Here is a 72,089-nt window from a genome sequence, read left to right as displayed (position 1 = left end):
AGTTATAAGGTGTAAAGTTGAGTAAGACTGAAAGCTTGACCACAGCAAAAGAAAGAGGAAGGATGAAGGTCGTCCCCCATGCTGAGTACCGCACCTGATGTGTGCCTTGCCACATGTCTGGCAAGAGGGTACAAAGGTGATCCAGGAGTGGATCACTAGATAGCGGTCAAAATTATCCTTAGAGGAATAAGGAAACATTTCTCGGTTATGGAGGTGATAAAGAGTTCAACGTAAAGAGTTACGTCGATGCAAGCTTAACACCTATCCGGATAGCTCTGAGTAGAGATACCGGATACATGTAATGGAGCAACAATTTGGAATAGCTCCAAGTGGAACATGGTAGCAGCATCTACGATATGACATAAAGTTTTGCAAAATACACAGGGATCTGAATATTGCAGACCCGTTGACTACAACCTCTCTCACGAGCATAACATGATCAAACCCGGAACTCATTGAGTGTTAATCACATAGTGATGTGAACTAGATTATTGATTCTAGTAAACTCTTTCGATGTCGGTCACATGGCGATGTGACCTATGAGTGTTAATCACATGGCGATGAGAACTAGATTATTGACTCTAGTGCAAGTGGGAGACTGTTGGAAATATGCCCTAGAGGCAATAATAAATTAGTTATTATTATTATATTTCCTTGTTCATGATAATCGTTTATTATCCATGCTATAATTGTATTGATAGGAAACGCAGATACATGTGTGGATACATAGACAAAACCATGTCCCTAGTAAACCTCTAGTTGACTAGCTCATTGATCAATAGATGGTTATGGTTTCCTGACCATGGACATTGGATGTCGTTGATAACGGGATCACATCATTAGGAGAATGATGTGATGGACAGGACCCAATCCTATGCCTAGCACAAAGATCGTGTAGTTCGTATACTAAAGCTTTTCTAATGTCAAGTATCATTTCCTTAGACCATGAGATTGTGCAACTCCCGGATGCCGTAGGAATGCTTTGGGTGTACCAAACGTCACAACGTAACTGGGTGGCTATAAAGGTACACTACGGGTATGTCCAAAAGTGTCTGTTGGGTTGGCACGAATCGAGACTGGGATTTGTCACTCCGCGTGATGGAGAGGTATCTCTAGGCCCACTCAGTGGGACATCATCATATGCGCAATGTGACCAAGGAGTTGATCACGGGATGATGTGTTACGGAACGAGTAAAGAGACTTGCCGGTAACGAGATTGAACAAGGTAACGAGATACCGACGATCGAATCTCGGGCAAGTACTATACCGGTAGACAAAGGGAATTGAATACGAGATTGATTGAATCCTTGACATTGTGGTTCATCCGATGAGATCATCGTGGAACATGTGGGAGCCAACATGGGTATCCAGATCCCGCTGTTGGTTATTGGCCGAAGAGTTGTCTCGGTCATGTCTGCATGGTTCCCGAACTCGTAGGGTCTACACACTTAAGGTTCGATGACGCTAGGGTTATAGGGAATAGATGTATGCAGTTACAAAATGTTGTTCGGAGTCCCGGGTGAGATCCCGAATGTCACGAGGAGTTCCAGAATGGTCTGGAGGTACAGGTTTATATATGGGAAGTCCTGCTTTGGTTACCGGAAAAGTTTTGGGTGCTATCGGTAACGTACCGGGACCACCGGGAGAGTCCCGGGGGTCCACCAGGTGGGGCCACCACCCGCACCAGGGCCCAAGGCGCCTAGGGTTTGGGGGAACCCTAAAAGGGGGCGCCTCCCTTGCCTTGGGGGGCAAGGCAACCCCCCTGGCTGCCGCCCCCTCCTCAGATTGGATCTGAGGTCGCCGGCCCCCCTCTCCCTTGCCCCTATATATATGTTGGGGGTGGGAGGGGAGCCGCACCCAAGTTCTGGCAGAGCCCTCCCCCTCTCCCAAGTCCTCCCCCTCTCCCGCGGTGCTTGGCGAAGCCCTGCAGGATTGCCACGCTCCTCCACCACCACCATGTCATCGTGCTGCTGCTGGAGGGAGTCTTCCCCAACCTCTCCCTCTCTCCTTGCTGGATCAAGCCATGAGAGACGTCACCGGGTTGCATGTGTGTTGAACGCGGAGGTGCCGTCCGTTCGGCACTAGGATCATTGGTGATTTGGATCACGACGAGTACGACTCCATCAACCCTGTTCACTTGAACGCTTCCGCTTAGCGATCTACAAGGGTATGTAGATGCACTCCCCTTTCCCTCGTTGCTAGATTACTCCATAGATTGATCTTGGTGATGCATAGAAAATATTGAATTTCTGCTACGTTCCCCAATAGTGGTATCAGAGCTAGGTCTATGCATAGTTTCTATGCACGAGTAGAAAACAAGTTGTTGTGGGCGTTGATTTTTGTCAATATGCTTACCATTACTAGTCCAATCTTGTTTCGACGGTATTGTGGGATGAAGCGGCCCGGACCGACCTTACACGTACACTTACGTGAGACAGGTTCCACCTACTGACATGCACTTGTTGCATAAGGTGGCTAGTGGGTGCCAGTCTCTCCCACTTTAGTCGGATCGGATTCGATGAAAAGGGTCCTTATGAAGGGTAAATAGCAATTGACATATCACGTTGTGGTTTTTGCGTAGGTAAGAAACGTTCTTGCTAGAAACCCATAGCAGCCACGTAAAACATGCAAACAACAATTAGAGGACGTCTAACTTGTTTTTGTAGGGTATGCTATGTGATGTGATATGGCCAAAAAAAGAATGTGATGAATGACATGTGATGTATGAGATTGATCATGTTCTTGTAATAGGAATCACGACTTGCATGTCGATGAGTATGACAACCGGCAGGAGCCATAGGAGTTGTCTTAATTTATTGTATGACTTGCGTGTCAATGAACAACACCATGTAATTACTTTAGTTTATTGCTAAACCGTTAGCCATAGTAGTAGAAGTAATAGTTGGCGAGACAACTTCATGGAGACACGATGATGGAGATCATGTTGTCATGCCGGTGACGATGATGATCATGGAGCCCCGAAGATGGAGACCAAAAGGAGCAAAATGATATTGGCCATATCATGTCACTTTTGATTGCATGTGATGTTTATCATGTTTTTGCATCTTATTTGCTTAGAACGACAGTAGTAAATAAGATGATCCCTCATTAAAATTTCAAGAAAGTGTTCCCCCTAACTATGCACTGTTGCGAAAGTTTGTTGTTTCGAAGCACCACGTGATGATCGGGTGTGATAGATTCTAACGTTCACATACAACGGGTGTAAGTCAGATTTACACACGCGAAACACTTAGGTTAACTTGACGAGCCTAGCATGTACAGACATGGCCTCGAAACACAAGAGACCGAAAGGTCGAGCATGAGTCATATGGTAGATACGATCAACATGAAAATGTTCACCGATGAAGACTAGTCCGTCTCATGTGATGATCGGACACGACCTAGTTGACTCGGATCATGTAATCACTTAGATGACTAGAGGGATGTCTATTTGAGTGGGAGTTCATAAGAAGACCTTAATTATCCTAAACATAGTCAAAAGTTCTTTGCAAATTATGTCGTAAGTTCGCGCTTTAGTTCTATTGTTTAGATATGTTCCTAGAGAAAATTCAGTTGAAAGTTAATTGTAGCGATTATGCAGACTAGGTCCGCAAACTGAGGATTGTCCTCGTTGCTTCATAGAAGGCTTATGTCCTTAATGCACCGCTCAGTGTGCTGAACCTCGAACGTCGTCTGTGGATGTTGCGAACATCTGACATACACGTTTTGATAACTACATGATAGTTCAGTTAAACGGTTTAGAGTTGAGGCACTGAAGACGATTTCGAAACGTCGCGGAACATATGAGATGTTTCGAGGGCTGAAATTGGGATTTCAGGCTCGTGCCCACGTAAAGAGGTATAAGACCTCCGATGATTTTCTTATCCTGCAAACTGAGGGAGAAAAGCTCAATCGTTGAGCTTGTGCTCAGATTGTCTGAGTACAATAATCACTTGAATCGAGTGGGAGTTGATCTTCCAGATGAGATAGTGATGTTTCTCCAAAGTCATTGCCACCAAGATGCTAGGGCTTCGTGATGAACTATAACATATCAGGGATAGATATGATGATCCTTGAAATATTCGCGATGTTTGACACCGCCAAAGTAGAAATCAAGAAGGAGCATCAATTTTTGATGGTTAGTGACACCACTAGTTTCAAGAAGGGCAAGGGCAAGAAGGGATACTTCATGAAACGGCAAATCAGCTGCTGCTCTAGTGAAGAAACCCAATGTTGAACCCAAACCCGAGACTAAGTGCTTCTGTAATAAGGGGAACAACCACTGGAGCAGAATTACCCTACATACTTGGTAGATGAGAAGGCTGGCAAGGTCGATAGAAGTATATTGGATATACATTATGTTAATGTGTACTTTACTAGTACTCCTAGTAGCCCAAGATATTAGATACCGGTTCGGTTGCTAAGTGTTATTAACTCGAAATAAAAGGTTGCGGAGTAAACGGAGACTAGCTAAAGGTGAGCTGGCGATATGTGTTGGAAGTTTTTCCAAGCTTGATGTGATCAAGTATCGCACGCTCCCTCTACCATCGAGATTGGTGTTAAACCTAAATAATTGTTATTTGGTGTTTGCATTGAGCATAGACATGATTGGATTATATCTATCGCAATACGGTTATTCATTTAAGGAGAATAATGGTTACTCTGTTTATTTCAATAATACCTTCAATGGTCTTGCACCTAAAATTAATGGTATATTGAATGTCGATCGTAGTGATACACATGTTCATGCCAAAAGATATAAGATAGTAATGATACTACCACCCACTTGTGGCACTGCCATGTAAGTCATATTGGTATAAAACGCATGAAGAAGCTCCATGTCGATGGATCTTTGGACTCACTCGTTTTTGACAAAGTTTGAGACATGCGAACCATGTCTATTGGTGTATATGCATGAAGAAACTCCATGCAAATGGACCGTTTGGACTCACTTGATTTTGAATCACTTGAGACATGCAAATCATACCAAATGGGCAACATGACTGAAAGCCTCGTTTTCAGTAAAATGGAACAAGAAAGCAACTTGTTGGAAGTAATACATTTTGATGTGTCCAGTCCAATGAGTGCTGAGGCACGCAGTGGATATTGTTATGTTCTTGCTTCACGGATGATTTGAGTAGATACTAAGTATATTTACTTGATGAAACACAAGTCTGAATTATTGAATGGTTCAAGTAATTTTAGAGTGAAGTTGAAGATCATCGTGACAAGAGGATAAAATGTCTATGATATGATCATAGAGATGAGTATCTGATTTACGAGCTTTGGCATGCAATTAAGACATTGTGGAAATTGTTTCACAATTAATACTGCCTGGAACACCATAGTGTGATGGTGTGTCCGAACATCATAGTTGCACCCTATTGGATATGGTGCGTACCATGATGTCTCTTATCGAATTACCACTATCGTTCATGGGTTAGGCATTAGAGACAACTGCACTCACTTTAATAGGGCACCACGTAATTCCGTTGAGACGACACCGTTTGAACTATGGTTTGGAGAAACCTAATTTGTCGTTTCTTAAAAGTTTGGGGCTGCGACGCTTATGTGAAAAAATTTCAGGTTGATAAGCTCGAACCCAAAGCGGATAAAATTCATCTTCATAGGACACCCAAAACAGTTGGGTATACCTCCTAATTCAGATCCGAGAGCAATAGGGATTGTTTCTTGAATCGGGTCCTTTCTTGAGAAAAAGTTTGTCTCGAAAAATTGAGTGGGAGGATGGTGGAGACTTGATATGGTTATTGAACCGTCACTACAACTAGTGTGTAGCAGGGCACGGGAAGTTGTTCCTATGGCACCTACACCAATTGAAGTGGAAGCTGATGATAGTGATCATGAAGCCTCGGATCAAGTCACTGCCGAACCTCGTAGGATGACAAAGACGCGTACTGCTTCAGAGTGGTATGGTAATCATGTCTTGGAGGTCATGTTGCTATACAACAATGAACCTACGAGCTATGGAGAAGCGATGGTGGGCCCGGATTCTGACAAATGGCTCGAGGCCATAAAATCCAAGAGAGGATCGATGTATAAAAACAAAGTGTAGACTTTGCAAGAACTACTTGATGGTCATAGGGCTATTGGGTATAGATGGATTTTAAAAGGAAGACGGACAATGATGGTAAGTATCACCATTAAGAAAGCTCGACTTGTCGTTAAGTTTTCCGACAAGTTCAAGTAGTTGACTACGGTGAGGCTTTCTCACTCATAGCGATGCTAAGAGTCTGTTGGAATTGGATTACCAGTTACTGCATTATTTATGAAATCTTGCAGATAGGATGTCAAAACATTGTTTCCTCGACAATTTTCTTGAGGAAAGGTTGTATCAGATACAACTAGAAGGTTTTGTCAATCCTGAAAGGTGCTAACAAGCATGCAAAGCTCCAGTAGTCCTTCTAAGGACTAGAGTAAGCATCTCGGAGATGGAATATACACTTTGATGAGATGATCAAAGATTTTGGGTTTATACAAAGTTTATGAGAAACTTGTATTTATAATAAAGTGAGTGGGAGCACTACAACATTTCTGATAAGTATATGTGAATGACATATTGTTGATCCGAAATGATGTAAAATTTCTGGAAAGCATAAAGGGTTGATTGAAAGGAGGTTTTCAAGGGAAAACCTGGATTAAGTTACTTGAACATTGAGCATCAAGATCTATGAGGATAGATCAAAAACGCTTAATGGTACTTTCAAATGAGCACATACCTTGACATGATCTTGAAGGTGTTCAAGATGGATCAGTCAAGAAGGAGTTCTTGCCTGAGTTGTAAGGTATGAAGTTAGGACTTAATGCTCGACCACGGCAGAAGAGAGAGAAAGGACGAAGGTCATCCCCTATGCTTTAGACGTAGGCTCTAGAGTATGCTATGCTGAGTACCGCACCTGATGTGTGCCTTGTCACATGTATGGCAAGAGGGTACAAAGGTGATCAAGGAGTGGACCACCAGATAGCGGTCAAAATTATCCTTAGAGGAATAAGGATATGTTTCTCGATTATGGAGGTGATAAAGAGTTCGGCGTAAAGGGTTACATCGATGCAAGCTTTAACACATATCCGAATGACTTTGAGTAGCAAACCGGATACGTATAGTGGAGCAACCATTTGGAATAGCTCCAAGTGGAGCGTGGAAGCAGCATTTACAATATGACCTAGAGATTTGCAAAGTACATACGGATCTGAATGTTGCACACCCGTTGACTAAAAACCTCTCTCACAAGCAAAACATGACCAAACCCCAGAACTCATTGAGTCTTAAGCACATGATGATGTGAACTAGTTTAGTGACACTAGTAAACTCTTTGGATGTTGGTCACATGGCGATGTGACCTGTGAGTGTTAATCACATGGTGATGTGGACTAGATTATTAACTCTAGTGCAAGTGGGAGACTGTAGGAAATATGCCCTAGAGGCAATAATAAATTGGTTAGTATTATTATATTATTTCCTTATTCATGATAATCATTTATTATCCATGCTATAATTGTATTGATAGGAAACTAAGATACATGTGTGGATACATAGACAACACCGTGTCCCTAGTAAGCGTCTAGTTGACTAGCTCGTTGATCAATAGATGGTTACGGTTTCCTGACAATGGACACTGGATGTCATTGATAACGGGATCACATCATTAGGAGAATGATTTGATGGACAAGACCCAATGCTAAGCCTAGCACAAAGATCGTGTAGTTTGTATGCTAAAGCTTTTCTAATGTCAAGTATTATTTCCTTAGACCATGAGATTGTGCAACTCCCGGATACCGTAGGAATGCTTTGGGTGTACCAAACATCACAAGGTAACTGGGTGGCTATAAAGGTACACTACGGGTATCTCGGAAAGTGTCTGTTGGGTTGGCACGAATCGAGACTGGGATTTGTCACTCCGTGTGACGGAGAGGTATCTCTGGGCCCACTCGGTAGGACATCATCATAATGTGCACAATGTGACCAAGGGGTTGATCACGGGATGATGTGTTACGGAACGAGTAAAGAGACTTGCCGGTAACGAGATTGAACAAGGTATCGGGATACCGACGATCAAATCTCGGGCAAGTACTATACCGCTAGACAAAGGGAATTGAATACGGGATTGATTGAATCCTCGACATCGTGGTTCATCCGATGAGATCATTGTGGAACATGTGGGATCCAACATGGGTATCCAGATATCGCTGTTGGTTATTGGCCGGAGAGTTGTCTCGGTCATGTCTACGTGTCTCCCGAACCCGTAGGATCTACACACTTAAGGTTCGATGACGCTGTGGTTATAGGGAATAGATGTACGTGGTTAACGAATGTTGTTCGGAGTCCCGGATGAGATCCCGGACGTCACAAGGAGTTCCGGAATGGTCCGGAGGTAAAGATTTATATATGGGAAGTCCTGCTTTGGTTACCGGAAAAGTTTCGGGTGCTATCGGTAACGTACCGGGACCACCGGGAGGGTCCCGGGGGTCCACCAGGTGGGGCCACCAGCCCCAGAGGGCTGAGTGGGATAAGTGTGGGATGGGGCCAGCCCCAGGTGGGCTGGTGCGGCCCCCCCACCAGGGCCCAAGGCGCCTAGGGTTTGGGGGAACCCTAAAAGGGGGCGCCCCCTTGCATTGGGGGGCAAGGCAACCCCCCTGGCCACCGCCCCCTCCTCAGATTGGATCTGAGGGGGCCGGCCCCCCTCTCCCTTGCCCCTATATATATGTGGGGGGTGGGAGGGCAGCCGCACCCATGTTCTGGCGTAGCCCTCCCCCTCTCCCAAGTCCTCCTCCTCTCCCGCGGTGCTTGGCGAAGCCCTGCAGGATTGCCATGCTCCTCCACCACCACCATGCCGTCGTTCTGCTGCTGGACGGAGTCTTCCCCAACCTCTCCCTCTCTCCTTACTGGATCAAGGCATGGGAGATGTCACCGGGCTGCATGTCTGTTGAACGCGGAGGTACCGTCCGTTCGACACTAGGATCATCGGTGATTTGGATCACGACGAGTACGACTCCATCAACCCCGTTCACTTGAACGCTTCCGCTTAGCGATCTACAAGGGTATGTAGATGCACTCCCCTTTCCCTCGTTGCTAGATTACTCCATAGATTGATCTTGGTGATGCGTAGAAAATTTTGAATTTCTACTACGTTCCCCAACAGTGGTATCAGAGCTAGGTCTATGCGTAGTTTCTATGCACGAGTAGAACACAAGTTGTTGTGGGCGTTGATTTTTGTTCAATATGCTTACCATTACTAGTCCAATCTTGTTTCGACGGTATTGTGGGATGAAGCGGCCCGGACCGACCTTACACGTACACTGACGTGAGACAGGTTCCACCGACTGACATGCACTTGTTGCATAAGGTGGCTAGCGGGTGCCAGTCTCTCCCACTTTAGTTGGATCGAATTCGATGAAAAGGGTCCTTATGAAGGATAAATAGCAATTGACATATCACGTTGTGGTTTTTGTGTAGGTAAGAAACGTTCTTGCTAGAAACCCATAGCAGCCACGTAAAACATGCAAACAACAATTAGAGGACGTCTAACTTGTTTTTGCAGGGTATGCTATGTGATGTGATATGGCCAAAAAAAGAATGTGATGAATGATATGTGATGTATGAGATTGATCATGTTCTTGTAATAGGAATCACAACTTGCATGTCGATGAGTATGACAACCGGCAGGAGCCATAGGAGTTGTCTTAATTTATTGTATGACCTGCGTGTCTATGAACAACGCCATGTAATTACTTTATTGCTAAACCGGTAGCCGCAGTAGTAGAAGTAATAGTTGGCGAGACAACTTCATGGAGACACGATGATGGAGATCATGATGACGGAGATCATGGTGTCATGCCGGTGACGACGATGATCATGGAGCCCCGAAGATGGAGATCAAAAGGAGCAAAATGATATTGGCCATATCATGTCACTTTTGATTGCATGTGATGTTTATCATGTTTTTGCATCTTATTTGCTTAGAAAGACGATAGTAAATAAGATGATCCTTCATTAAAATTTCAAGAAAGTGTTCCCCCTAACTGTGCACCATTGCGAAAGTTTGTTGTTTTGAAGCACCACGTGATGATCGGGTGTGATAGATTCTAACGTTCACATACAACGGGTGTAAGCCAGATTTACACACGCGAAACACTTAGGTTAACTTGACGAGCCTAGCATGTACAGACATGGCCTCGGAACACAAGAGACCGAAAGGTCGAGCATGAGTGGTATGGTAGATACGATCAACATGAAGATGTTCAACGATGAAGACTAGTCCATCTCACGTGATGATCAGACACGGCCTAGTTGACTCGGATCATGTAATAACTTAGATGACTAGGGGGATGTCTATCTGAGTGGGAGTTCATAAGATGAACTTAATTATCCCTAGAGGCAATAATAAATTGGTTAGTATTATTATATTATTTCCTTATTCATGATAATCATTTATTATCCATGCTATAATTGTATTGATAGGAAACTAAGATACATGTGTGGATACATAGACAACACCGTGTCCCTAGTAAGCGTCTAGTTTACTAGCTCGTTGATCAATAGATGGTTACGGTTTCCTGACCATGGACATTGGATGTCGTTGATAACGGGATCACATCATTAGGAGAATGATGTGATGGACAAGACCCAATCCTAAGCCTAGCACAAAGATCGTGTAGTTCGTATGCTAAAGCTTTTCTAATGTCAAGTATCATTTCCTTAGACCATGAGATTGTGCAACTCCCGGATACCGTAGGAATGCTTTGGGTGTACCAAACATCACAATGTAACTGGGTGGCTATAAAGGTACACTACGGGTATCTCCGAAAGTGTCTGTTGGGTTGGCACGAATCGAGACTGGGATTTGTCACTCCGTGTGACGGAGAGGTATCTCTGGGCCCACTCGGTAGGACATGATCATAATGTGCACAATGTGACCAAGGGGTTGATCACGGGATGATGTGTTATGGAACGGGTAAAGAGACTTGCCAGTAGCGAGATTGAACAAGGTATCGGGATACCGACGATCGAATCTCGGGCAAGTACTATACCGCTAGACAAAGGGAATTGAATACGGGATTGGTTGAATCCTCGACATCGTGGTTCATCCGATGAGATCATCGTGGAACATGTGGGAGCCAACATGGGTATCCAGATCCCGCTATTGGTTATTGGCCGGAGAGTTGTCTCGATCATGTCTACGTGTCTCCCGAACCCGTAGGGTCTACACACTTAAGGTTCGATGACGCTAGGGTTATAGGAAATAGATGTATGGGGTTATAGAATGTTGTTCGGAGTCCTGGATGAGATCCGGGACGTCATGAGGAGTTCCGGAATGATCTGGAGGTAAAGATTTACATATGGGAAGTCCTGCTTTGGTTGCCGGAAAAGTTTCGGGTGCTATCAGTAACGTACCGGGACCACCGGGAGGGTCCCGGGGGTCCACCTGGTGGGGCCAGCAGCCCCAGAGGGCTGCGTGGGCCAAGTGTGGCAGGGGGGCCAGCCCCAGGTGGGCTGGTGCGCCCCCCACCAGGGCCCAAGGCACCTAGAGTTTGGGGGAACCCTAAAAGGGGGCGCCCCCTTGCCTTGGGGGGCAAGGCAACCCCCCTGGCCGCCGCCCCTCCTCAGATTGGATCTGAGGGGGCCGGCCCCCCTTTCCCTTGCCCCTATATATATTTGAGGGGTGGGAGGGCAGCCGCACCCAAGTTCTGGCGCAGCCTGCCCCCTCTCCCAAGTCCTCCTCCTCTCCCGCGGTGCTTGGCGAAGCCCTGCAGGATTGCCACGCTCCTCCATCACCACCATGCGGTGGTGCTGCTGCTGGACGAAGTCTTCCGCAACCTCTCCCTCTCTCCTTGCTATATCAAGGCATGGGAGACGTCACCGGGCTGCATGTGTGTTGAACGCGGAGGTGCCGTCCGTTCGGCACTAGGATCATCGGTGATTTGGATCACGACGAGTACGACTCCATCAACCCCGTTCACTTGAACGCTTCCGCTTAGCGATCTACAAGGGTATGTAGATGCACTCCCCTTTCCCTCGTTGCTAGATTACTCCATAAATTGATCTTGGTGATGCGTAGAAAATTTTGAATTTTTGCTACGTTCCCCAACAGTGGTATCAAAGCTAGGTCTATGCATAGTTTCTGTGCACGAGTAGAACACAAGTTGTTGTGGGCGTTGATTTTTGTACAATATCCTTACCCTAGTCCAATCTTGCTTCGACGGTATTGTGGGATGAAGCGGCCCGGACCGACCTTACACGTACACTTACGTGAGACAGGTTCCACCGACTGACATGCACTTGTTGCATAAGGTGGCTAGCGGGTGCCAGTCTCTCCCACTTTAACCGGATCGGATTCGATGAAAAGGGTCCTTATGAAGGGTAAATAGCAATTGAAATCACGTTGTGGTTTTTGCGTAGGTAAGACACGTTCTTGCTAGAAACCCATAGCAGCCACGTAAAACATGCAAACAACAACTAGAGGACGTCTAACTTGGTTTTGCAGGGTATGCTATGTGATGTGATATGGCCATTAAAAAGAATGTGATGAATTATATGTGATGTATGAGATTGATCATGTTCTTGCAATAGGAATCACGACTTGCATGTCGATGAGTATGACAACCGGCAGGAGCCATAGGAGTTGTCTTAATTTATTGTATGACCTGCGTGTCAATGAACAACGCCATGTAATTAGTTTACTTTATTGCTAAACCATTAGCCATAGTAGTAGAAGTAATAGTAGGTGAGACAACTTCATGGAGACACAATGATGGAGATCATGATGATGGAGATCATGGTGTCATGCCGGTGACGATGATGATCATGGAGCCCCGAAGATGGAGATTAAAAGGAGCAAAATGATATTGGCCATATCATGTCACTTTTGATTGCATGTGATGTTTATCATGTTTTTGCATCTTATTTGCTTAGAATGACGGTAGTAAGTAAGATGATCCCTCATTAAAATTTCAAGAAAGTGTTCCCCCTAACTGTGCACCGTTGCGAAAGTTTGTTGTTTCGAAGAACCACGTGATGATCGGGTGTGATGGATTCTAACGTTCACATACAACGGGTGTAAGCCAGATTTACACACGCGAAACAGTTAGGTTATCTTGACGAGCCTAGCATGTACAGACATGGCCTCGGAACACAAGAGACCGAAAGGTCGAGCATGAGTCGTATGGTAGATACGATCAACATGAAGATGTTCACCGATGAATACTAGTCCGTCTCATGTGATGATCGGACACGGCCTAGTTGACTCGGATCATGTAATCACTTAGATGACTAGAGGGATGTCTATCTGAGTGGGAGTTTATAAGATGAACTTAATTATCCTGAACATAGTCAAAAGGTCTTTGCAAATTATGTCGTAAGCTCGCGCTTTAGTTCTACTGTTTAGATATGTTCCTAGAGAAAATTCAGTTGAACGTTAATAGTAGCGATTATGCGGACTAGGTCCGTAAACTGAGGATTGTACTCGTTGCTTCGTAGAAGGATTATGTCCTTAATGCACCGCTCAGTGTGCTGAACCTCAAACGTCGTCTGTGGATGTTGCGAACATCTGACATACACGTTTTGATTACTACGTGATAGTTCAGTTAAATGGTTTATAGTTGAGGCACCAAAGACGATTTCGAAACATCGTGGAACATATGAGATGTTTCGAGGGCTGAAATTGAGATTTCAAGCTTGTGCCCATGTCAAGAGGTATAAGACCTCCGACGATTTTCTTATCCTGCAAACTGAGGGAGAAAAGCTCAATCGTTGAGCTTGTGCTCAGATTGTCTGAGTACAACAATCACTTGAATTGAGTGGGAGTTGATCTTCCAGATGAGATAGTGATGTTTCTCCAAAGACATTGCCACAAAGCTACTAGAGCTTCGTGATGAACTATAACATATCAGGGATAGATATGATGATCCTTGAAATATTCGCGATGTTTGACACCGCGAAAGTAGAAATCAAGAAGGAGCATCAACTGTTGATGGTTAGTGACACCACTAGTTTCGAGAAGGGCAAGGGCAAGAAGGGATACTTCATGAAACGGCAAATCAGCTGCTGCTCTAGTGAAGAAACCCAAGGTTGAACCCAAACCCGAGACTAAGTGCTTCTGTAATAAGGGGAACAGCCACTGGAGCAGAATTACCCTACATACTTGGTAGATGAGAAGGCTGGCAAGGTCGATAGAAGTATATTGGATATACATTATGTTAATGTGTACTTTACTAGTACTCCTAGTAGCCTAGTGTATTAGATACCGGTTCGGTTGCTAAGTGTTATTAACTCGAAATAAAAGGCTGTGGAGTAAACAGAGACTAGCTAAAGGTGAGCTGGCGATATGTGTTGGAAGTTTTTGCAAGCTTGATGTGATCAAGCATCGCACGCTCCCTCTACCATCGAGATTGGTGGTAAACCTAAATAATTGTTATTTGGTGTTTGCGTTGAGCATAGACATGATTGGATTATATCTATTGCAATACGGTTATTCATTTAAGGAGAATAATGGTTACTCTGTTTATTTCAATAATACCTTCTATGGTCCTGCACCTAAAATGAATGGTATATTGAATCGCGATCGTAGTGATACACATGTTCATGCCAAAAGATATAAGATAGTAATGATAGTACCACCCACTTGTGGCACTGCCATGTAAGTCATATTGGTATAAAACACATGAAGAAGCTCCATGTTGATGGATCTTTGGACTCACTCGTTTTTGAATAAGTTTGAGACATGCGAACCATGTCTATTGGTGTATATGCATGAAGAAACTCCATGCAAATGGACCGTTTGGACTCACTTGATTTTGAATCACTTGAGACATGCAAATCATACCACATGGGCAAGATGACTGAAAGCCTTATTTTCAGTAGAATGGAACAACAAAGCAACTTGTTGGAAGTAATACATTTTGATGTGTGCAGTCCAATGAGTGCTGAGGCACGCAGTAGATATCGTTTTGTTCTTGCTTCACGGATGATTTGAGTAGATACTAAGTATATTTACTTGATGAAACACAAGTCTGAATTATTGAATGGTTCAACTAATTTCAGAGTGAAGTTGAAGATCATCGTGACAAGAGGATAAAATGTCTATGATATGATCATAGAGATGAGTATCTGAGTTACGAGCTTTGGCACGCAATTAAGACATTGTGGAAATTGTTTCACAATTAATACCGCCTGGAGCACCATAGTGTGATGGTGTGTCCGAACATCATAGTTGCACCCTATTGGATATGGTGCGTACCATGATGTCTCTTATCGAATTACCACTATCGTTCATGGGTTAGGAATTAGAGACAACCACACTCACTTTAATAGGGCACCACGTAATTCCGTTGAGACGACACCGTTTGAACTATGGTTTGGAGAAACCTAAGTTGTCGTTTCTTAAAAGTTTGGGGCTGCGACACTTATGTGAAAAAGTTTCAGGTTGATAAGCTCGAACCCAAAGCGAATAAAATGCATCTTCATAGGACACCCAAAACAGTTGGGTATACCTCCTCATTCAGATCCGAAAGCAATAGGGATTGTTTCTTGAATTGGGTCCTTTCTCGAGAAAAAGTTTGTCTCGAAAAATTGATATGGAGGATGGTGGAGACTTGATATGCTTATTGAACCGTCACTACAACTAGTGTGTAGCAGGGCACGGGAAGTTGTTCCTGTGGCACCTACACCAATTGAAGTGGAAGCTGATGATAGTGATCATGAAGCCTCGGATCAAGTCACTGCCGAACCTCGTAGGATGACAAGGACGTGTACTGCTTCGGAGTGGTACAGTAATCCTGTCTTGGAGGTCATGTTGCTATACAACAATGAACCTATGAGCTATGGAGAAGCGATGGTGGGCCCGGATTCCGACAAATGGATCGAGGCCATAAAATCCGACAGAGGATCCATGTATGAAAACAAAGTGTAGACTTTGGAAGAACTACTTGATGGTCGTAAGGCTATTGGGTACAGACGGATTTTAAAAGGAAGACGGACAATGATGGTAAGTATCACCATTAAGAAAGCTCGACTTGTTGTTAAGTTTTCCGACAAGTTCAAGGAGTTGACTACGGTGAGGCTTTCTCACTCGTAACGATGCTAAGAGTCTATTGGAATTGGATTAGCAGTTACTGCATTATTTATGAAATCTTGCAGATAGGATGTCAAAACATTGTTTCCTCAACAATTTTCTTGAGGAAAGGTTGTATGACATACAACCAGAAGGTTTTGTCAATCCTGAAAGATGCTAACAAGCATGCAAAGCTCCAGTAGTCCTTCTAAGGACTGGAGTAAGCATCTCGGAGATGGAATATACACTTTGATGAGATGATCAAAGATTTTGGGTTTATACAAAGTTTATGAGAAACTTGTATTTGCAATAAAGTGAGTGGGAGCACTACAACATTTCTGATAAGTATATGTGAATGACATATTGTTGATCCCAAATGATGTAAAATTTCTGGAAAGCATAAAGGGTTGATTGAAAGGAGTTTTTCAAGGGAAAACCTGGATTAAGTTACTTGAACATTGAGCATCAAGATCTATGAGGATAGATCAAGAACGCTTAATGGTACTTTCAAATGAGCACATACCTTGACATGATCCTGAAGGTGTTCAAGATGGATCAGTCAAGAAGGAGTTCTTGCCTCAGTTGGAAGGTATGAAGTTAAGACTTAAAGCTCGACCACAGCAGAAGAGAGAGAAAGGATGAAGGTCTTCCCCTATGCTTTAGACGTAGGCTCTACAGTATGCTATGCTAAGTACCGGACCTGATGTGTGCCTTGTCTCGTGTCTGGCAAGAGGGTACAAAGGTGATCAAGGAGTGGACCACCAGATAGCAGTCAAAATTATCCTTGGAGGAATAAGGATATGTTTCTCGATTATGGAGGTGATAAAGAGTTCGGCGTAAAGGGTTACGTCGATGCAAGCTTTAACACCTATCTGAATGACTCTGAGTAGCAAACCGGATACGTATAGTGGAGCAACCATTTGGAATAGCTCCAAGTGGAGCGTGGAAGCAGCATTTACAATATGACCTAGACATTTGCGAAGTACATACGGATCTGAATGTTGCAGACCCGTTGACTAAAAACCTCTCTCACAAGCAAAACATGATCAAACCTCAGAACTCATTGTGTCTTAATCACATGATGATGTGAACTAGTTTAGTGACACTAGTAAACTCTTTGGATGTTGGTCACATGGCGATGTGACCTGTGAATGTTAATCACATGGCGATGTGGACTAGATTATTGATTCTAGTGCAAGTGGGAGACTGTTGGAAATATGACCTAGAGGCAATAATAAATTGGTTATTATTATTATATTATTTCCTTGTTCATGATAATCATTTATTATCCATGCTATAATTGTATTGATAGGAAAGTCAGATACATGTGTGGATACATAGACAACACCATGTCCCTAGTAAGCCTCTAGTTGACTAGCTCATTGATCAATAGATGGTTACGGTTTCCTGACCATGGACATTTGATGTCGTTGATAACGGGATCACATCATTAGGAGAATGATATGATGGACAAGACCCAATCCTAAGCCTAGCACAAAGATCGTGTAGTTCATATGCTAAAGCTTTTCTAATGTCAAGTATCATTTCCTTAGACCATGAGATTGTGCAACTCCCGGATACGGTAGGAATGGTTTGGGTGTACCAAATGTCACAACATAACTGGGTGGCTATGGAGGTACACTACGGGTATATCCAAAAGTGTCTGTTGGGTTGGCACGAATCGAGACTGGGATTTGTCACACCGTGTGACGGAGAGGTATCTCTGGGCCCACTCGGTAGGACATCATCGTAATGTGCACAATGTGACCAAGGGGTTGATCATGGGATGATGTGTTACGGAATGAGTAAAGAGACTTGCCGCTAACGAGATTGAACAAGGTATCGGGATACCGACGATCGAATCTTGGGCAAGTACTATACCGCTAGACAAAGGGAATTGAATACGAGATTGATTGAATCCTCGACATTGTGGTTCATCCGATGAGATTGTCGTGGAACATGTGGGAGCCAACATGGGTATCCAGATCCCGCTGTTGGTTATTGGCCGGAGAGTTGTCTCGGTCATGTCTACGTGTCTCCCGAACCCGTAGGGTCTACACACTTAAGGTTCGATGACGCTAGGGTTATAGGGAATAGATGTACGTGGTCACCGGATGTTGTTCGGAGTCCCAGATGAGATCCCGGATGTCACGAGGAGTTCCGGAATGGTCCGGAGGTAAAGATTTATATATGGGAAGTCCTGCTTTGGTTACCGGAAAAGTTTCGGGTGCTATCGGTAACGTACCGGGACCACCGGGAGGGTCCCGGGGGTCCACCAGCCCCAGAGGGATGCGTGTGCCAAGTGTGGGAGGGGGACAGCCCCAGGTGGGCTGGTGCACCCCCCCACCAGGGCCCAAGGCCCTAGGGTTTGGGGGAACCCTAAAAGGGGGCGCCCCCCTTGCCTTTGGGGGCAAGGCAACCCCCCTGGCCGCCGCCCCCTCCTCAGATTGGATCTGAGGGGGCCGGCCCCGTCTCCCTTGCCACTATATATATGTGGGGGGTGGGACGGCAGCCGCACCCAAGTTCCGGTGCAGCCCTCCCCCTCTCCCAAGTCCTCCTCCTTTCCCGCGGTGCTTGGCGAAGCCCTGCCGGATTGCCACACTCCTCACTCCTCCACCACCACCATGCCGTCGTGCTGCTGCTGGACAGAGTCTTCCCCAAACTCTCCCTCTCTCCTTGCTGGATCAAGGCATGGGAGACATCACCGGGCTGCATGTGTGTTGAACGCGGAGGTGCCATCCATTCGGCACTAGGATCATCGGTGATTTGGATCACGACGAGTACGACTCAATCAACCCTGTTCACTTGAATGCTTCCGCTTAGCGATATACAAGGGTATGTAGATGCACTCCCCTTTCCCTCCTTGCTAGATTACTCCATAGAATGATCTTGGTGATGCGTAGAAAATTTTGAATTTCTGCTACGTTCCCCAACAGTGGCATCATGAGCTAGGTCTATGTGTAGTTTCTATGCACGAGTAGAACACAAGTTGTTGTGGGTGTTGATTTTTGTTCAATATGCTTACCGTTACTAGTCCAATCTTGTTTTGACGGTATTGTGGGATGAAGCGGCCCGGACCGACCTTACACGTACACTTACTGAGACAGGTTCCACCAACTGACATGCACTTGTTGCATAAGGTGGTTAGCGGGTGCCAGTCTCTCCCACTTTAGTCAGATCGGATTCGATGAAAAGGGTCCTTATGAAGGGTAAATAGCAATTGACATATCACGTTGTGGTTTTTGCGTAGGTAAGAAACATTCTTGCTAGAAACCCATAGCAGCCATGTAAAACATGCAAACAACAATTAGAGGACGTCTAACTTGTTTTTGCAGGGTATGCTATGTGATGTGATATGGCCAAAAAAAGAATGTGATGAATGATATGTGATGTATGAGATTGATCATGTTCTTGTAACAGGAATCACGACTTGCATGTCGATGAGTATGACAACCGGCAGGAGCCATAGGAGTTGTCTTAATTTATTGTATGACCTGCGTGTCAATGATCAACGCCATGTAATTACTTTACTTTATTGCTAAACCGTTAGCCATAGTAGTAGAAGTAATAGTTGGTGAGACAACTTCATGGAGACACGATGATGGAGATCATGATGATGGAGATCATGGTGTCATGCCGGTGACGATGATGATCATGGAGCCCCGAAGATGGAGATCAAAAGGAGCAAAATGATATTGGCCATATCATGTCACTTTTGATTGCATGTGATGTTTATCATGTTTTTGCATCTTATTTGCTTAGAACGACGGTAGTAAATAAGATGATCCCTCATTAAAATTTCAAAAAAGTGTTCCCCCTAACTGTGCACCGTTGCGAAAGTTTGTTGTTTCGAAGCACCAAGTGATGATCGGGTGTGATAGATTTTAACGTTCACATACAACGGGTGTAAGCCAGATTTACACACGCGAAACACTTAGGTTAACTTGACGAGCCTAGCATGTACAGACATGGCCCCGGAACACAAGAGACCGAAAGGTCGAGCATGAGTCGTATGGTAGATACGATCAACATGAAGATGTTCACCGATGAAGACTAGTCCGTCTCACGTGATGATCGGACACGGCCTAGTTGACTCGGATCATGTAATCACTTAGATGACTAGAGGGATGTCTATCTGAGTGGGAGTTCATAAGATGAACTTAATTATCCTGAACATAGTCAAAAGGTCTTTGCAAATTATGTCGTAAGCTCGCGCTTTAGTTCTATTGTTTAGATATGTTCCTACAGAAAATTCAGTTGAAAGATAATAGTAGCGATTATGCGGACTAGGTCCGTAAACTAAGGATTTTCCTTGTTGCTTTGTAGAAGGCTTATGTCCTTAATGCACCACTCAGTGTGCTGAACCTCGAACGTCGTCTGTGGATGTTGCAAACATTTGACATACACGTTTTGATAAGTACGTGATAGTTCAGTTAAACGGTTTAGAGTTGAGGCACCAAAGACGATTTCGAAATGTCATGGAACATATGAGATGTTTCGAGGGCTGAAATTGGGATTTCAGGCTCGTGCCCACGTTAAGAGGTATAAGACCTCCGACGATTTTCTTATCCTTCAAACTGAGGGAGAAAAGCTCAATCATTGAGCTTGTGCTCAGATTGTCTGAGTACAACAATCACTTGAATTTAGTGGGGGTTGATCTTCTAGATGAGATAGTGATGTTTCTCGAAAGTCATTGCCACCAAGCTGCTAGAGCTTCATGATGAACTATAACATATCAGGGATAGATATGATGATCCTTGAAATATTCGCGATGTTTGACACCGCAAAAGTAGAAATCAAGAAGGAGCATCAATTGTTAATGGTTAGTGACACCACTAGTTTCAATAAGGGCAAGGGCAAGAAGGAATACTTCATGAAATGGCAAATCAGCTGCTGCTCTAGTAAAGAAACCCAAGGTTGAACCCAAACCCAAGACTAAGTGCTTCTGTAATAAGGGGAACAACCATTGGAGCAGAATTACCCTAGATACTTGGTAGATGAGAAGGCTGGCAAGGTCAATCGAAGTATATTGGATATACATGATGTTAATGTGTACTTTACTAGTACTCCTAGTAGCACCAGGGTATTAGATACCGGTTCGGTTGCTAAGTGTTAGTAACTCGAAATAAAAGGCTGCGGAGTAAACAGAGACTAGCTAAAGGTGAGCTGGCGATATGTGTTGGAAGTTTTTCCAAGCTTGATGTGATCAAGCATCGCACGCTCCCTCTACCATCGAGATTGGTGTTAAACATAAATAATTGTTATTTGGTGCTTGCGTTGAGTATAGACATGATTGGATTATATCTATCGCAATACGGTTATTCATTTAAGGAGATTAATGGTTACTCTATTTATTTGAATAATACCTTCAATGGTCTTGCACCTAAAATGAATGGTTTATTGAATCTCGATCATAGTGATACACATGTTCATGCCAAAAGATATAAGATAGTAATGATATAGTACCACCCACTTGTGGCACTGCCATGTAAGTCATATTGCTCTAAAACGCATGAAGAACCTCCATGTTGATGGATCTTTGGACTCACTCATTTTTGAAAAAGTTTGAGACATGCGAACCATGTCTATTAGTGTATATGCATGAAGAAACTCCATGCAAATTGACCGTTTGGACTCACTTGATTTTGAATCACTTGAGACATGCAAATCATACCTCATGGGCAAGATGACTGAAAGCCTCCTTTTCAGTAAAATGGAACAAGAAAGCAACTTGTTGGAAGTAATACATTTTGATGTGTGCAGTCCAATGAGTGCTAAGGCACGCAGCGGATATCGTTATGTTCTTGCTTCACGGATGATTTGAGTAGATACTGAGTATATTTACTTGATGAAACACAAGTCTGAATTATTGAATGGTTCAAGTAATTTCAGAGTGAAGTTGAAGATCATCGTGACAAGAGGATAAAATGTCTATGATATGATCATAGAGATGAGTATCTGAGTTACGAGCTTTGGCACGCAATTAAGACATTGTGGAAATTGTTTCACAATTAATACCGCCTGGAACACCATAGTGTGATGGTGTGTCCGAACATCATAGTTGCACCCTATTGGATATGGTGCGTACCCTGATGTCTCTTATTGAATTACCACTATTGTTCATGGGTTAGGCATTAGAGACAACCGCACTCACTTTAATAGGGCACCATGTAATTCCGTTTGAGTCGACACCGTAGTTCAGAGAAACCTAAGCTGTCGTTTCTTGAAAGTTTGGGGCTGCGATGCTTATGTGAAAAAGTTTCAGGCTGATAAGCTCGAACCCAAAGCGGATAAATGCATCTTCATAGGACATCCAAAACAGTTGAGTATACCTCCTATTTCAGATCTGGAAGCAAAAATGATTGTTTCAAGAATCGGGTACTTTCTCGAGGAGAAGTTTCTCTTGAAATAATTGAGTGGGAGGATGGTGGAGACTTGATGAGGTTATTGAACCGTCACTTCAACTAGTGTGTAATAGGGCACAGGAAGTCGTTCCTATGGCGCCTACACCAATTGAAGTGGAAGCTGATGATAGTGATCATAAAACTTCAGATCAAGTCACTACCAAACCTCGTAGGACGACAAGGATGCATACTACTTCAGAGTGGTACTTAATCCTGTCTTGGAGGTCATGTTGCTAGTCAACAATGAACCAACGAGCTATGGAGAAGCGATGGTGGGCCCGGATTCCAAAAATGGCTCAAGGCCATAAAATCCGAGAGGATCCATGTGTAAAAACAAAGTATCGACTTTGGAAGATCTACTTGATGGTCATAAGGCTAGTGGGTACAGATGGATTTTAAAAGGAAGACGGACAATGATGGTAAGTATCACTGTCGGTGTCAAAAACCGGCGGATCTCGGGTAGGGGGTCCCGAACTATGCGTCTAGGCGGATGGTAACAGGAGACAAGGGACACGATGTTTTACCCAGGTTTGGGCCCTCTTGATGGAGGTAAAACCCTACGTCCTGCTTGATTAATATTGATGATATGGGTAGTACAAGAGTGGATCTACCACGAGATCAAGGAGGCTAAACCCTAAAGCTAGCCTATGGTATGATTGTTGTAATGTATGTTGTGTCCTACGGACTAAAGCCCTCCGGTTTATATAGACACCGGAGAAGGCTAGGGTTACACAGAGTCGGTTACAATGGTAGGAGATCTACATATCCGTATCGCCAAGCTTGCCTTCCACGCCAAGGAAAGTCCCATCCGGACACGGGACGGAGTCTTCAATCTTGTATCTTCGTAGTCTTGGAGTCCGGCGGACGATGATAGTCCGGCTGTCCGGACACCCCCTAGTCCAGGACTCCCTCAGTAGCCCCTGAACCAGGCTTCAATGACGATAAGTCCGGCGCGCATAATGTTCGGCATTGCAAGGCGGGTTCCTTCTTTGAATAATCCAGAGAAGATCATGAACACCAGGATAGTGTCTGGCTCTGCAAAATAAATTCCACATTCCACCGTAGAGAGAATAAAATGCACACAAGTTCAATCTGCTGACGTATTTTGTGGCGTAACGTCACACCACTACCAAGCCTTTACTTGAATCGTTTTTTATTATACCACCTCAGCACGTTTAGCGAAGCGGTTTCCTTGGCACGTCTTGTCGAAGCAGAGATCGTGCTCCCCTTATTCCGGGATTCTCATCAATACGAGCGTGGGTAACCCAACCGCGCCCGTCGCCACGCCTCCTCTATCGAAGGTGAATCCCGAACGGTCACGGAGACGGCTCTTGGTATTTTCCCCCTTTATAAGAGGACCAAGGCTCGTTTCTTTTCTTCAATCTTCCCTCGATTCTCCTCCTTGCCCCAAGTTCCAACACCCAGAGCCCCAGATTCGAGCGCTTCGGATTTTCAACAATGTCCGGCTCCGACCTTCAGGGTCGGTGGATGCCCTCCTCCGTCACGGAGGGGGACGTGGTAAAGCTGCGTGAGGCCAAGTACCTGTCCTATGAGATTTCACACAGGTTGCCCGCCCAAGGGCAGGCCGTGCCCACTCCCGAGCCCGGTGAGTACGTCGTCTTCGTATCCCACCTCCGTCGGGGTTTAGGCTTCCCGACGGACCCCTTCGTGAGAGGGCTCATGTTCTACTACGGGCTGGATTTTCACGACTTGGCCCCGGAGTCCATCCTCCATATTTCCGCATTCATTATTGTCTGCGAAGCCTTCCTCCGCGTCACCCCCCACTTCGGCCTGTGGCTGAAGACCTTCAATGTGGAGCCGAAGATGATCGGGGGGCGTCAAGCGGAGTGCGGCGGGGCGGCCATAAGCAGAAGGGCCGATGCCCCGTGGCCCGAGGGCTCCTTCCAAGAGGAGCTCGGCTTGTGGCAGCAGGAGTGGTTTTATATCACCGCTCCGAAGGGCAGCAAGCAAAAGCCGCCACCTTCATTCCGCCCGGGACCTCCACGCCGACTGATGTCGTGGGTCAACCAAGGGCTCAATTGGGGGCCGTCCGAAGACGTGCCCTCATTGCAGGGCCGGATTCGAGACCTCCAGGCGAGGGAGATCAATCTGGTTGTGGTGATGCAGGTTATGCTAATCAGGCGTCTTCTGCCCTGCAAACGCCGTCCTCTCCGGTTATGGGAGTTCAATCCGGAGGGACCACGAATTCTCCAACACTTCATGGGTACGACACCCGTGGAGATGTACAAGTTGTTCTTCGGACCGCAGGTGGCGTGTCCGGAATTGACCGAGGACGCAGGCCTAAGCGCAATCGCCGGATACTCAGGTAAGTAGCTCAGAGTCCGGACGTTCTGTTTATTTGCTTTTCTAGAGTTCGCCTCCTGACCCATTACTCTTCATCAGGAGTGGGTAGCGCGATCGAAGCTGATAAGGTGTCCGGCCCCCCTCCCAGAGACCGCACTGGAGCCCGTGCTGGTCAGAATGTTGGAGGTCGCGCCCGAAGAAAGGGACGATGGGGAAAATAGAAGAGTTAATACCTCGCCCAAGGGGGCGCCTGAAGAGGGGGGGTCGAAAATCCCTCCTTCCAGGGGAGAAGAGGACCGCCTCCGAAGACCTGGAGGCCAAAGCCTCTAAGCGGGAGAAGAAATCTTCACCAGAGGGTCCTCCCCGGACGTACAATCGTCTCTAAAGGATCAGCCCTCCAGCGAGCCGTGAGTAGGGAAAGGGGAGTTCATTAATAAGAAAATACCTCCATTTGTGCTTCTGTGGATAACCGAAATTTTGCTTTACAGTTCGGATCTGCAGACTTCTCAGATGAATTCGTCTTCGGGGGATCTTCGTCCGGAGATGATGGAGAGCGAAACGCCTCCGCCTGCTGCGTCGCTGGACAGGGCAGACGAGCCTGAAGTATCGTCACGGAGGGTATCCCAGAGCCCGGTGGAGCCGGAGAGTTCGGCGCCGACTAGTGTCCGGCCGGGGGAGCTGAAGAGTCTGCTTGAGAGGGCGTCCATCTCAGAAGATCACCGTGCTTTGATGAGTATGGTGATCGGAAGGATTTCGTCCGCCGAAAGCGGATTGCATAATGCCGTCAGGAGTTTGCTGGCGGGATTTGAGGTACGCGAGAATGACGTGCCTTTTTGACAGTTTTGCACATAGAAGTGCGCCCTGTATAGATAGTAGCCCCTGAGACTCGGTAGGTTGTCGAAAGCGACCGCGTGCCGAGGATCAAAATCGCAGGTATTGAATGTTGCCCTTCCTATGCAGGTGGCGGATAGTCCGGGGGCCAGCCGGACTAGTGGAGTTGTCGAGTTAATGCGGCAACTTGATGTGGCGGATGCGGACATCACGCTTGTCAACCGGCGACTTGACGAGTCGCAAGGTAAATGAATTCTCTGCAGTTACTTATTAAGGGAGCCAAAGCCCCCCTCTGATAATATTTATGTTGTGACACAGACGGTGCTGCTGCTGTGGAGAGCCTTCGGGCCGAGCTTGCTCAAGCTAAGGAGCAAGCCCGAAGGAGTGATGCGGCTGCCTCGAGGGCGGCTGAGGAGTTAAAAGCCGAAAGGGCTGCACACTGCGTAAGCAGGGAAAAGATGGCCGAATTGGCCGTTAAATTGAAGGATGCTGCCGATCGCAACGAGGCTCTTGAAAAGGAGCGCATATCGGAGCGGGAAGACCTGGGGAAGGCCACCGCCGAGGCCAAGGATGCCCGTTCTGCAATGCGGGCTATGAAGGAGGAGCTGCGCCAGGCCAGGGATATTGTGGCTGGCAAGCCTTTTCTGCTGCGTCGCCGGTTTACGGATCCCATGTGTGCCCAGCTTGGTCACCTGTGGGGTCCGGAGGATCCATATATGGACTTAGCGGCAAGTGCGGCGGATGCCGTTGTGCACTTCCATAGTCAGGAGGATCACAAGACGGAAGAGCTATTTTGGTCTCAATTCCATAGTCCGGATCGTTCACTTCCGTTGACCGATCGGTTGGCCGAATGGGCAGAGCTGAACAGGTTGTCCGGACTTGCCATGACTGATATCGTGGCGCATGTCTGGCCAGAGAGGCCCAAGGCGACGAGCTATTTTGGCTTATTGTAGCAATTTCTTGGAGCGGTGCCGCATATCAAGGAGATGAAGCGGTCGGCCTGCATAGAAGGCACGCGGATGGCCCTTGCCCGTGTGAAGACACATTGGACAGAGATGGATGCCACCGCTGTTGCCGCCCAGGGTTCGGACGAAAGCCGGTTACCCGCCGAGCACTATTTTGGGGAAGTTATGCGTGGCGCTCGTGTAATAGAGTCGCAGTGCTCAAAAAATATCACGTTCAAATGAACGTTTTATCTTGTAAAACAATGATTATGATGTAACCGCTTTTTATACTTGTGCGTTCCAAGTGTTAAAATATCTCCTATGCGGCCGTTTATGTATACATTTGTATAACCTGAAAGATTGCAGTCTTCGGCTTCAGCCCCCACGCACAAGGTGCGGGGGTGTTCGCAAAAAATAGCGCTTTTTCACACTTAATCCGACGTCTCGGTCCTGTTAAGGAGGTGGTAGCGTAGCAAACGAGGCAATCCGGACTATGATGCTTTATCACTTTCACTTAGCCAGTGGAGTTCGAGGGTGGGGCTACGATATAGCCCCTTGGGGCACCGCGCTTCTCCGAATTCGGGGCGCGTGTGTGCCTGACCAGGAAACGGTCCTTCGTCAAAGCGGAGAATTCTAAACATTCCGATAGTCGATCGAGTGGTTGACCAGTCTCTTGCTGTATCATGACAGTCAGTTTTCGGCTTTCTCTACTGAGGTGCTCGCCCAGCCGAACTGGGGCACAATCGCAGTAGTTCTCCTGGTGCCGCGTTAGCCGATGATACGGAACGTAAGGCAGCAAAACACAGGAGCCGGGCAAACCCAACATTTGACCAAAGACATGATTCGGAGCTGATGCATATAAGGCCTAACTCGAGACGCCGAACACTCCCTAAGGTGTTTGGTCTTTGTAATAATGGGCAGAACAATGCCCTAAGCCCCTAGTGTCCAGGTACGGGCATGGTCCTCTGACGCGGCCGATGCCAAAACGTCAGGTTCCGCTTTGGTTATAATGAGAAACCAAGGGATTATAACAACAAGAGACAGTAAAAAAGGTTTACGCAGGGTCTTAATCTGAAAAGAATCCTCGCGACGGGTCCCTACTGCACGTCTGCGCCTGTGTCTCCGTTGTGCCGTTATCCTGGACGGGTGTGCACGTTGTTCATCTGTAAAAAGAGAGGAACTTAGTTTAAAAGGAATTTGTGCAAAATATATACGAAGGAAGAAATATAAATAGTTAAAGCGGAGTCTATGTGAGCTCGCTGTTGCTTGTGCGCGCAGCCCCTTGTGAAGGGGTGTGCGGCTAGGGAGCCCCTAGCTTATTTATGCCGGACTCGTCTAACCGTGTCCGGGGTCTTTAAATGACCCTCGCACTGAAATGATGCCACGTGGACCGGGCATCTTAAGTGTAAGAGACGCGTAATGTGGTATGGCGTTGAAGCGGACAAAAGCTTCTCGTCCCAAGAGTGCTTGATAGCTACTTTTAAATGGGACGATATGAAAGATTAGTTTTTCGCGTCGAAAGTTGTTCGGTAATCCGAACACAACTTCTAGTAATAGGGAGCCTGTGCACTTGGCGTAAGGGCCTGGCGTCACTCCTTTAAAGGAAGTGCGGCTGTGTCGAATTTTAGTAAGGTCTATCCCCAACTTGCGGATTGTGTTTGGATACAGCAGGTTTAAGTCGCTGCCTCCGTCCATCAGGACTTGTGTAAATTGTAGTCCGTCGATTATGGGATCCAATATCAGGGCAGTCCATCCTGCATGTCGAACGCTTCTGGAATAATCCAGGGGTTCGAAAGTGATTGGTTTTGATGTCCAATCTCTATGTTTCGCTGGATTGGACCGTGCGAGACCCATTTTAACGGGTGCCGCACTGTTTTTCCGTATTATCACATGAAGTGAATTTACTGCTTTGACCTCTTGTGGGAAATTCTTTTGTTTTCCGGTGCTCTGCTGGTGGGGTTTGTCATCTTCGCTTGACGCGTCGAGCCCCTTGTGTTCGGCGTTTAGTCGGCCGGACTGTTTGAAAACCCAACAATCTCGATGGGTGTGGTTTGCAGGCCTTCCGGGGGTACTGTGGATTTGACATATCCGACCCAAAATCTTGTTTAAGTTGGATAGCTCATCGCTGTCATCCTTAAGAGGTGGTGTTTTGTTGTTTGGCCGCGAGCTTTTGAATCCGGCGTTGACTGCCGTGCTCTTTGGGCTTTTCTCTTTATTCCGGCGCTGCTCTTTTCTGCGCCGTGATTTTCCGTTTCCATCTCTGATCTCGGATGTACTTGGGTCGCTGGTGCTGCATCTTGCTAGCCAGCTATCCTCTCCCGCACAGAAGCGGGTCATGAGGCTTGTTAGCGCGGACATTGTCCTCGGCTTCTCTTGGCCGAGGTGTCTGGCGAGCCATTCGTCTCGGACGTTGTGTTTAAAAGCTGCTAAGGCTTCGGCGTCCGGACAGTCGACTATTTGGTTCTTTTTGGTGAGGAACCTATTCCAGAATTTGCGCGCTGACTCTCCGGGCTGTTGAGTTATATGACTTAGATCATCTGCATCCGGAGGGCGGACATAAGTCCCTTGAAAATTTGCTCTAAACGCGTCCTCGAGCTCTTCCCAACTTCCAACAGTGTTTTCTGGGAGGCTTTTGAGCCAATGACGTGCTGGCCCTTTGAGCTTGAGGGGTAGGTATTTTATGGCGTGGAGATCGTCTCCTCTAGCCATGTGTATGTGTAGTATATAATCTTCTATCCAGACTCCAGGGTCTGTTGTTCCGTCGTAGGCCTCTATGTTCATAGGTTTAAATCCTGCTGGGAATTCATGATCCAGCACCTCGTTGGTGAAACATAGTGGGTGTGCGGCGCCCCTGTATTTGGGTGCACCGCTGTCTTCGGACACTTGTCGTGTTGCATTGTTTCCTGGGGCCCTCTTCTTTGGCCCGTAAATGGACCTGGCTGGGCCATCTGTCTTTCCAGGGTCGTTAGTCGGCTTATGTGCGGCGCCGCTTTCAGATTTTGGCCTATCATCTGGCCGTCTATCCAACCAGGCGGCCTCTTTGTTTTTTGACTGTGGGGGCTCTATGGCCTCCTCATCAAATTCTGGCAGTAGCTTGCGCTTCGGGTAGCTCTTTGATTGATGGCCATTGCCGTATTTGTCTGCGGTTTTGAGCAATTTGCTCCACCTCATTCTGAGTGCATCTTCCGCTGTTTTGAGCTTCCGTTTTTCCTTTTTCAAACTTCTTGCGGTGGCGACGAGTCTTTTCCGAAGGTTTTTATTCTCCGGCGGTGTGTCCGGCGTGAGGTCGCCTGGACTGTTGTTTTCGCCGGGCCTGGATTGATTATCCGACTCGTCTTGTTCGGACGGTTGCTTGTCTGCGTGTTCGTCGTCCGCTGGTTTGCCCTGCTGTATTGCTGGGTCATTAGGAGCGCTGTTGTTGTCGAGGCGGGACTTAGTGCGGCGTCTGCGTCGCCGTTTTGGTTGTTTGTCGGCGGGATTATCTTCTGCCGCGCCCCGTTGGTCCTCGTTATCGCTTCCTTTTGGGGTATCCACCATGTATACGTCGTATGACGAGGTGGTCTTCCCTTGCCTTGTAGGCGCTGTTTCCTGTTCATCTCCGGCATCGTCGTCCATACCGTCGATGTCTTCGGAGTCATAGTTTAGCATGTCGGTTAAATCGTCGACAGTGGCTACCAAGTGGGTGGTGGGTGGGCTCTGAATTTCTTCGTCGTCCGTATCCCACCCATCCTGGCCACAATCCGGCCAGGGCTCTCCGGATAGCGAGAGATGCTTTAGCGAATTTAGGATGTCGCCAAAGGGCGAGTGTTGGAAGATGTCCGCGGCGGTGAATTCCATAACCGGCGCCCAATCAGATTTGATTGGCAGGGGCGTGGGAGGTCTGGAGTCCGGCAAGGAGTCCGGCACCTCGGAGTCACGAGCTTCGCGAGGGACAAGGGTAGTGTTCGGCTCCATCGCCGTGGAAGTTGGAGCCCCCGAGGCGGTGTCCAACCACCGGTCCTCGATCTGGGCGATCGGCTCCGGTCTAAGGGCCGGAGCGGATTCTTGTGCGGCCACCAAGGCACTGTTCGGCGGCAGAGCTAGATCGTGCCCATTGTAACAGTGCGGCGCGCTTGGCTATGGCTCAAGCCCGTCGAAGATCAAGTCTCCGCGGACGTCGGCCATGAAGTTTAGGCTTCCGAATCTGACCTGATGGCCAGGGGCGTAGCTTTCGATCTGCTCCAGATGGCCAAGTGAATTAGCCCGCAGTGCGAAGCCGCCGAATACGAAGATCTGTCCGGGGAGAAAAGTCTCACCCTGGACAGCGTTGTTGGTTGAAGATGCCATCGAGCCTATCGGTGACGACACAGAGGAACTCTCAATGAAAGCACCAATGTCGGTGTCAAAACCGGCGGCTCTCGGGTAGGGGGTCCCGAACTGTGCGTCTAGGCGGATGGTAACAGGAGACAAGGGACACGATGTTTTACCCTGGTTCGGGCCCTCTTGATGGAGGTAAAACCGTACGTCTTGCTTGATTAATATTGATGATATGGGTAGTACAAGAGTGGATCTACCACGAGATCAAGGAGGCTAAACCCTAAAGCTAGCCTATGGTATGATTGTTGTAATGTATGTTGTGTCCTACGGACTAAAGCCCTCCAGTTTATATAGACACAAGAGAAGGCTAGGGTTACACAGAGTCGGTTACAATGGTAGGAGATCTACATATCCGTATCGCCAAGCTTGCCTTCCACGCCAAGGAAAGTCCCATCCGGACACGGGACGGATTCTTCAATCTTGTATCTTCATAGTCTTGGAGTCCGGCGGACGATGATAGTCCGGCTGTCCGGACACCCCCTAGTCCAGGACTCCCTCAATCACCATTAAGAAAGCTCGACTTGTCGTTAAGATGTTTTCCGACAAGTTCAAGGAGTTGACTACGGTGAGGCTTTCTCACTCGTAGCAGTGCTAAAGAGTCTGTTGGAATTATATTAGCAGTTACTGCATGATTTATGAAATCTTGCAGATAGGATGTCAAAACATTGTTTCCTCGATTTTATTCTCGAGGAAAGGTTGTATGTGATACAACCAGAAGGTTTTGTCAATCCTAAAATATGCTAACAAGTATGCAAAGCTCCAGCAATCCTTCTAAGGACTAGAGTAAGCATCTCGGAGTTGGAATATAAGCTTTGATGAGATGATCAAAGATTTTGGGTTCATACAATGTTTATGAGAAACTTGTATTTCCAAAGGAGTGAGTGGGAGCACTATATCATTTCTGATGAGTATATGTTGTTGACATATTGTTGATCGGAAATGATGTAGAATTTCTGGAAAGCATATAGGGTTATTCGAAAAGTGTTTTTCAACAGAAAACCTAGATTAAGCTACTTGAACATTGAACATCAAGATCTATAAGGATAGATCAAAAACGCTTAATGGTACTTTCAAATGAGCACATACCTTGACATGATCTTGAAGGTGTTCAAGATGGATCAGTCAAAGAAGGAGTTCTTGCCTGAGTTGTAAGGTATGAAGTTAAGACTTAAAGCTCGACCACGACAGAAGAAAGAGAAAGGGCGAATGTCGTCCCCTATGCCTTAGCCATAGGCTCTATACAGTATGTCATGCTTTGTACTGCACCGGATATGTGCCTTGCCACGTGTCTCGCAAGGGGGTACAAGAGTGATCCAGGAATGGATCATTGGACAGCGGTCAAAATTGTCCTTAGAGGAATAAGGATATGTTTCTCGGTTATGGAGGTGATAAAGAGTTCGAAGTAAAGAGTTGCATCGATGCAAGCTTTAACACCTATCCGAATGACTCTGAGTAGCAAACCGGATACGTATAGTGGAGCAACCATTTGGAATAGCTCCAAGTGGAGCGTGGAAGTAGCATTTACAATATGACCTAGAGATTTGCAAAGTACATACGGATCTGAATGTTGCAGACCCGTTGACTAAAACCTCTCTCACAAGCAAAACCTGATCAAACCCAAGAACTCATTGAGTCTTAATCACATGATGATGTGAACTAGTTTAGTGACACTAGTAAACTCTTTGGATGTTGGTCACATGGCGATGTGACCTGTGAGTGTTAATCACATAGCGATGTGAACTAGATTATTGACTCTAGTGCAAGTGGGAGACTGTTGGAAATGTGCCCTAAAGGCAATAATAAATTAGTTATTATTATTATATTTCCTTGTTAATGATAATCATTTATTATCGATGCTATAATTGTATTGATAGGAAACTCAGATACATGTGTGGATACATAGACAACACCTTGTCCCTAGTAAGCCTCTAGTTGACTAGCTCGTTGATCAATAGATGGTTACGGTTTCCCGACCATGGACATTGGATGTCGTTGATAACGGGATCACATCATTAGGAGAATGATGTGATGGACAAGACCCAATCCTAAACCTAGCACAAAGATCGTGTAGTTCGTATGCAAAAGCTTTTCTAATGTCAAGTATCATTTCCTTAGACCATGAGATTGTGCAACTCCCGGATACCGTAGGAATGCTTTGGGTGTACCAAACGTCACAACGTAACTGGGTGGCTATAAAGGTACACTACGGGTATCTTCGAAAGTGTCTGTTGGGTTGGCATGAATCAAGACTGGGATTTGTCACTCCGTGTGACGGAGAGGTATCTCTGGTCCCACTCGGTAGGACATCATCATAATGTGCACAATGTGACCAAGGGGTTGATCACTGGATGATGTGTTATGGAACGAGTAAAGAGACTTGCCGGTAACGAGATTGAACAAGGTATCGGGATACCGATGATCGAATCTCGGGCAAGTACTATACCACTAGACAAAGGGAAATGAATACGGGATTGATTGAATCCTCGACATCGTGGTTCATCCGATGAGATCATCGTGGAACATGTGGGAGCCAACATGGGTATCCAGATCTCACTGTTGGTTATTGGCCGGAGAGTTGTCTCGGTCATGTCTACGTGTCTCCCGAACCCGTAGGGTCTACACACTTAAGGTTCGATGATGCTAGGGTTATAGGGAATAGATGTACGCGGTTACCGAATGTTGTTCGGAGTCCCGGATGAGATCCCGAATGTCACGAGGAGTTCCGGAATGGTCCGGAGGTGAAGATTGATATATTGGACGAAGGGTTTTGGAGTCCGGAAGTGTTCCGGAGGTACCGGGTGATGAGCAGCATGACCGAAAGGTGTTTTGGGAGCCCCGGCAAGTGTTGGGGGGCTTCATGGGCCAAGGGAAGGGGGCAAACCAGCCCACTAAGGGGCTGTGCACCCCCTCACCTATTCCCACGTGACCTGGGGGTTTGGGGCGCCCCATCCAGGGTTCCCACCTCCTGGCTTGGGGGCCAAGTCACCCAAAGGGGAGATCTCATCTGCCCTGGCCGCCCCCCCTAGGGGAAACCCTAGGGCGCCTTCCCCTCCCCTTGCCCATATATATAGTGGAGGTTTTGGGGCTGCCCAACACACGAGTCTCTCTCTCCCAAGGCGCAGCCCTACCTCTCTCCCTCCTTGTCTCTCGTAGTGCTCGGCGAAGCCCTGCTAGAGTACCGCACTCCTCCACCACCACCACGCCGTCGTGTTGCTGCTGGACAGAGTCTTCCCAACCTCTTCCTCTCCCCTTGCTGGATCAAGGCACGGGAGACGTCATCGGGCTGCACGTGTGTTGAACGCGGAGGCGCCGTTGTTCGGCGCTTAGATCGGGATCAACCGCGATCTGAATCGCTACGAGTACGACTCCTTCATCCGCATTCTTGTAACGCTTCCGCATCGCGAACTTCAAGGGTATGAAGATGCACTCCCCTCTCTCTCGTTGCTAGTATCTCCATAGATTGATCTTGGTGTTGCGTAGAAAATTTTGAATTTCTACTACGTTCCCCAACAATTGGCGATGACGCTGCCTTGGGATCCACGGTGACCTCTATCCTACCACTCTGCTGGTCTTGGTCTTGTTGCACCGAAATGGTAACCCTTGCCTGATGCCTCCGTACTCCACGCCTGTGCTTGCCCCCTTTGCACCAAAGAGGAAACAAGGACACTGCGCAGGACAGCGCCTGCCTGGCACCCGCCTGGTCTTGATCGTCATGGCTTGCGTCACGAGCACCTCGCGAGGTACCCTTGCCTTGATCTCTCCGCCTCCTCGCGAGCCTGCCTAGCGAGGCCGCTCCTGAGGAAGCCTTGCATCGTCCGCCCCGCGAGGCTTGGCCCCTTGCGAGGGTCTTGAGTTTGTGTTGATGAAGATGGGCCGTACTGGGCCACCCCCCGAGCCACACCGCAGGCCGCAGGCAGGCAAGTCTGGGGACTCCCGTTCCCAGAATGCCGACAGTAGCCCCCGGGCCCAAGGCGCGCTCAGACTATGCTTAGTAGAGAATCAAAAGGGTAAGTGCGGAGCGCCGCAGGCCCCAATAGCCTGCGGCCTTGGGTGCTGCGTGGCGGTTGATTGGACGTGGGCGTCTCCGCTTCCCCACGCTGCCTCGACAACTGTCCGACTTGACAAGTCCCTGCATGCAAAGGTGAGTCATGATTACCTATGATCGTGGAGGCCGACGGTTGGCCTCCTCTGGACTATAAGTATGGACGGGCGAGAGCCCCCGCAGTCCATCTCTTTTTGCTTCACTCCTTCTTCCTCACCCCTCCTCCATCTTCACGCCAATGGCATCGATCCGCCGGTTCTCAGCGGAAGAGAAAGGGAAGGCCCCCCGAGAGGGTCCCCACCCGCTCCCGTCAAAGAAGCGGCCGATCCCCGGCCGCCGCGACGAGGTCGCGCGACACGAGACGTCGAGGCCTTGGTACGAGCGGCCACCGCCTGGATTTCCGCAGCCCTTGTACGCCCAGGCTGAGGGCCCTAGAGAAGGAGACGCCGAGGAGCACCACCCACTATGCCAGCGATGCCGGCGAATCACGGTGGTGCGCATCGTCGCCCCTGGAGTCCATGCCGAGTCTCTTCTCGCGAGCTCGTGCTTCACACCGCCATGCCTCCAAGCTTTTGGATTCGCCTTCCTCCCTCTTTCGCCATAGAGATGCCGCCGAGGGAGCCTCTTGAGCTCTAGCTGCATCATGCTGACTGCAGTACCCCCGCGACTGGAGCGGAGGTTGAGGTTGTCGCTCTAGGCAAGGTCTACGTGACCCGGGGCTGGGGCGAGATCGCCCGGGTCTGCCGAACTGGAGGTGCCCTTGTGATTCATTTCGAATACGATGGTGCCTCCTTGATGTTCTTCAAGGTCTTCAACACGGAAGGACGCCGACTGGAATGCTGCCCCAGGGAAGGCGGCCGGGGCATTGAAGTGGCGAGGGCTAGGCCCGCCAACCGCTTCCCTAGCAGCTCCTTTGGTAGCAGCGAAGGAGCCGGAGGGTCCAGCGACTCTCCCGAGCTTCTCGTGACTCCGGAGACGAGCGGCGACAACTACGAGCCCCCGAGCTCGCATCGCGCTCGGAGCAGAGCAGCTGCATCAGGCCGCCGACGCGGCTGATCTGGATGGGGTTGGCGCCGGTGCTTGGTGGCCCATTGTTGATGATGGCGTCGACCATGGAGGCGCGCGTAGTTAGCATCCCTTAGGATTAGCACCTTTTGTTCCCTGCGAGGAATCAAGGAAACACCCCGTGCGGGTGTGTAAAGCGTCTGCTATGTCTTTTGTGAATATCATACTTACAATGGAGTGGTGCGAGATGCTTTGTCCTGTCTCGGCTCGGCTCCCCCTTTCTATCCTCACGAGGGCTTGATGCTCTACGCTGACAGGTACTGGTCCCCAGGCATGCTTCAGCCGTCGCTGGTATGCCAGGTCGCGATGCCGTGGTCAAGGCCAGGAGGTGAGCGGCCCGAGGTCCAGTAAGAGCCCCCGAGGTGCGAATCTCAGGAGGTCCCCTTTAGTGCTCAAGCAGGCTCCGCTGGGTGAGAAAGGAAGGCAACGTCGCCGTGACAGAACCACATTAGGCGAGGGTTTGGTGTCGCGTTAATTTAGCTTTTCCAGGAGCGTGACTTATCTCGGGAGCTTGGAGTCGTTCCTTGGTGATGTGCCGGACCTACGTGTCGGCAGCTGTGATGTCGCTGGGTCAGGCGCTCGTGAGCTTCTCCCCTCTTCCCTACACTTTCCTTCATGCTCTATGTCCTCAGGTCCCAGCCCTCGAGCGAGCTCAGCCGCCGCTGGTATGACAGGTCGCAATGCCGTGGGTCAAGGCAAGGGGGTGAGGGCTGGAGAGCCAGTAAGAGCTCATGAGTCGCGATGCTTAGGTGCCCCCTTTTAACTCGCGAGCGGATCGCACAGGAGAGAGAGAGAGAGAGAGAGAGAGAGAGAGAGAGAGCTCACGACGCCCCCACGTTATTCCTTAGGTGGACCCTGTAACCAACGCGAGGAAAACAAGGACTTCCATTACGATCACCAGCCAGCCATTGGTTCCTCCGAGGGAGTGATTGAGGCACTGAGGGCCTGGTGAGGTAGCGCCTTGCGGGGCTGCCGCGGCCAGAGCTCGACCACTCAGATTTGTCGATGTTGCAGGGACGGACCCATGCACACGCGTCGTGCCAGAGCGAGCGGCTCCAAACGTAGGTGGCAATCGAGCAGGCGATTATCACAGGCAGGTTAAGTACGAAAAGGCAATCCAACTTAGATAGATGCAAGGAAAAGCACACGCCACTGGGTCAGGCCCAAGCGGCTTGGGGATGATGCAGCCCGAGGGGCGCCCCCAACAAGGTAAGCTAAAGACATAAGCAAAATGGATACATGCCACGGGGACTGACCCACGCAACCTGGGAATGACGCAGCCCTAAGGGCGCTCCCAGCTGAAATGAAACTCGAAGGATGTCACCTGATATCGTTGCAGAGCGATTGTTGGAGTAGCTGATGACGCGTGGTGAAGAAGCCAATCCTCATGAGCCTTTGGAACTCCGGGCCTCAGGAGGCTCTGGAGGTCCGGGCGGCTTGGCAAGGTCCATCTCCATTTCCTCCAGGAACGCGTGGTGCCTAGCCACCTGAGCCTCCAGAATGCTCCTCATCAGACGCTAGTGAGCAGCAGCGTGTTTGGCAGGCCGAAAGGCATGCGAACGTAGCTGTGAGGTGGACCCTAGCAACATCCCACACACGAAGGCTAGAAGCGCTCCTGAGACGCGACTCGATTGAGCCCTGGGTAGTCGATGTAGACGCGCAGCCCGCCATCCTCGCCTGGATGGGGAGCTATGCCGGGTAGGCGGCGGCTGCCGCGCATGACTCGCGATTCCTGCAGCTCCTGAGTAACCTTGGTGATGAACTCCTGAGGGTCGCGCCATCCTTGCCTTATGCCTTCCTGAGGGAAACGTGCCGCGAAGCACGCCTCCAAGTGGTGCCTGAGCGTCTCCCTTGTGATCTTGGCAAAGTCAGTGACCCTCCAGGAGAGAGCCCCCGAGCCCTGCTCGAGGAAGGCGCCGGGCGTGCCTTCCTATGCGACAGACGGCGGCGCCCCTTGGATGGGCGCAGATCCTGGCGCGGTGCTTGCCTCCCAAGGCCTTGAGCTGGGTGATGTCTTCTTCTTCTTGGGAGCTACTTCAAGGGGGTTTCCACTCTTGCTGTCTGGGTCCTCGATCGACGCGGCTTGGAAGGCGCGCTCAAGAGAGCACACCACATCCTTTTCTTCATAGGGGACCATGATGACTCCACCACTTCCTGGCATCTTGAGGACGTTGTAGCCATGGTGAATCACTGCCATAAACTTGGCCAAGGCTGGATATCCGAGGATGGCATTGTATGGCAGGCGAATGTGGGCAACGTCGAAGTCAATGAGCTCCGTACGGTAGTTCTTGCGCTGTCCAAAGGTGACAGGGAGGCGGACCTGCCCTATCGGGATAGTGGAACCATCAGTGACTCCTAAGAAAGGCTTGGTCAGCTGAAGCTGATTGTATGGCACTTGGATATTGTTGAACATCTTGACGAATAGGATGTTGAGCCCTGCTCCGCCGTCGATGAGGGTCCTGGTAACTTGCACATTGCTGATGACTGGGGAACAGAGCATTGGGAGGACTCCGGCTGTTGCCGCGCACTTGAGCTGATCCACTAAGCTGAACGTGATGGCGCACGCGGACCGCCTGAGAGGGAGCGTGGCCTCGAGCTTGGGGAGGACTGCATTCACCTCGCGAGCAAACTGCTTGAAGATGCGCTGAGAGGCTGGGGCCTGGGCACCGCCCAAGATGCAAGCGATAGCACGCGGCTCCTGCAAGCCCCCAGCCCCCTCGTCCTGATGATGATCGTCATTCCTTCTTGGCGGTGGTGGCAGAGGAGGAAGCCTATGTTGCCTTGCGGGCGATCCTCACGAGGCTGATCCCTCCAAGCCCCCTCGTGAGGCTGGTCCTGCCAGCGGTCCTCGCGAGGCCGGTCATGCCACCCTTTGCGAGGGCCACGATCGTCCCATCGTCCTCCACCTCTTCCTCCGCCTCGACCATAGCCGCATCGTTGCGCTCGGGGCGTCGACCGACACAGCCTTCTCGCACGGCCCTGAGCTCTTGGCATTCGTTGGTGTCGTGGGTGTGGAGATCGTGGTACACGCAATACCGGCTGCCCTTGGACGACTCCGGCTGGTCCCTGCCGTGCTTCGTATTTGGCTCTGCTGCGAGCACAACTGCTCCTTTGCACTTCACGTCCTTGGCTTTGGCTTTCTTCTCTTCTGGATCTGCAGCTGGGAGCTCGAGAAGGGAGAGGCGTCCCTCCTTAGCCCTTGCACACTTGGTCGCCAGGTTGAACAGCTCCAGAGACGTGCACAGATCTTTATGGATCGCCAGTTCCTCCTTCATCTTGACGTCGCGGACGCCATTAGAGAACGCTGAGATGATGGCCTCCTCGGTCACCTTGGGAATCTTGAGGCAAGCGCTGTTGAAACACTGGATGTACTTTTGCAAGGTCTCTCCGGGTTGCTGCTTGATGCAGCGCAGGTCACCACGGCCGGCGGACGGTCGCGGGTGCCCTGAAAGTTGGTGATGAAGCGGGTGCGCATCTCGTCCCAGGTGGAGATCGTGCCAGGAGGCAGGCTCAGGAGCCAGGTGCGGGGACCGTCCTTGAGCGCCATGGGAAACCAGTTCGCCATGACCTTTTCGTCCCTGTTGGCCGCTTCGATGCACAGCTCGTAGAGCTGCAGGAACTCCGCGGGGTCGGCAGTGCCGTCATAGCGAGGAGGCAGGTCCGGCTTGAACTCGCCCGGCCAGGCGACACTGCGTAGCTCGGTGGTGAAGGCGTGGCAGCCTAGGATGGCCACCGGAGCTCTTTGTTGATGAGGGGCTTGCTCCTGGGAATTCCCGCATGTTGCTGCCTGGAGCAGTGCGGGGTCTTGATGTGCTGGCGCAGGGATGCGGTCATGGCGTGACGGTGCAGGAAGCACGCGAGCACCTTCTTGGGGACGAGGGATTTCTTGGCAGCTCCTTTCTTGTCACGCGGGCACCGGACGCGGTGGATCTCGTCCAGGGGCTGCGCGCCTTGGAGCCAGGGCGCCTTCTTGGGGAGGAGGTGGCGAAGGCACCTCCTGGGCTGCATCACCCGTGCAGGATGGAGGGTGAGGCAACGAGAGGGACGGCGCAGGGGAGCCCCCTGTGGCGCTGACGAGCTCGGTGATGCGAGCGAGCCACTCCTCGTAGAGGTCGTCGACGTGACGGTAGTGCAGGAGCTCACACGCCAGGAGCAGCGCGGCGTGCGCATCCGTGGGAGCGCGACAGGCGTGTGACGACGAACCAGCTGGAGTCAGCGATGTTGTGGCGGTGCGGCCTTCCCGCTGCACCGAGGGATGCAGCGACGAGGCCTGCTGCTCATTCCCCGCCGGGCCGGTGGCGGCGTTGGTGGCAGGCGACGGGGAACGACGGGGACACCCGCCGACGGGAGCCGTCTAGGCGATGCGGGCGGCGAGAGCAGCTCGACGCTCGGCGCGAGCCTGGCGAGCGTCAGCCATGGACACGACGGATGATTGAACACAGAACAGCAGAAGAAAAATCCCGGCGCACCCCTACCTGGCACGCCAAATGTCCGTTGTTGGGTTCCAGCAGACCCTTATGGTTCGAACTCTGGGGTGCGCGCGAAGAACTTCCCCTACCAATCCACGTCCGATCGCCTCACGAGAATCTAAGCTAAATGATGAACAACACAAGGGACACAAGATTTATACTAGTTCGGGCCACCGTTGTGGTGTAATACCCTACTCCAGTGTGTGGTGTGGTGGATTGCCTCAGGGGATGATGATGAACAGTACAAGGGGAAGAACAGCCTCGCGAGAGGTGTTCTTGGGCTGGTGCGATGAACTACTTGGGGGAGTTCGATCGCCTCTCGATCTGATGGGGACTCTATGAGATGCCCTCTATTGTGCTGGCTAGCTCTATATATAGAGGCCCTGGTCCTCTTCCCAGAATATTGAGCGGGAAGGGTGCCAACAATGGCCATTTCGAAGAGGAACATCTAGTACAAGCTATCCTGACTAAAGTTGGTCTTCGACTGCCAAAGGCACTGGCGATGACGCTGTCTTGGGCTCCATGATGACCTCCATCCTGCCGCTCTGCTGGTCTTGGTCTCATTGCGCCGAAGTGGTAACCTTTGCCTGATGCCTCGATACTCCACGCATGTGCTTGCCCCCTTTGCACCAAAGAGGAAACAAGGACACTGCGCAGGCCGGCGCCCGCCTGATCGTCACGGCTTGCGTCACGAGCACCTCGTGATGTACCCTTGCCTTGATCTCTCTGCCTCCTCACGAGCCTGCCTGGCGAGGCCGCTCCTGAGGAAGCCTTTCGTCGTTCGCCCCACGAGGCTTGTCCCCTCACGAGGGTCTTGAGTTTGTATTGATGAAGATGGTCCGTACTGGGCCACCACCCGAGCCATGCCGCAGGCCGCATGCAGGCAAGTCTGGGGACCCCTGTTCCCATAATGCCGACAGCAATAATCATGATCCAATTATATTCATGCTCAACGCAAACACCAAATAACATTTATTTAGGTTCAACACTAATCCCGAGGTAGAGGGAATATGCGATGGTGATCTTATCTGTTCATTTTGCATCTCTTGGTTCGAGTTACTAATCTTAGCAACTGAACCGGTATCAAACACCCAGGGGCTACTATGAACACTAGTAAAGTACACACCAATAACATGTACATCAAATATACCTTTGTTCACTTTGCCATCATTCTTATCCGCCAAGTATTTGGGGCAGTTCCGCTTTCAGTGACCATTTCCTTTGTAGTAGAAGCACTAAGTTTCAGGCTTGGGTCTAGCTTTGGGCTTCTTTATGGGAGCGACAACTTGTTTGCTGTTCTTCTTGAAGTTCTATTTCTGTCCCTTGCCCTTTTCCTTGAAACTAGTGTTTTTTTAACCATCAACACTTGATGCTCTTTCTTGATTTCTACCTTCGTCGATTTCAGCATCGCGAAGAGCTTGGGAATTTTTTCGTCATCCCTTTCACATTATAGTTCATCACAAAGTTCTAGTAGCTTAGTGATAGTGACTAGAGAACTCTTGTCAATCACTATCTTATCTGGAAGGTTAACTCCCATTTGATTCAACCGATTGTAGCACCCAAAGATTCTGAGCACATGCTCACTGGCTGAGCTATTCTCCTCCATCTTGTAGGCAAAGTACTTGGTCAAAGGTCTCATACCTCTCGACATGGGCATGAGTCTAAAATACCAATTTCAGTTCTTGGAATATCTCATATGCCCCGTGGCGTTCAAAACATTTTTGAAGTCCCAGTGCTAAGCCGTAAAGCATGGCGCACTAAACTATCAAGTAGTCATCATACCAAGCTTGTCAAACGTTCATAACGTCTTCATCTGCTCCTGCAATAGGCCTGTCACCTAGTGGTACATCAAGGAAATAATTCTTCTATGTAGCAATGAGTGTCGGTGTCAAAACCGGCGGATCTCGGGTAGGGGGTCCCGATCTGTGCATCAAGGCTGATGGTAACAGGAAGCAAGGGACACATATGTTTACCCAGGTTCGGGCCCTCTCGATGGAGGTAAAACCCTACTTCCTGCTTGATTAATATTGATGATATGGGTAGTACAAGAGTAGATCTACCACGAGATCGTAGAGGCTAAACCCTAAGAGCTAGCCTATGATGGTATGATTGTAATTGTGATCGGCCTTCTAAGGACCAACCTCTCCAGTTTATATAGACACCGGAGAGGGCTAGGGTTTACATGGAGTCGGTTACAAGGAAGGAAACATAATATCCAGATCGCCAGGCTTGCCTTCCACGCCAAGGAGAGTCTCATCCGGACACGCGCCAAAGTCTTGAGTATTGTATCTTCATGCTTCAATAGTTCGGACGTTGTACACAGTCCAGCTGTCCGGATACCCCCTAATCTAGGACTCCCTCAGTAGACCCTAAACCTGGCTTCAATGACGATGAGTCCGGCACGCAGCATTGTCTTCGGCATTGCAAGGTGGGTTCCTTCTCCGAATACTCCAAAGTGTTTATCGAACACGTAGACCGTGTCTGGATCTGCAAGATGATCATCACATGGTATAAATCTGATTTGCTGGCAACCTTCGTGCGTTGTGCCCTTGCACCATGGCTTGGTGCAATGCGAACCGACGTTTTTTACCCCACCCTGACTCGTGTTACGAGGTGGTTTTATTGGCACGTCCCGTCGAGGCAGAGATCGTGTTCCTCTTATTACAGGATCCGCCATCAATATGGGCATGCGTGACCCCACGACGGCCGTTGGTATTACCCCGTGTGTTTTTAGATAAGCCTCAAACGGCCACACCGAGGACTCTTGATATTCACCTTCTTTATAGGGTCGAGACCTACGCCTCTTTTTCACCTTCCTCGCGCCTTCTCACGCCTCGAGCTCTAACACCCAAAACCTAAGCTCTAACCCCCCGGAACCTCCAATATGTCCGGATCTGACCGTCAAGGCTGGTGGGTGGTCTCCTCGATCGAAGAGAAGGACATTGCAAAGCTTAGGGAGGTCGGATACCTGACCGCCGATATCCAGCACAGGCTTCCTGCTCCAGGGCAGGTCATCCCTACGTCGGAGCCCAATGAGTGTGTCGTTTTCATCCCATACTTCCTCCGCGGTTTGGGCTTCACCCTCAATCCCTTCGTGAGGGGGCTCATGTTCTATTATGGATTGGATTTTCACGATCTGGCTGCAGATGCTATCTTCCATATCTCGTCGTTTATTATCGTGTGCGAGGCTTTTCTCCATGTCACGCCACACTTTGGCTTATGGCTCAAGACCTTCAATGTGAAGCCGAAGATGATCGGGGGGCGACATGTGGAGTGCGGAGGTGCCGTAATAAGCAGAAACGCCAATGCCCCATGGCCAGAGGGTTCTTTCCCAGAAGTATCCGATGTATGGCAACGGAGGTGGTTTTATGCCATGGCTCCCAGAGGCACAAAGTGGGCGGCTGCCCCTGAGTTCCGCTCGGGCCCTCCATCACAGCTGGCGTCTTGGACAGACATAGGACGGAATTGGGGGCCTGCTGGCGATGTACCAGTACTACAGAATCGTATCCGGGAGCTTCTTGAGAGGGACATCAACCTTGTCAGCATAATGCAAGTAATGTTAATCCCGTGGATGTTGCCATGCCAACGCCGGCCTCTCCGGATGTGGGAGTTCAATCCGGAGGGTCTGCAGACTGTCAAGCACTTCTTCGGCTTGAAGCCCGAAGAGATGTGCAAATTATTCTTCGGACAGAAAGTAGTGTGTCTGGACACCACCGAGGATGCAGGCCTAAGCTGCAATTGCCTAGATACCCAAGTAAGTAGCCTCGATACCAAACACCCTGTTTTGTATTCATCATGACTGTTTATTCTGAAAATCATCCGCGTCCAGGAATGTCTCAACAAGGCGGAGAGAATTAGGTGTCCGGCACCGCTTCCCGAAGGCTCGCCCACCCCTACCATGGCCAAGATGCTCGACCGGGTACTCAGCAGAATGCCCTCGGGGAAAGACAAGGGGAGGGACAAAGAATCCGGACCCCACACGCTACGCATCTGAACCGGGGGAATTGTTACCTCCCCCAAAGAGGATAGTCGGGGAGGGGAGGCCAAGGCCTCCTCCCCGCACGGGAAGAAGAGGGCCGCCTCCGAAGACTTGGAGGCGGAGACGCCCAAACCAGGGAAGAAGGTATCACCAAGGGGCTCTGCCGCGACGGGCATCCTCGTCGCTTTATGCCCGCGAATGGGCCAGCCCTCCACCGAGCTGTAAGTCAATCATTAATTTGAAGGTACTGTATTTCTCCTGGATCAATAACCAGGATTCAACTTTTTGCAGTCCAGCTGGCAGCTCTTCTCAACAGGGATCGTCTTCGGGGGACCTTACTTCGGAGATGATGGAGAGCGAGACCCCACCCTCCTGTTCGATTCATGAAGCGGGTGACACCGAGGTGTCGTCATGAAGGAGTCTAGATCTGCCGAAGCCGGAGGCCAATACGTCAGCCGCCCTGAGTCCGGACGTACTGACGGGCTTACTGGAGTGAGCTGCGCTCTCGAAGGAGCACCATTCATTAATGAGTGCGGTGCTCAAGAAGATTTCATCCGCTACAAGCGGTTTGAATGAAGCATTCACAAGCCTGCTCAGAGGCTTTGAGGTACGTAATGAAGAATGCACTATTTCTTTGGCTGTGAGGCACGCGGTAGGTGTGCTCCATATAGATAGTAGCCCGTGAGACTCTAGTTGTCTGCCCTAGGCAGCAAACGGAGGATCATAAACCAATGATGTATGTTGTAAATATCTATAGTTACCTGTGGGTCCGGCCGCCAGACTGTCCGTTGAAGTTGCCGAACTGACGAGGCAAATTGGGTCGATTGATGCCGATATCACTCTGATGAATGAGCGGCTGGATAAATCACAAGGTATGTGCCCTGTCTTCCATTGCATAGGAAAATATTAAAGTGGCACATATTAATGTAATATGTTTGGACTGTAGATGGTGCTGCTGTCGTGGAGGCCCTAAGGGCAGAACTTGCTCTAGCCAAGGAACAAGCTCGGGTGAGCAATGCGGCTGCCCTAAAGGCGGCCAAGGAATTGAGAGCCGAACAAGCTGCTCATCGCCGAAGCGAGGAAAAGATAGCCGAAATGGCTATCTAGTTAAAAAATGCCGCTGACCGGTATGAGCTCCTGAAAAAGGAGCATGAGGATAAATCGACCGACCTGAGCAAGGCACTTAATGCCACCAAGGAAATATGGACCGAGCTTAGAGGTGTGTGGGAGGAGCTTCAACAGGCCGGTAAAATCGCGGCTGGGGGCTCCTATTTGCTGCAGACGAAGTTCTTCGATCCGAAGTACGCTCTCCTGGATGGACGCTGGAGCTCGGCGGACACATACGCGGACCTGGCGAAGAGTACGACTGATGTTGTGGAGTTCTTCAAAGATTAGGGTGAGAAGGAAGTGGAGAAGCTTTTCTGGTCGCAGTTCAATGCTCCCACTCGCCCGCTGCCGTTAAGTGATAAGATGGCTGCTGTAGCGGAGCTCCACAGGCTGTCCGGGCTTGCAATGCGGTCTGTAATAGACCATCTTTGGCCGAAGGGGCCTAAGCCGGACAGTTATTTTGGTTTGGTGCAACAGTTCCTTGGGGCCGTGCCTCGGATCGATGCCATGAGGAGGTCGGCATGCATAGAGGGTGCGCGGATGGCCCTTGCCCGCGTTAAAGCGTATTGGATGGATATTGATGCCACTATTATAGCGTCTCAGGATTCGGTGGGGGGCCAATATCCGGCCGGGCACTACTTGGAGCAGGTCACAGAGGGTGCCCGCCTGATAGAGGCGCAGTGCCTGAAGAATCTCATATTCGAGTGATGATTCAAATCATTGTAAAAACAATGTTTATTTTGATGATAAGGCTATATTTATAATATTTGTCTGAAAATATGATTGTGTCCCCTGTGCGGCCGTTTATATATATACATCTGGGCTATTTTGTTACGCGTAACAGAATATTATTCTGTTACCCTTTTTGAACTGACAGTTTCAGGTGGTTGTACTGATGTTTTCGAAGCGGTTGAACTGATGCTTTCAGTTTTGTTTAACATATCGTCTTCTTTAGTTCAAAATGTTTTTGTAATTTTTTTGTCGGAACGGGGCGTGTAATATATCGTTAGAAAGCTCTTGACAACCATATTTCAAGTATATTGAACGTTTTTACAAAATCATTATGGTTTAAGAGCAGTTTTAAAAAAACCATTTTTCAAAACCGAAAACGTGAATCATACTCTTGACTCAATTTTCAAATGGTTTGTCGGAATTGAGCAAATAAGATGGCGTTGGAAAGCTGGTGAAAATCCGCATCTTCCATATACGTATTGTTTTTTCTAATTCTATATGATTTAAAAGTAATTTGAAAAACGATGTAATGCTGGGCGAAACGTATTTTCGCATTTTTTTGCAAACGGTTTGTCGGATTGACGCAAATGATACGGCGTTGGAAAGCTATGGAAAATGCGCAACTTTTCCATATAGAAATGTTTTTCTAATTCCTTACGGTTTAAAAATGAATTCGAATACGGTCAAATTTGATTTTGAACATGATTTTTTTTAAAGTTTGTCGAAATATGGCAAATAATATACTGTTGGATAGCTATCAAAAATGCGAAACTTAGTCATATTGAACGTTTTCTCTACTTTGCAACCATTTAAGAGTAATTTTGAATACGGCATGACGGATCCTGCTGTTTTCTCGGTTGAAAAACAGAGTAGTCGTACTGATATATGTGTATGTTTGTACTGAGCTATTTTTTGTAGAGTAATTTTGAATGGTTCCAAAAAAGGGTACTTGTACTGATGCTTGCATGGGTTTGTACTAAGCGTGTTCTCACTAACTAGACTTTGCTCTGTTCTTTGGGTAATTTTTTCTCGTCAGTTTTCAACGGTTTACTGTATCATTGCCCCTGTACTTGTATGGTTTGTATCATCGAACTGAATGATATTTTATACAAAAAGAAAATTTGTTTGTTTTGTTTCTTTTTTTTAACTCAACATTTTTTTGACAACATTGTTCTGAACTTCTCTCATTTTACGGCTTGTACTGAGGTACTTACTAAGCAGGATTTTCATGGGGTTTCTTTTTTTGCTTGAACTTTACAATTTAAATTTCTGCCATTTCTTTTATTCCGAACGGACCACCGTTTTTAACTCGTACTGAGGTACTTACTACGCCCGAACTGGGGTGGCTGTCGCGTGTCTCGGCGTGTTTTGAACTCGATGATATTTTTTCATCAATTTACTGCCCATTTTTTTCATCACATTTGAGAGAGTGATTCATAGGTTTACTTACTAGCCAGTAACACATGAACTCCTCAGACAATAATACATGAACTACTAGGAACATAATTTTTCATCGAGCACTTGAAAACATAAAACATTACATAAAGAGAAGCAGCGAATAGTGAATGTAAAAATAACTCCCATATCCATCATATACTCGGAGCTTCCACTTGAATAGGAAAACTTGTTTATCCCTCACCAATTAAAACACGAAACCTAAAGAAAAGAAGTATTGGTTTCTCATTGACATAATAACAAACAGGAGCACAAAATCATAGCTTTTCATCAATGTCAGCATGATGCATCATTGCATTTTTCTCGTTGTTGTTGTTGTTGCCTTCCTCGACTATTGAAAGTGCTCTTCTTGGTCATTTAATGTCATGGCCAATAACGTCTGAAAGTGCTCTTCCATGTCTCCACTCTCCCGAAATCCCTAAAACATTAAAAATCAACATATTTACACAACGAATATAGAAATGCACAAATGAATCTCCTCCTTAAGATCAGTGATGAAGGATGCAACAAATATCATCGACCAAATGCCAAAGCGTATTATAAATGAGATACATGCTTCTCAAGCCTTAACAAAGGCAACAAAATTGATTTTCAATGCATTATAGGCAAGAACGAATCTAAGTCAGAACTGATGCGATTTATTCCATAGAACCACTACGAAAGTTTCTCTATACTGTTACGTTTTTAACACACAAGTATTGAACTGTTTGCTGCCTTTCCATTATGAATTGAGGGCGTAATACATGTTGAACTGTTACTCAAGAGCGAAATTCAGAAATACCTATATATTGGCATACTCAAAATAAGTGCATTTTCAGGAATAAAACTTTCTGAACCTTCTATATGAAATAACTTGAACAATCAGTCCAAAACATAATTCAAGTTGAACGATCATTTTCCTTACCGAGTGTTAAGGAAAATGAAACAAGAGACGAGCTCGACGGAGAACTTGGACTGAAGAACTTGCACACGGCGAGATGCAGGGGATAAGGGAGGGCAGTAGTGCACGGTGTTCTGAGGCGGTGAATGGAGGTGGAAGCAGGGGAGAACATCATTATCTTAGGACTTTATCCTGTTTTCAACACTAGTACACAGTCCCTGTACGTGCTATTCTCCCATAGGCATTAACACAAGCACCTTGTTTTTTAGGAAGAACAAGGCACTTGAATTAGAATAGACACTGAAGAAACTCGCTACAAAACATTACTTATTTTAGGTGATATATGTAAACTTACATAATTTCGAAACATGAACTGATGATATTTTTGCACACGCACCAACTAGTTTGTATTTTTTCATGAATACACACCAAACAAATTTTAAGTTTATTACAGAAATTCTCTAATCATGAACTGACAATATTTATTCTTTGTGAACTGAAGAAAAGAGAACAAAAATACACACGGAACTAACGATAGCATACACACTGAAGAAAAATTCACATAAATTTTCTTTGAACTTTTTTAGGTGATACATCTAAACTTACACAATTTTGAAACATGTACTGATTATATTTTTGCGCACGCACCCAACTATCTTGTGTTTTTTCATGAACTGACAAAATAATACAAACCAAACTAATAATGAGTTTAGTACAGAAAACAAATCTCTTCTCTAGGCATTAAGGCAAATACCTATCGAACAACAAGCACAAGACAGTAGTGGCGCTTGAGGAGCAGGGGAAGAGGGGCAGTACAAACAAGTGCAGCTCAATGATACCATATGTTGCAGAACAAATTTGCCACTTGGGACTGAAGAAAGAAATCACACAAGATGAGCTGAAAATCATAATGGAATGACCAAAATAGAATGACCACTTGGCACATATGTTGAACTTTCTAACCTGCAGTTGCCCAGAAGCTGTCCCAAGTCAGGCTAGACAAAGACTTTGACATTCTAGAAGCAGCAACAGATTACCCAATCTTCTTAAGTAGCAACATAGACAAAGAGAAATTGTTTTCTCTTTTCAGCTGAAAAATTAAACACGACAAAAAAATCAGCTCTTTTTGGCACCCAACCTCATGTATATAAATTTTTTAACTGATGTTTTTCTGTCATTGAACTGATGCAATATCCTTGTAGTTGAACTATCTTTTCTGTCATTGAAGGGAAAAACCAGATAAGCAAGCACAACCATGTTTTCTTTTGTATCAGATTTAGTACTTTTTTTGGGGAGGAACTCGATACAACACAACATGTACAAAACATTTTTTAAACCATCTAAGTGCCACAAACCAAAAAAATAAAGTTAGCTTTGAAACCAAACCAATTAGATAGTATTGCAGTAGTGCATGTGCAGTTTGCTTGATTCTTCAACATGGTAAAGAACAACTGAAGTACGAGAGAGAGAGATGAGCCTAAGTTCAAACTACAAACATAAGCATCAAGGTCCATCTTCCAGCTTGTAGATGATCCATTTTAATGCCAAATTTCTCAGTCCAACTTCAAAGTAACACATAGGACCGATCAGTACACAAGCTCACAATACGTGTCTGTAGGATCATAAGTTCACGAGCACATCAACCACAAACGTTCAAAGTATAGCAGGTGAATGACGGTTGGGTCATAAGTTCATAACACAAAGGCTCTTTTTTTTGCATAGTTTACTGCCGAAATCTTCACCACAAAAGAAATACATATGCATTACTTTTTGCATGAACTTTTTTGAAGGAAAAGCTAAAAATATTGCAAAGCCAGCTGTAATACAACGTAGTTATTTTGCATGAACTTTTTTAAGGAAAATCTAAAAATATGCACTCAAAGTTCTGTAAATGTCATGGAATTAACACGTCAGATGTCCTTAGTGTGAGGACTTAGTCGCGAGGCTAACGCATCTATGTGGTAGCTTGGAGGGGTTGAGCGGAATCGAGAGACGCAACACAAGACAAGGGTTTATACAGCTTCGGGCCCCGGGAAACATCATCCGATAAAAACCCTACATGCTGTTTGAAGCTAGATCTCATTATCATCACAAGGGAGTCGTCCTAAACCGGCTCTCCTATAGTTGTGTCTAGCCCTAGAGATTGTTTCTTTCTTGTCCCCCTTTGAGGAGCCCTGCCCCTCCTTATATATGTTAAAGGGGCGGGTTACATGTGGTGTCCAACTCGGACTTTAACTTAAACTGTTTTGACTTCCCTTCCTGGGCTTCTTAACGTCTACCGGTTTAACATCGTCTGCGGGTTTAACATTATCTGCTGGTTTAACAACGTCTCTCGGTTTAACATTGTCTTAACACCTGCCGGTGTTACCATCTGTCTTAACTCTGCCGGTTTAACACTTGCCAGTTTACCATCTGTCTTAGCCATCTGTCTTAACTGTCTGCCGGTTTAACACCCACCGGTTTACCAAGCCCCGGCCGGGTTACGACTCCGGCCGGGTCATACCGCGGGGTATATCCCCAACATTAGCCCCCAGTTTAATTTGGATTTGTCCATGTTAAACTGATCCTAATCATCCTTAAGTCCTTGTCACTTCCTTCTTATAGAAAATCCGGTTTAATAGGCCAGCTTCATAATCAACTTGCTGACACTGGTTTCTCATAGAAAATATTGTGCAGAATAACTTCTTTGACTCAGATCCCAATGACTTAACAAAAATAATGGTCCTTGAAATCCTCATCTGATCTTCATCTCTTATATGACTATCACTTGTAGCCCCCAAGTCTTAAGAAGGTAGCATAGCAACAACTTAAGACTTGCTTCAATATAAATATCACAATCTTGAAGAAATCCAGGATGTTCATCTCAATCACTAGTCAAAATTGAGTATTCCACATATGTAGCCCCCAAGTGCCGGGTTGTCATGCTTGCAGCAACCTGGGACTTATAATTTCCTGATGCTCATAAAAACTTCAACCAGTGTAGCCCCCAAGGGTCGGATCATTATGCAATAATGAGCAGGGACTTTGTAAACATAATCTTATAAACCTTTGAACAGCAATGTGTAGCCCCCAAGGGCCGACTCAGTAAGATAATATTGAGCTGGGACTTTGATATATAATTCAATGAAAATAACATCATATGATGTAACCCCCATCATGGGGCTTGAATTCTCGTCCACAAGGTTAAGAGCCTTGTGCTTTACCAACTGAGCAGTGGACCCTTCAATATAATGAATAAAAAGCTTTGTACCTTGAATTGTTTGACATGAGCAATTGGTAGCCCCCAAGGGCCGGCTCATTATAATGTGATGAGTCGGGTCTTCAATATGATGAACAAAAAATGACTTTGCATTAGCCCCCAAGTGTCATGGTGCATGCTTGCAGCGACATGAGACTTGCATATTTGATGTAATCTCAACTTAAATAATGTAGCCCCCAAGTGCCGGGTTATAAGCCTGCAGCAACTCGGGACTATTCCTTCAATTGTAGAATAAAATCATATCCATTGATAATATGATAGCCATTGCGCTAAAGCGACTTTTAAAACCTTAATCATAATACTGGTGATTGATAACCATAATAGAAATCGAGCCATGTTGTCTATTTGAATAATATACCCAATGATTTATAGGCGCATAATTCCAATGGCGCAATCCAAATATATGCTGGCGACTTATAGTCCAAAGCCAGGCCGGGTCAATAAACACCGGATTATAAGTGATTATGTACTGACAACTTGAAGTTGAAAGTCGGGCCGGGTTAATGAACACCGGGTTAATTTGATGACTGATAGTCATGCCGGGTCAATAGACACCGGTTCAACATAAAATTTATCAAAAGAAAAGTGACAAACGCAAAAAAACCGTGTAGTCAAGGCTTTTTCAGGGCTGCCAGGCCCAAATTCGAGGCTTTTTGTGGGCTGCCAAGCCGCTGAGTGGAACCATTTAACAAAGCCTTTTAAGATGGACCTCCAACTAACCAATCATCGTTTTAACTTTAACAAGTACAGGATCTCAATGAGAGTAACTGTCAAACATTCGGAGGGCCGTGCCAGGATGACCTGGATAGGAGTGTCTTACTTGATGAAGGCAGGTTAACCAGGGTTTTAGGTAAATATACCAGGCTTCCAAGCCGTGGGTCGATATCCAGCTACAAGGGTCCATTCAAACTCCTTGATATTTGACACAAGGAGCCCCCAAGTAACGTGATGAGCTGTGCTCATTGGGTGCCTATGTTTGAGCTGTGCATAGCATCCAGACTCTCTTTGGACCCTTGGGTGTGAAGCTCCCAAGCTATGTTGTGGCGTGATAGCCGGATTAATGGACAGAACTCCGCTTTATCAGCTGAAGCCCCCATGTAACCAATAATATGATAAGCCAATAAGGCGGGATACCCATGTTTGAACCGGATATTGAGAGCTTCAAAGCTTTGTGGGAGACATCTTTCCCTTGAACCGGATTGTAAACCGGATATTTGGAGAGCTTCAATGAGACTGACCTCCCTTGAGCCGGATTTTGAACCAGCATCCTTTCTGATGACCCGGAACTTCTTCATTGAGTCGGGATTTTGTCATATACTTTTTGAGCCGGAAATTCTCTGACGGCCTTTAAGTTCTCATGAATATAGCAGTAGCCTCCGGGACCGGGTTATCTTTCTCTCCATCATCCTGGGGTTCTTAAATTTGCTGAAACTGGCAAGATTTGATGAGTCATGTCATTGTAGCCCCAAGTCTTAAGACGACTCGAGGAGTTGTCTTGAGATTCTTCATACTTGGCCGTGATATAAACCGGCATATAGCTAAACGGCGAAACGCTATCATATGTTGAAGTTGGAAGCAAGGTGGCGAGTTACTGATCTTTGCAACACTCATTGTATATCCTTGGCGTTTGATAACATGATGTGAATCCACGAAAACTTGAGGTCGACTGTGGCGGGTTGTGAATGGCCCCGTATGATTTGCGTCAATAATCCGGCCAGCGGTTCATCCCTGCTGGCTGCTGAAATTTAATCAAACTGTAGTGATGGCGACTTGTGCGCCTGCCCATTGGGTCATTCAGTATAGACAGAAGCTGATATCATTATTTGCTCCAGATTTTGTTGGAATAAACTGGACCGCAGGGCGGCAGTTTACAAACGTCCATCGGGCAGCTTGTATGAGCGGGTGTAACCTTGATGTGCTGTTATAGATTGGTCCTGCTTATAAAAATATACCAAACAACGTAAATGTTCTTTGACAAAAACAATATGTGTCAAACAAAATAAACTTGAATGGATATCACCTGATTTATTCAGATGATGAAAGATCCGCGTCTGTGAATACCCTCTGGTAACTTCAACGTTGTTCTAGCCACTCTCTTTGTTAGAGACAAGACAGCATTGACAGGACCGTAACGAAGGTGGAGGCCTTAAATCACCGGTCGGCTTAAAACAGATCCTCCGGGTCATGTTGACTTTTCCTTTGCCTAAATCCCCTAGATAATTGAAGCAGTATGTGCAACGCCCTTGTGATTGAAGCGGCACCTAGGCTGCCGTGCACGCATTGTTCCCTGGCAACGTGGAGCCCTCAGTCTCCCAACCGATAGATCTTGTTGTAAGGACATTTGCTGTATTATCTCCAAACACTAGCACCCAGAGCGGCTGGTTTTTGTCTTCACTAAAGCCAAACAAATAATTAACCTTGTACTCGCTTTGGTTATTGATGTGAGAGCCAGTATAGTCCTTGGTGATGTGAGTACATGCTTTCCTTTGCTGATCTCCACATCAAAAACTTGGTTAGAATACTTCACACTATCATAGCTAGGGGAGGCCATGGCAGAAGGGGAGGTGAAAAACCGACGAAGCAAGGCGGCGGCTTGACCATGGACCACAGCAGAGCAGAACCGGACAGATAATATCAGCATGCGGATGAAGGTTTTTTCTGCCTTATGCACGCCAGTGAGCTGGCCGTTCGTTCTTCTTCAGCGCGATGCTGTCAACTGCCGGTGCTCTTTATAATTCGTGTCATCCCATGGAACTGGTGAATTAAACCTCGACCTCAGCTCCTTTTATTACAACCTCATGTTCCAGTGAATAGTACTGCTTCTCCAGAATTTCAGTTTCCTTTTCCTCACAGGTCAATCGATTATGAAGCTCATTCAGACTTGTCCTTCACCTCATTCAGTTTCGTGTCTCTGAAAAAAATCAGGCTTAAGATCTGTTGCTCTTTGTAAAGAGCAGCTGCAGTCAAACAAGTGCTATCTTTCTCAATATCCACAACAGAGATCAAATCATCAACTCGATGTTCAATGTTTCAAAATCCAAAACGTCATGGAGGCCATGCACCACTTCTTTCTTGTATTTTACACTTTTTACTCCAGCAGGATTTCAAAATCCAAAACGTCATGGAGGCCTCGCGGCAGGGGCGGAGGCGCCCATGGTGGCTCTGGGATGCCGGAGCAGCGGGAGGTGAGATGCGGTGATAGTTTACAACGACGGGGAAGGGGCGCCGGCGGTTCGACCATGGAGACGGGCGAGACGACCCAGGGTCGCGAGCCTGGGTGGTTTAGAAGCGGCACGGCGGCTCCAGGCAGAACGGTGGCATAGCGACTCGAACCGGCGCGACGGCTTTCGGCGGAGTGAGCCCGTGGCCATGACGGCCGAATGATGGACGCGGACGGCCCGGGGCGGGTTAAGGCACGAGTTCGTGCCGATAGAGGTGACGGCTCAGCGTGAGACCGCGACAGGGTCGTCTGAATCGAGGCCGGGGGTGACTCGCCATCAACTTGGCGAAAATGAACTGGGGCAGTTGACCCCGAGTCCATGCTCATACCCTCCAGATCGTGGCTTCTCCTTCTCTCCCTCTTCTTTTTTTATAAATCTCTTCCTGGAACCCACGCAAGTATTGCGGTTGCACATGGGATCTTCACGTGGGTGGGCATCCATCAGGTGCTATGGATATTTAATTTATACGTGTGTGACCCGATCAGCTCTAAGGACTTGATTCATCATACACGTTTGCTAGGTTGACCGATTTGGGAGACCTCGTGAGGCCGTAAACTGCTGTTGTGCGTGACACGTGATCGCTGTCTCCAATCAACTTGAATCCGGTTTGTATTTGAAGTGGCCACGGCGACTTGCAGATTACCATGAAGTGGCGGTTTATCTTGGCGAAACTGATCCCTTGCCGGTCTTCAGTGGTTCAACGGTGCGGACGGTGCACAAACAAAAACATCTCCTGCCAGTTTTCGACCGGTTGTTGGATGTGGCGATGCATAGATGCAACCCTAAATCTTTCTCGATCTCAATCTTGTATATACTGCTGCGGAAACCTTCTTAATCTTTGACCAATGAAACTCATAGTTGATGTGAATTCTTTTGCGTCTGTTCTTTGCCATCGGACCAATTACGATCTTCTCGAACCCTAAAAAAGATCCCTCCAAGAACTCAATACCACCATGGGGCCAGACGCACGGTGGGCACCAAGTATTGTGGAATTAACACGTCAGATGTCCTTAGTATGAGGACTTAGTCGCGAGGCCAACGCATCTATGTGGTAGCTTGGAGGAGTTGAGCGGAATCGGGAGACGCAACACAAGACAAGGGTTTATACAGCTTCGGGCCCCGGGAAACATCATCCGGTAAAAACCCTACATGCTGTTTGAAGCTAGATCTCATTATCATCACAAGGGAGTCGCCGTAAACCGGCTCTCCTATAGTTGTGTCTAGCCCTAGAGATTGTTTCTTTCTTGTCCCCCTTTGAGGAGCCCTGCCCCTCCTTATATATGTTGAAGGGGCGGGTTACATGTGGAGTCCAACTTGGACTTTAACTTAAACTATTTTGACTTCCCTTCCTGGGCTTCTTAACGTCTGCCGGTTTAACATTGTCTGCCGGTTTAACATTATCTGCCGGTTTAACAACGTCTGTCGGTTTAACATTGTCTTAACACCTGCCGGTGTTACCATCTGTCTTAACTCTGCCAGTTTAACACTTGCCGGTTTACCGTCTGTCTTAGCCATCTGTCTTAACTGTCTGCCGGTTTAACACCCACCGGTTTACCAAGCCCCGGCCGAGTTACGACTCCGGCCGGGTCATACCGCGGGGTATATCCCCGACAGTAAAAGATTAAGGGAAATAAATTGCAGTGCCAGTAGCAAATCCTCTGCCATTTTAGTATTCATGCTCAATCCTAATTTCATCACCATTATCAAAGGAGTTAAAATCCTAATTTTCAAGATTTAATATGTTAGTACCTCTGGATGCATAAATATAGACTTATCTAGGACTTGTAATTGTGAATTTAAAACTAAAAAGATTGTCCAATTCTCAGAAACATAACAACAAAGAGGGATTTTTTTCCATTCACAAAATCCATGGCATACATGTTGCAAGTATGGGTGACAGAGAGGAGATACGAACATGGGGCGGTTAGAGAGTACGGTCGCTAATGTTGCTCGCTGACTTGCAACGGAATACGAAAACCCGGCAGGTCACTGGACGGCTTGGGGCGATGGGGTTGGACTGCTGGACGCAGCGGCAACCGAACCCGCATTCTGCAGAGCGTTCAACCTCCCTTGTGCTGCAGTTCAGAGAATAAACAAATTAGCGGGAGAAGAGCAGTAGAGAGGGAAGAGGTAAGATGGATGCATGGACTGCTGCTGGTTTTATTGTTGAGCCACAGCTAAAGAGGTGGCGGCCAGACCTCACGGTCACGGCGGCGAGGAATGCGTGTGCCCAGCGGATCCGGCGAGCTGGGAAGCCCCTGGCGGGGGTAGCCGCGAGGGAGGACGAGGCACGGCTGTGGCCAGAGCGGCCAACACGCTCGACGGCGGGATCCAGCAGGCAGCACACAGTGGAGGGAGGGAAGGAGGCGGCCGAAGCAAGGGGAAGAGGTGGTCGACGACGGGGAAGAAAACGGCCTGCATCCACTAGGCGACCGTCGTCGACATGGGGGAAGGAGGTGGCCGGCGGCAGGGTAAGGTACGCGGCCGGCCATGGGGGAGAGGTAGGCGGCCGATGCTACAAGGAGGGATGCTACCTGCGCCGTGGGGAGGCGGGGGCGGCGCGCTAGAAGGAGGCGGGGGCGGGGCGCTGGAAGGACACGGCGGTCACGCGCTGGGTGGATGCAGGGACGCTGTCGGGAGGGGATGGCGGCGGGCTGCGATGCAGGGTCGGGAGGTGTGAGGTCGGGCTGGTTTGCAGGAGGTGTGGATGGATCGGGCCTTATAGAGTGCGAGGGTAACAGAATAATATTCTGTTACTAGTAACAGAATAGTCCAGCCATATATATATATATATATATATATATATATATATATATATATATATATATATATATATATATATATATATATATATATATATATATCTGTGTGTGTGTGTGTTTGTGTGTGTGTGTGTATGTGTGTGTAATCCGAAAGTTAGCAGTCGTTGGCTTCAGCCCCCACGCAATGCGGGGGTGTTCGCGAAAAAATGTGCTTAATCACTCTTTATACAACGTCTTGGTCCATTAAGGAGGTGATCGCACGTCGAACTAGGCAACCAGACTATATAGTTGTAACACTTTCGCTTAGCCGCGGGATTCTAATGTTGGGGCTACTATGTAGACCCTGGTACCTTCGCGTGCATCCGAATACGGGCGTGTATGTACATGGCCGGGAAATGGCCCTTCGTTAATTCGGAGGAATCCTAGAGATTCCGGTGAGTCGTCGAGTGGTTGACCAGTCTCTCGCTGTATCATGACAGTCAGTTTTCGGCTTTCTCTACTGAGGTGCTCATCCGGAATAACCAGGGCACAATTGTAGTAGTTCTCCTTTGGCCACCTTAGCCGATAATAACGAAACGTAAGGCGGCAAACCCAGGAGCCGGGCAAACCCAACATTTGACCAAAGACATGATTCGGAGCTGATGCATATAAGGCCAAACTCGTGACGCCGAACACTCCCGAAGATATTCGGACTTTATAACAGATGATGGGCTCAAGGATGCCCATTCATTATAAACCCTGTGTTTCCAGGTACGTGCGTTAATCTGTCGTGGCGAAATGCCAAAAACGGCAGTATCCTCTGTGGGTATGGAACCCATGGGATGGTTGAACAACAAGAGGCAATAGAAAAGGTTTACAAAGGGGCTTAATCTAAAAAGAAACATGTTGAACGGGGCCCTGCTGCACGTCTGCGCCTTTGTCTCCGTTGTGCCGCATCCTGGAAGGGTATCGCATGAACGTTGTCTACGGAAAAGCAAAACTCATAGAAGAGTGCAACGTAAGTATGCGGTGGATAGTAAAAGTGTAAGATGTTGGCCTGCCAATAAGGTTGAGCCAAGTGTGGGGCTTTATTATGTTTTTTTAGCCCCTGGTATCCACTATAGGATTACATGTACGGTGCCCTGGTTTAATATGGGCTGCGGGACTCGTCTAACCGTGTCTGTGGTCTTAACGACCCGTCATGTTTTTTGTTAGAGGCCGCTTATACTCCGGCCGCTAGGGCTGCCGCGTGTTCCTCTGCGCGCGAAGAGCACTCTTTTATTTCGCTAATGGTGATGACGCCACGTGGACTGGGCATCTTTAGTGTAAGGTAGCCATAGTGCGGCAATGCGTTGAAGCGGGCGAAGGCCGTTCTTCCAAGCAATGCTTGATAGCTGCTTTGGAAGGGCGCGATGATGAAGAGTAATTCTTCGCTTCTGGAGTTGCCTGGAGAGCCGAATGTTACCTCCAGTATGACGGAGCCCCTGCTGTAGGCTTCAACGCCTGGTATCACCCCTTTAAAGGTGGTGTTAATCTCGCTGATTATGGATGGGTCTATCCCCATCCTGTGGACAGTGTCCTCAAATATTAAATTGAGACTGCTGCCGCCGTCCATGAGGATGTGGGTGAGGTGGTATCCGTCGATTACTGGGTGAAGCACCAAGGCATCTGATCCTTTGCGCCGAATACTAGTTCGGCCGTCCAGGTGATCGAAGGTGATCGGACAAGACATCCAATAGGTAGGTGTGGGCTTTATATCACGCACGTCATTATGGGCGCGTTCGTGCCTTCTTGAGGATGTGCGAGTCATGTGGATCATATTCACTGTTTTAACCTCGGGCGGGAGTTTTCTCTTTCCCCAGTGTTCGGTGGGTGAGGTACATCCTCGTCTTCACTTGGTGTTTCCTTTCCCTTGTGTTTGGCGTTTAGTTTGCCGGCCTGCTTGAAGACCCAGCACTCTCTATGCGTGTGGTTCGCAGGTTTGCCGGGGGTGCCATGAATTTGGCACAGTCTGTCCAGAACTCTGTTCAAACCGGATGGTCCCTCTTTGCTGCCTTTAGATGGCTTATTTTGCTGGTTAGGTCGAGAGCCCCTGAATCCGGCATTAACCGTTGTGTTATCCGGGCTCTCTTCCTTGTTTTTTGGCGTTTGTTTTTATTATGCCGTGGCTTCCCGTTGCCATCCCTTATTTCGGATGTGCTGGGGTCGCTGGTGCCTCTACGGGCTAGCCAGCTATCTTCGCCCGCGCAGAAGCGGGTCATAAGGCTTGTTAGGGCTGCCATTGTCCTTGGCTTTTCTTGGCCGAGGTGTCTGGTGAGCCACTCGTCACGGATGCTGTGTTTGAATGCCGCTAGGGCTTCGGCATCCGGACAACCAACTATTTGATTCTTCTTAGTGAGGAATCTGTTCCAAAGCTTTCGGGCAGACTCTCCGGGCTATTGGATTATGTGACTTAAATCATCAGCATCCGGAGGCCAGACATAAGTCCCTTGAAAATTTGCCCTGAAAGCGTCCTCGAGTTCCTCCCAACTCCCAATTGAATTTTCGGGGAGGCTTTTCAACCAGTGTCTAGCTGGTCCCTTTAGTTTGAGGGGAAGGTATTTGATGGCGTGGAGGTCATCCCCGTGAGCCATATGTATATGTAGGATAAAGTCATCGATCCAGACCCCTGGGTCTGTCGTTCCGTCGTATGCCTCTATGTTCACAGGTTTAAAGCCCTGTGGGAATTCATGGTCCAGTACTTCATCAGTAAAGCACAGGGGGTGAGAAGCCCCTCTGTATATGGATGTGCTATGGCATGCTGTCTGCTGTTGTTGTGTCCGGTGTTTATTCCGAACTGGTATTTGATTGACATAGTCTTTGTGACGACCGCAGTCCCCCGCCAGGGTGTGTCCTTTAGATCCATAGATGGACCTAGCTGCGCCAGCTGTCTTATCTAGGTGCTCACGTAAATCGTGTGCGTCTTCGGTAGCTGCTTTGTTGCGGTTATGAAGTGGTACGTCTGGTCTCCTGGTCATATTATTCTTTGGTGGAACGGCCTCGTCGTCGAATTCTGGCAATAGCTTGCGCTTTGGGTAGCTATTTGTATGGCGATCGTCGCCATATCTTTCTTCAGTGTCTAGTACTTCGTTCCATCTGCGATTGAGCGTTTCCTGTGCGGCATTAAGCCGTTACTTCTGCTTCTTCAGACTTCTTGCTGTTGATGATTGAACATAGCTTCTTTATCCAAATAAACAGGAGGTAAAATCATATCCCCTCTCGTGGGGCTATATTAAGATAATTAGCCACACGGGTTGCATAAATTCCTCCAAATAAATTTCCCTTTCTACTATTATTCTGCAACCTACGTGCAACTATTGCCCCCAAGTTATAACCTTTCTCACCTAACACAGCACTCTTGAGGACACACAGATCAGGGACACACATGTGACATGCTTCATCCTCACCGTTAATGCATCTACCAATAAAAAGAGCTAAATAATGCATAGCACGAAAATGAGTGCTCCCATAGTGATACTAGCAAGGAAATCTCTAAATTCAGATTTGTGAGGATCATTAATATTACCCCACCGCGGAAGTCTGCAAGCAGTTGTAAAATCCTCTAGGTCCATGGTATAAGATGTATCATAAATATCAAATATGACACTAGGGGAATTACGCACACAGTTATATTTAAACCTCCGCAGAAAGGAATTAGTCAATTGATAGTACTGAGGACACTTATCTTGTAAGAAGTCCTCCAACTCAGCATTACACACATACGCGTCAAATTCCTCCTTGAAGCCTGCTTCGACCATAAAATCATCGGATGGCCACTCACAAGCTCGTACATCCGCGTCCCTCGGCAATTCAACATCTTGCTCACGTATAGCAATCCTGGGCCCTTTCTTTGCTGAGGAACCACCTTGGTACATTCTCCTAGACATAATTCTTTTTCTGAAAAATCACTGAAATTTTAGTAACTTCAAAATAAAAGTGAATAAAACTAAAGAAGATTGGTAGCAACTACTCCTACAAGTGCCTAGAGCCTATATCATGCATTGGAATTGCTTGGGACCTTAAAAATTTAACATGCAAGATCAAGAACATGGTCACCTATGCAGCAAAATTTTGCAATGAATAAAGCACTAGAACAAAAACTAATTATACCAATGGAGGAGTCACATACCAAGCAACAATCTCCCAAAGCAGTTTTGTGAATGGAGCTTTGAGCAAGGAGATCGAAAATCGCAGCAAAATGAGCTAGAACTCGTGCTTGAGCTGGATGGGGATTGTTTGGGTAGAAGATGAAGTGTGTGGGTGCTGGCATAAGTGGAGGGGGCTACCAGGGGCCCACGAGACAGGGGGCGCGCCCTATAGGGGGGCGCCCTCCACTCTCATGGCCTGGTGCTTGCCCCTCCTGCAGTGATTTCAGTGCCTAAAATCCTCAAATATTCCAGAAAAAATCATACTAAATTTGCAGGCCATTTGGAGCACTTTTATTTTCTGACTATTTTTTATTGCACGGATAATTCAGAAAACAGACAGATAATACTATTTTTGCTTTATTTATTCTAAATAACGAAAAGTAAAAAGAGGGTACAGAAGGTTGTGCCTTCTAGTTTCATCCATCTCGTGATCATCAAAATGAATCCACTAACAAGGTTGATCAAGTCTTGTTAACAAACTCATTCCGAATAACACAGAACCGGAGAAATTTCGAATAACACTATGTTACCTCAACGGGGATATGAAAATCCCCAACAATAAGAATATCATACTTTTTCTTGACAGTAGGGAGAGGAAATTCAAAACCTCCAATAATAATAGTTGGAACTTTTCCAATAGAATTGAGGCTATGAACTTGAGATTGTTTCCTCGGAATGTGTATCGTATGCTCATTACCATTAACATGAAAAGTGACATTGCCTTTGTTGCAATCAATAACAGCCCCTGCAGTATTAAGAAAAGGTCTACCAAGGATAATAGACATACTATCATCCTCGGGAATATCAAGAATAACAAAGTCCGTTAAGATAGTGACATTTGCAACCACAACAGGCACATCCTCACAAATGCCGACAGGTATAGCGGTTGATTTATCAGCCATTTGCAAAGATATTTCAGTAGGTGTCAACTTATTCAATTCAAGTCTACGATATAAAGAGAGAGGCATAACACTAACACCGGCTCCAAGATCACATAAAGCACTTCTAACATAATTTCTTTTAATGGAGCATGGTATAGTTGGTACACCTGGATCTCCAAGTTTCTTTGGTATTCCACCCTTAAAAGTGTAATTAGCAAGCATGGTGGAAATTTCAGCTTCCGGTATCTTTCTTTTATTTGTAATGATATCCTTCATATACTTAGCATAAGGATTTACTTTCAGCATATCAGTTAAGCGCATACGTAAGAAAATAGGTCTATTCATTTCAGCAAAGCGCTCAAAATCCTCATCATCCTTTGTCTTGGATGGTTTGGGAGGAAAGGGCATGAGTTTCTGAACCCATGGTTCTCTTTCTCTACCGTGCTTCCTAGCAACAAAATCTCTCTTATCATAATGTTGATTCTTTGATTGTGGGTTATCAAGATCAACATCAGGTTCAATCTCTACATCATTGTCTTTGCTAGGTTGAGCATCAACATGAACATTATCATTAACATTATCACTAGTTTCATGTTCATCTCCTGATTGTGTTTTAGCATCAGAGATAGAAATATCATTGGGATTCTCAGGTGTGTCTACAGTAGGTTCACTAGAAGCATGCAAAGTCCTATCGTTTTTATTCTTCTTCTTTTTAGAAGAACTAGGTGCCTCTAAATTATTTCTCTAAGAATGTTGCTCGATTCTCTTAGGGTGGCCTTCAGGATACGAAGGTTCCTGAGTCATTCTACCAGTTCTAGTAGCCACTCTAACATCAAAATCATTTTTATTATTTAATTCATCAAGCAAATCATTTTGAGCTTTAAGTACTTGCTCAGCTTGAGTATCAACCATAGAAGAATATTTGCTAACGAGTTTGAGTTCATCCTTAGCTCTAGCTATATTATCGCCTACGCGTCCTATCTCGAAAGCATTATTCTTTAACTCTCTACCAACATAAGCATTAAAACTTTCTTGTCTAGCCATAAAGTCATCAAATTCACCTAAGCACGGGCTATGAAATTTAGTAGAGGGGATTTTTACTCTATCATATCTATAGAGAGAATTTACCTTTACTACCTGTGTCGGGTTATCAAGACAATGTGGTTCTTCAACATGCGGTATATTAAGACCATGTATTTCTTCAATAGGAGGTAAATTCTTAACATCTTGAGCTTTAATACCTTTTTCTTTCATTGATTTCTTTGCCTCTTGCATATCTTCAGGACTGAGAAATAAAACACCTCTCTTCTTTGGAGTGGGTTTAGGAATAGGCTCAGGAGTTGGCTCAATTGGTTCAGGAATTGCCTCCGGAATTGGCTCGGGAAAAGTCCAATTATTTTCATTAGTCAACATATTATTCAATAATACTTCAGCTTTGTCGACTGTTCTTTCCCTGAAAACACAACCAGCACAACTATCCAAGTAGTCCTTGGAAGCATCGGTTAGTCCATTATAAAAGATATCAAGTATTTCATTTTTCTTGAGAGGATGATCAGGCAAAGCATTAAGTAATCGTAGAAGCCTCCCCCAAGCTTGTGGGAGACTCTCTTCTTTGATTTGCACAAAATTATATATTTCCCGCAAGGCAGCTTGTTTCTTATGAGCAGGGAAATATTTAGCAGAGAAGTAATAATCATATCCTGGGGACTACGCACACAACCAGGAGAAAGAGAATTATACCAAGTCTTAGCATCACCCTTTAATGATAACGGAAATATCTTAAGGATATAATAATAGCGAGACCTCTCATCATTAGTGAACAGGGTAGCTATATGATTCAACTTGGTAAGATGTGCCACAACAGTTTTAGATTCAAGGCCATAGAAAGGATCAGATTCAACTAAAGTAACAATCTCAGGATCAACAGAGAATTCATAATCCTTATCAGTAACACAGATAGGTGAAGTAGCAAAAGCAGGGTCGGGTTTCATTCTAGCATTAAGAGATTGTTGCTTCCATTTAGCTAATAATTTCTTAAGATCATATCTATTATTGCAAGCAAATATAGCTCTAGCAGCTTCTTCATTCATAACATAACCCTCAGGAACAACAGGCAATACATAATCATTGGGAGAACCTTCATCATCACTATCATCAATAATAACATATTCAAAATTTTCATTCCCCCTAACTCTAGCAAGTTGTTCATCAAGAAATTCACCTAATGGCAAAGTAGTATCACGCACAAAAGTAGTTTCATCATGCATAGCAGAAGTGGCATCATCTATAACATGCGACATATCATAATTCATAGCAGTAGCAGGTTTAGGTATCGCAAGTTTACTAATAACGGAAGGAGAATCTAGTGCAGAGCTAGATGGCAGTTCCTTACCTCCCCTCGTAGTTGAGGGCAAAATCTTGGTTCTGTCGTCTTTGAAGTTCTTCATAGTGATCAACAGATATAAATCCCAAGTGACTCAGAGAATAAAGCTATGCTCCCCGGCAACGGCGTCAGAAATTAATCTTGATAACCCACAAGTGTAGGGGATCGCAACAGCTTTTGAGGGTAAAGTACAACCCAAATTTATTGATTCGACACAAGGGGAGCCAAAGAATAGTCTTGAGTATTAGCAGTTGAGTTGTCAATTCAACGACACCTGGATAACTTAGTATCTACAGCAAAGTATTTAGTAGAAAAGTAGTATGATAATAAAAGTAACGGTAGCAAAAGTAAAGATAATTGTATTTGGGTTTTTTGTAGTAGTTGTAACAGTAGCAACGGAAAAGTAAATAAGCGAAGAACAATATATGAAAAGCTCGTAGGCAATGGACCAGTGATGGATAATTATGCCGGATGCGATTCCTCATGTAATAGTTATAACATAGGGTGACACAGAACTAGCTCCAGTTCATCAATGTAATGTAGGCATGTATTCCGTAAATAGTCATACGTGCTTATGGAAAAGAACTTGCATGACATCTTTTGTCCTACCCTCCCGTGGTAGCGGGGTCCTAGCGGAAACTAAGGGATATTAAGGCCTCCTTTTAATAGAGAACCGGAACAAAGCATTAGCACATAGTGAATACATGAACTCCCCAAACTACAGTCATCACCGAGAAGTATCCCGATTATTGGCACTTCGGGGTTGTCGGATCATAACACATAATAGGTGACTATAGACTTGCAAGATAGGATCAAGAACACACATATATTCATGAAAACATAATAGGTTCAGATCTGAAATCATGGCACTCGGGCCCTAGTGACAAGCATTAATCATAGCAACATCAATCTCAGAACATAGTGGATACTAGGGATCAAACCCTAACAAAACTAACTTGATTACATGGTAAATCTCATCCAACCCATCACTGTCCAGCAAGCCTACGATGGAATTGCTCACGCACGGCGGTGAGCATCATGAAATTGGTGATGGAGGATGGTTGATGATGACGACAATGAATCCCCCTCTCCGGAGCCCCGAACCGACTCCACATCAGCCCTCCCGAGAGAGATCAGGGCTTGACGGCGGCTCCGTGTCGCAAAACGTGATGAAACTTTCTCTCTGATTTTTTTCTCCCCGAATGTGAATATATGGAGTTGGAGTTGAGGTCGGCGGAGGTCCAGGGGGCCCACGAGATAGGAGGGCGCGCCCTAGGGGGGCGCCCCCTTGTCTCGTGGACAGGGTGTGGGCCCCCTGGTCTTGATTCTTTCGCCAAAAATTCTTATTAATTCCAAAAAGTGCCTTCGTGGATTTCCAGGACATTCCGAGAACTTTTCTTTTCTACACATAAAACAACATCATGGCAGTTCTGCTGAAAACAGCGTCAGTCCGGGTTAGTTTCATTCAAATCATGCAAATTAGAGTCCAAAACAAGGGCAAAAGTGTTTGGAAAAGCAGATACGTTGGAGACGTATCAGCAAGGTACCAGTAGGCACTGCGGTGGTACCACTGCCATAGCGTCCGCTCCAGGACTTTGGAGGTGGGCGACCTCGTCCTGAGGCGGGTATTCTCTAGGGAGGGGCTGCACAAGCTCTCTCCCATGTGGGAGGGCCCATTTAGGTTTGCCCGTGTCTCCAGGCCTGGCGCCGCGCACCTGGAGACACAGGACGGGGTCCCAATCCAGAGCGCCTAGAACATCCATCACCTTCGGAAGTTCTACCCATGAAGCAAGGCTCCGGCCTGTGAAGTTCTCTGCTTGTGACACTCTCACGTAATAATGAGTGGAGTTGTACACACCCCGGAGTCTCCTGAGAGCCGCCCTGGGGCCTCATGGGGGCTCCCTCCCACGTCTTAGTGGCAGCACTTAGCTCCGCACTGGTGAGAAGACTAGATTAGGTGCCAGACGCGGCTGTTCATTTTCTTTCTGAAGTTTCTTACAATCTTTTAGTGATCTTTAATGGAGTTGGTGCTTTCGTGCTTTGGTTCGCCAAGTTGGATTTCTCTCCTCCTGTTTCGTTCGTTCTTAGCCTGGACCAGGAATGTGTGGCAGTTGTCCGCCATTCTTCCTCGCGCGCCTCGCGCGTGGGGGCTAGGCAGGTGTGTGCGCATGGGCCTTCCCTCGCACGAGCACACCGCGTCGAACCCCATTGCCCCAGTGCTTCGGCTTTATCCTTGTGAGGAGCCCTCGATCAAGCTCACGGGCACCACCACCCCCTCATGTTCGTGCCCCTTAGGCAGCATGACGCGGTGCAATAAGCCACAGCTAACCTATGACAGGGGGCTTGCGTAAAGAGGAACGAGGTGTTGGACAAGCTTCCTTTTTCTCTGAACAGCTCTGTAGTGGATCTACAACACCTCCCGAGGCCTTAAGCGCCTCCCGAGACGCCAGGAATGGGGGCTTCGCCAGATACCAAAGGCCTCGCCCTCGTGAGGTGGGAAGCCACTACAAACGCGCGAAGCTAAGTTACCCTACCCTTGCCTACTCTGAGTACAGACACCATGGCACAACATTAAGATAATAAGTATTGCATAAAAGGGGCATAACTGCCATAGTTCATTACACACCCTAGGGGGGTACCCTATTTTTTCGAATTGTAGAAGAAAGGAAAGGTTAAACATGAGTGGCCAAAGGTGTGAGGATTCAACGCCAGCGCCGCATCCTCAAGCAGCACCTCAAGGTGCCCTCGGAGCTCCACCAGTTCACCCGCAGGTGGCCCGAGGCCGCGGCAAGTCTCGAGTCCAAGTTGGGAGGCCCCGATCTCAGGCCGGGCTTCCCTCCAGCTTCACCGGGGTGTGGCGGTGGGACGACCCACCGTCACCCTCGATCCGAGCTCGACGGTGTGAAGGCTGGTCGTAGCCGCCGCTGCTCGAGCTCTCATCTGAGGAAGAGCCGCCGCTGCGGGAGGAGGAGCGGACGTCATCAAGGCCAAGCTCGTCGTCGCTGCCGTCTTCTAGGCAGCACCCCACGCGGCGACCATCTTCCCTGAACACCCTCACGAAGAGAGTTGCCAGGCCGTAGTACTTGAAGTGGAGGGTGCACCTCCCACTCAGGCCTCGTGCGTGGGCGAACGTCTGCCAGCCATGGGTCAGGACCACGCTGCCCGTGCCGGTGACCTCAGTCCCCACCCATGAGGCCCTGCTGCAACAGCCGTCAGCCTACAGCCAGAGCCCGTCGAGCCCCGAGGATGGTAGTTCGCTGAAGAAGAAGCACAGAAGCTGGAGCGAGGTGCCGGCGGGCACCTCCGACCACACCACAAACTCCGGAGCACGTCCAGCAAGGAGAAGCATGGGCAAGGAGGGTGTGCAACCACGGCACGCCTGCCCTCGTCGTGGGGGCTGCCCCGGAGCTGGTGGCCCTCGCCGAGAGAAGAGGTACCACCAAGAGTGCGAAGGGAGACACTGGCCCTTGGGGATGCACGCGCGCGTCCCCTTGGGGCTAGCACCGGGGTCGCAGGGCACTTACGAGGACGGCCGCGGCCCCTCTTAGGAGGCAGAGAAGCTGGCCCCTCCTTGGAAGCCTTCCCCTTCTCAGCAGCTGAGAACCTTCTCGTCGGTGCCACGGAAGTAGCAGCAAGGTGGAGAAGGAGAAGAAACGAGCAGCGAGAAGACGGAGGAAGAGATGAGCGAGGGGGCTCTGCCCCTCCCCTCATTTATAGCCAAAGGGAGGCCAACCGTCGGCCTCCATGACCTCGCATAATGATGATCTTCTGCATGCAGCATCGACCCATCAAGTTGAACGGTTGCCGAGGCACTGTGAGGAAGTGGAGACGCCCACGTCCCATCAATCGCCATCCGTCGTGCAAGGCCGCAGGTAGTTAGGGCCCACGGTGCTCTGCACTTGCCCTTTGGCTTCGTCTAGAAGCCAAGTCCGAGCGTGCCTTGGGCCCAAGGGCTACTGTCGGTGCTCTAGATACGGGGGTACCCAGACTTGCCTGCCTGCGGCCCACTCCGTGGCTCCATCGACGGCCTAGTACGGCCCAGCTTCAGCATCAACAACTCACGACCCTCGCGAGGGGCCAAGCCTCGCGAGGCGGACAATGCCAAGACCTCCAAGGGGATCAGCCTCCTGAGGCTGGCTCCCAATGGGCGGAGACTTCTATGCAAGGTGCTCCTCGCGAGGCTCAGCTGACGTGAGCCGTGACAACCATGGCCAGGCAGGCGCCAGTGGGCGCAGAGTACCAGTTTCTTCTTTGGTGCAAAGGAGGCAAGCAGTAGGCGCGGAGTCCCGAGGAATTGGCCAAAGGTTTCCATTCTGGTGCAACAAGACCAAGACCGCTAGGACGGCAAGATGGAGGTCATCGCCGAGCCCACCGCAGTGTCACAACCAGAGGATTTTCGCAGGCGAAGACCACTTTAGTCAGGATAGGATGTACTTCCTGTCCCCCTTCAAATTCGGTCATTGTGGTATCCCTTCCTGCCGACATTTGAGAAGAGGACCAAGGACACTATAAATAAGACTTAGCCTCCACCATAGACAGAAGTACAGATCGGATCCACTCTCACCCGACCACCTCACCAGCTCACCCGAGCTCAAGAACACCTCACCTCCTGAGGCTTGTTCATCCACTGTACTAGTTCATCCCCAGCCCTTCGAGGCAATCCACCAAAACGCTGGAGTAGGGTATTACACTACAAGGTGGCTCGAACCAGGATAAACCGATGTGTCTCTTTGTCCCTTTGAGCTCGATGCGCTAGGCTTAGAAGATCACGAGTAGGCGGGCTGGGTAGGTTGAGATCTCCGCATGCACCCCAGAGTTCGAACCTATCAAGGGTTTGTGGAACCCGAAATCTGACACGCCCGATCCGGTGCATGACTTCTTTGAGCCGAGATATAACTTATGCACCAGAATTTGATCCTTCAGAGATTGCTGGCGGGTTTCCTCGGTACAAGGATGACGGGACAAAATTTTCACCCACGGATTATGCTCGTTGTGTGAGGGCGACTCGATTGCTGGCAAGCCAACTTGTCGCAGACATGGACTTGAAGGAATACCAGGTGGCTTATGATGGCAACAATTCACGAAGTCAACCACCAACATTTGAAGTTGTAGACTTGTCCCCTCAACGACGTAAGCATCTTTGCCCCTGATGTTGACCCGTACCCTATCTTGCATGATGAAGCCATCTTCCAAGCCTTAACGGATGTCAACTAGAATCTGGACAACCTTCAGATCCAAGATGCAGAAGAAGTGGCATAGGATAACCCAGAGGCGTCAACTGCTAGAGGCCGTCAAGAAGTTAACCCGGAGGGAACCAACCCGGACGGTGCAGAGGCCGACTTACAGGAGTAGTTTAGACTCCGTAAAAAACTTTAATGATCATTGTGGAATCAAATGGAGCCTTGTAATAGTTTTAGCAAAACAATTGGTTGCCTTTGTCGTGCCCTTGTGGACTTTAACTTTTGATCAAACACCAGTCTGATGGCGATGAATTCGCCACTGCATTCTTATAACCCGGCTTGGATGTCTTGCTTTTAATATCGTACAAATTTTACTTGTATTTAAATCTGATAAGTCTCCTGTAGCAACTTGTAAATGCAGAAACTCCGTATGCCTGCAAAAAAATTCACCAAGTGATAATTGGTGTGAAATTACCCGGCGATTTATCCACCGGTAACTTATAGTCATAGAAAAGCCTCTGTAGCATAATAACTCGATGACTCATGGTAGATAAAGGCTCGGTATTCTCTTAACCCGGAGACTTATAGTCATTTCAATAATGTGATGAACGCCAAAAATTCCTATAAAAACAGAGAAATAACTCATCGAAAGCTAAACTAGATGAGTTGGAAGCCCCAAAGTGACCTATGATCAATAAAACTCATGCACAATATATGAGATGAAACGAAAGAGGCCCCGAGTTTCACGGATGTTGGTTTTATTATATTTGATCATAAAAAGGTATATACATCATGTATGTACAATAACTGGAGCTAGTGGCTCAAGTGTAGTAAGGCCGAAGATGACAATGTTCTAGGGCCTGTTGGTCTCCTCTTCAGATGTAGATGACTTATTGCGTTCGCGCATATCAATGAGATAATATGACCCATTGTTGAGGTTTTTGCTAACCATGAAGGGTCCTTACTAAGGAGGTGAAAGCTTATGCATTCCTGTCTGATCTTGAATAAAATAGAGAACTAAGTCACCCTCCTGGAAAGTGCGGCTCCGAACTCTACGACTGTGATAGCGATGTATGTCTTGCTGATAAATTGCAGATCAAGTCGCCGTGAGATCGTGTTCTTCTCCTAAGGCGTCCGGAGCATTCTAACGAGCCGTCTCATTATCTGTTTCAATGTAAGCCTCCACACGAGGTGAGTCATGGTGGATATCACTTGGAAGAACCGCCTCTGCGCCATAAACCATGAAGAACATCGTATAACCTATTGATCTATTGGGGGTAGTCCTTATGCTCCAGAGAACTGCAGGAATGTCTTCAACCCAACTACCTAGAGTACGCTCCAGAGGAACCATGAGTCGAGGCTTGATCCCTCGTAATATCTCCTGGTTAGCACGCTCGGCCTGGCCATTGGACTGTGGATAGCCGCAGATGAAACATCAAGCCTGGTGTGTTCCTTTTGACAATACTCTTTCATAGCACCTTTAGATAGATTTGTCCCATTATCGGTGATGATACTATGAGGATAACCAAAGTGGAAAATCAGCTTTTTCATGAACTGAACTGCAGTTGCCGCCTCACAATTGCTGACCGGCTCTACTTACACCCA

The sequence above is a fragment of the Triticum aestivum genome, chromosome 1B (genome assembly GCF_018294505.1).
Source record: "Triticum aestivum cultivar Chinese Spring chromosome 1B, IWGSC CS RefSeq v2.1, whole genome shotgun sequence".
NCBI classification, from domain to species: domain Eukaryota; kingdom Viridiplantae; phylum Streptophyta; class Magnoliopsida; order Poales; family Poaceae; genus Triticum; species Triticum aestivum.
The sequence above is the reverse complement of the archived record's forward strand: the minus strand, read 5'-3'. Positions refer to the sequence as shown.